Source organism: Patagioenas fasciata, chromosome 8 (genome assembly GCF_037038585.1).
Source record: "Patagioenas fasciata isolate bPatFas1 chromosome 8, bPatFas1.hap1, whole genome shotgun sequence".
In the NCBI taxonomy this organism is placed as follows: domain Eukaryota; kingdom Metazoa; phylum Chordata; class Aves; order Columbiformes; family Columbidae; genus Patagioenas; species Patagioenas fasciata.
This window is the reverse complement of record NC_092527.1, coordinates 42040475-42112563: the sequence shown is the minus strand read 5'-3', so window position 1 is coordinate 42112563 and position 72089 is coordinate 42040475. Positions and strand designations below refer to the sequence as shown.

General features: G+C 43.0%; 3 long non-coding RNA genes across 3 annotated transcripts; all 3 read right to left on the bottom strand.

The window, feature by feature from the left end:
* Positions 1–25385: 25385 nt before the first annotated feature.
* Positions 25386–32152, bottom strand: LOC139828517 (uncharacterized). Its single transcript, XR_011740199.1, has 3 exons — positions 32071–32152; positions 27922–28148; positions 25386–26223 (listed from the first exon to the last, which is right to left on the bottom strand). It is a non-coding gene; the product is annotated as an uncharacterized lncRNA (long non-coding RNA).
* Positions 32153–32179: 27 nt separating this feature from the next.
* Positions 32180–34236, bottom strand: LOC139828520 (uncharacterized). The gene is made up of 3 exons (XR_011740212.1): positions 34133–34236; positions 33186–33360; positions 32180–32216 (listed from the first exon to the last, which is right to left on the bottom strand). It is a non-coding gene; the product is annotated as an uncharacterized lncRNA (long non-coding RNA).
* A 536-nt stretch (positions 34237–34772) lies between these two features.
* On the bottom strand, positions 34773–35787 carry LOC139828516 (uncharacterized). The gene is made up of 3 exons (XR_011740198.1): positions 35377–35787; positions 34949–35200; positions 34773–34837 (listed from the first exon to the last, which is right to left on the bottom strand). It is a non-coding gene; the product is annotated as an uncharacterized lncRNA (long non-coding RNA).
* Positions 35788–72089: the final 36302 nt, after the last annotated feature.

Genomic DNA, 72089 nt, shown 5'->3' with positions numbered 1-72089 from the left:
AATAGAGGGAGTTTTTATTGATTCTGCAGATAAACTCAAGTGGTACCACATCAGTTGTGGTGCAGAGGGTATATAAATGTGGTTTTGCACCCAGAGTTAATGTCACATTTGTAGGCTGCAGAAAGGGGTGTTTGCGAAGCTCTGGGGAGTGCACCCTCCTCGGAAGGGAGCAAATCCTTCAGGTACGTTATCCCCCAATATAAACGTTGGATAGCTTCACACCGAGCACCCTTCCTGCTGCCTTTCACCAGCGTGCAGGTAAATATACATTTAAAGCTCTTGAGGTCACATTCTGCACTGCTTTTGCATTTTTTTATGCTGTGTTAACAAAGTCAGACGGGCATAAAACCGCTCTGAAAGTCGCGTGCAATCAAGCCTGCAAAGTGCTTCTGGGAAGTTAAATCTTGAATATATGGTCGTGGGAAAACTTCTTCTTCCAGGTGAGGCAAAATTAGACCAGTTGCTCCTAGAGCTGAGCGGTGTATTACAAAATCAATAAAATGCTGCTGCAATAAAAGTCATGCCTGTTTCATGTGCCAATATGGAAGGTTGGGTCTGGTTGTAAATTCTCTATGCAAAGTGTCCATTAGCTGAGTTGAAAAGTAAAAATCAATCACTCAAACCACTCATAACCCGCAGTTATTGTGCCTGCTTCTCAGAACAGCCCTAATTGTCATACTGTCTGTCTGATGGGCTGCATCACAATAAAGAAAAAATATGATTAATGGAGACTAAAGAGCAGAAATGGGTGCAAATACCCATTTATCTTTGAGAAAGTGAGATATATTTTTTTAATGGTGAATATTCTGAGTTTCACGAGGTGATGAGACTCCCTGAGGGGCTGACGGGCACACAGCTTCGTGAGCTTTCTCTGGAAAGCAAAATTGATGCCAGTCAGTCGCTGATCGGTATTAGTGCTGGATCACAGATTGGTGATCAATATTAGTGCCGTATCGTATTCACCCTTTGGAGGCGCCGCAGAGGGACGCGGTGTGAGCTCAGCTCAAGTGCCCTGGATTCCCCCAGAAGTTAGTCCTTGGATGCTGGTTGGGCTGGACTTGGTGCCAGCTCCTCTTTTTGGAGCAGCACGTTATTTCTGGGCTGCATGAGGCGATTCAGATGTGACGGGTTAGGCTAAGAGGCAGTAACGCAACTTTAGATCTCAACCTAATAAAAAGATATATAAATCTTCCCTGGAGTGAAAACTGAAGAGCAAGCAAGTGACACTGCTGTTTAATCATTGAAGTCTGTTGAGTGGCTATTTCAATTGGGTTTTTCTTTTTTTTAGAAGTAATTTATTTAAACCTGCATGGGGTTGGATTAAGGAACACATTAATTTGAGACAGTCATTATGTTTCTCAGTATTATAACTGTTTGTAAAACTCATCTATCTGTCATTTAGAAAACAAAATAGGCATTTTATTATTATTTTTTTTTCTAATGAAGAAAGAAAGAGGTTTGACTTCAGTGGAGTGGCCGTACCATCAGGGCATGATCTTCTGTTCCAAGGTAGCTGTGCCAGTCATACCCTCATAGAGCGGCTCATGCAACAGAAGAACACTTTTCTGCTATTAAAACTCATCCAGGACTGGGGGAATTGCAGCCAATTTCACCCAAATTGCTGTGCTGGAGGTGAAAGCGCTTTGGCCCCAGGAGGGACCTGTCTCTGTGTTGTGTCCAGCCTGCTCACACTGCAAAGGGGCTGGGATGGGTTCTCTCTTGACGAGGTGCTGCTCAGCTTTGCAAAGGCGCTGGAGGGCAGAGGGGGCGTTCAACCAGTTATTATTATTATTTTGCATGCTAGATACGTATTTCAAGCTGCAGTGCATTTGGGTTTGGTGTTTGTTGTTGTTTTTTGTTTGCTTGGTTGGTTTTGTGGTTGTCGTTGTTTGGTTTGTTTTTGGTTTTTTTTCCACTTTCAGCAGAAATTCTTTACTTATTTCTAAAATGAAAGGCAGGAAAAAACCCAGAAACTCCGCAGCTATTTCACCCTAGGTTGCTCCAGTCCACACAGACACCGGCAGTGTCAGAGGCACATCAGCTCTTTAATATGTTTTAGCTATTGCAGAGGAAAAAAAAACAGCCCAAGTTTTCCTCCTTGTTTGAGTCCATGAAAGGTGGCAGCGCTCAGCCCACAGGGAGTGCCTGGGCTGCCGGTTGGTGCTGGTTGAGCCTGGGGTCTGAAACACCGTAGAAATGATGGTTAAATTAAAACCCGAATGTTAAATGTGAAAAAAGTGGGTCAGGGAAAGCAGAACATCTCCTGAGCTCAGTCTGGATGGCACCTGAGTCACTCCAGAACTGTTCGTGATATAGTCAGAGAGAAAGAGTAAAACTGGCGTAGATCCAGCGCTAAATTTGCACAAGCTCGGAGGTGGGGAATCAATAACCTGAAGAGGGAATTGTGGCAAAATAAATTTCGTCAGCTTGAGTATTATTGTAGCACAGACTGGTTCCTGCAGTACCCCGGGTACGGGAAGGGCAAGCAGCTCTGGTAGCCAGAGGGCACCCAAAGTGTTTCCCATTACACCCCAATTTCTGCTGCTGCCCCAGGACAGGCTGTTTGTGTCACTGCCCTCAGAAAATGCTGGGTTTTCCGGGCAGCAGTGAGAAGCTGAAGGTCTATTAACATCTAACATCTTTTTTTAATGCAGTATAGATAAAAATTTTACTTTTTCCACTCATTGCCGTATCTTCTATTAGATTATATGTGAGCAATGGGTTTATTTGTCAAATGTATTTTGTGCTGACTCAGCATTCTGGTTATCTGTTCGGCATTAAATTTCAAATCAGTGCAGAGCCTTTTTTGTTTCCCCTGGTGAATAAATTGCAAATGCTAATTTCTGTTCAGCAGAAGAGAAGATTAAGGCAACATGAGACAGATATGCCAAAATATTTATTGAGTAAGTTGCAAAAGTGAAACAAAAAGCCTGTGTATTTCCAGCCGAACACAGAGCAGGACTCTGTTGAATTTCAGATCAACTCCTCTATTTGTTGAAAATCCAATTTAGTGCAAGCACATTATATCCAACATCTGTATTCTGCAATCCGCTGCTGAATAAGCTCTGAGGATTTGATTTTCTGTAGTTTCTGTGTATACTTGCACATACGTTCTGTACTAAATCACAGTAGTGACCCTAATTCCACCTGAAGGACCTGAATCGAATGGTGTCCCTGAGCGAATGCTCCACCTACTCCCCAGCTGCTCTGCAGGGTTATCACCCATTCCCTTCCCTCTTTCACTCCAGGCTCTTGTAAAGCAAGGAGGAAACACAACCAACTTAAAGCCGTTATAAAAAATACTTGACCTGGAACACCTGCATTAATTTCTACTTTTGTAGTGAGGTCAGAGAAATGTGTGTTTTTGTTTCAATGCCCAGAGATCCCGTGGGGCGTGCTGGGTTTTATCCGGGTGAATGCGGGAGCCCTGAGGTCGGTGGCTGTGGCAGGAATGGGTTAATCGTGTGTCAGCACTCGGTCGCAAAGTCATTGTAAACTCTCCGGAAGGTAAATAGTCAAAACTGTTACAATGTTGCTAACAAGCCAATGTTATTAAAACAAGGTAAGTTTGTAACTGACTCAATGTGTGAGTGCCAAGCCTTACAGAAATTAGCTTGATACTTTAGTCTTTATATAGCTTTTTTTATTTCTCACGTTTTAAATTTAGACCTGCTTGTAGAATCACCACTATTTTAATATATAATATCTATATATGTATAATGTATATTAATATTAATATAAAAACCACTAAATTGTATTATACTTTTGAGCAATAACTAACATGTATAGAATCAGATTAATTTTTGCAGGTATTGAAGACTTGGTCTTACTGTTTAAAATTATCACTTATGCTGTATCTGCACTAAATAACCAATCTGTGGATTAGAATGTCCACGTCCCCCCTTGTGTCACAGCAAATAAAGAGCCTTGGGGAGTGGGGGCTTTTTTCATTAGAGAACACCCAACGAGTTACTGTCTGTCAGTGTCCTGGGCTTCATATGCCTGTGTCAATATTAGAGGTTCAGATATTCCAGAAAATGAGCTTCCTGGAAAGGCAAATTGATAAAAACTGAAATAAATGAGATGGTATTTACTAAAATGAAATGTTTAACTTGACTGTTTCAACAGGTTATTGAATCTAGGAGCAGCAAGCATTAGAAAAACCCTATTTCCCTTTGATATCAAGCAACAAAAATAGTGCAGTTCTCACTTTTAATGTGAATTGCTGAGGTGAGTTAAATTGGATAATAAAATAAACTTTAGGAAATAATGACCTGTTTGCAGACAGCTTCTATAATTATGTAAATAGATCACCAAGCATTATTTCAACCTTATAAATTATAAGAACCAGGTTATAACATCAAAGATATAAACAAATGAAGCTTTAGTATAAATCAGTGTCCTGTAGTCCAAAGTGGACAACTTAGTGCTACCCCGAGGCCAAGTGCTGCTCTCGTCCCCCTACTGGGTGTGGTACCCAAGGTGTGGTGACAAAGCTGGTGCTGTCCCCATCACCTGTGCTCGGGGCTCCACTCTTGGCCATTCTCACCAAACCATTTTTGGTACATCCGGCTCTTGCATTTTCACCGCCAACCCCTGTTTTAAAGTTTTATTGTTGTCCAAAAATTCAGTTGGTTAAACAAGAATTGCCTTGGGATTAGCAGTCTGAAATAGCAATGTTAAATACATTTATTTCACCATATGATTTGGATGTTCCCTTTTCATGCCCTAGCAGTGTCTTTTCTTGGCGTAGCTGATGACAAAGCCACAGAAGCTGAAATTCTGCTTGCCCTCTTTTTTGCTTTTAACCTCAGTGAGCAGACAGCTATTACCACTCAGCAGTGACTGAAATGCTCGCTGTCTCTTTCCCAAAGGTCTCCGCAATCTCCTCCGAGTGCTGCTGTGCACCTGCACCACTCGTGGTCCTTTCCTCGAGGTCTCCTCAACTCCAGCATCCCATGGGCCACCCAGGTTGCTTTGGGCAGCAAAGTGCAGCTCCTGAAGCTGTGCCTGCACAGACTCACGGAGCCAGAGCAAAACTGAGAGAGAAAGAGAAGGAAAAAAGCCTCCCAGATGCTGCATAAATTCACTGGGTGCCCACGACGTCTCCTGAGATGATTCATTCAGGCTGTGCTCGCCCAGGGAGGAGCTGCTAGACCCTCTCCAAAAAGTCCTTGCTATACAATGACCCAGCTGCTGCTTCTTCTGGAAACACAAAATGCATCTCATGGTGACTCAGCCAAGGTCAGGCTGCTTGTTTTTCTCCTGACGTTTCCCTGCTGGTGTGGGAGGAAGGCCCAGATGTTACCACCATGTGATGGATGGCACCTTCAGCCACCATCAGCAGCCCTGACATGGGAGATGGGTCTGCTGGAACCACAGCTGTGGGGGGTTAGCTGAGAAATCTGTGCATTTTCCACTCTGCTTAATTAGTCCCTGTGGTTTGTCATGCTGGATAACGACATGTCCTCTAATCAGTGTCAAAGCTGGTTTACTAGAAGCGCTCGCCCCAGGTAGGCAGCTCGTGGTGGGCACGCAAGGGTCGGGTCAAGCACCTCCTTGGACGTGGGCATTTCCATCACTGTGCCAGCACTCCTCTCACTGTAGAACTCAAAAAGCTGTCAGCTGCAAGATTGTCTTAGTACTAACCTATACAGGTCAGGTAATTTTAACTATTTCCACCAGTTTTTTATTTGGATTCTCAGGGGGAAAAGCTCATTTTGTAGCCCAGCTTAAAAGAACTTGTTTAGCTTTATTGCTTTTCCCAGTCACAAAGTAGATGACACTTAATAGCCACGTTTACAGAGTGTTCAAATCACAAACCATATACTACTTTTTTCAAGAAAAGCAAGGTTGTCATGGCAACAGAGTGGCCTGATATTTAATTCCACTTAAGTACCTGCAGAAGCTAAGAGTGGAGGAGCTCTGTGGGGTCAATGAGCCCTGTCCCTGCTGCCTCCACTCCCTTCCATACATTAACATAACATCTATCAGGTAAACTGAGGTAATTTGATGTACATAAAGAACACCAGAAATTTAGAATTCTAGAGTTGTTTTGCTTGGAAAAGACCTTTAAGATTATCGAGAGCAACTGTTAATGCAGCCCTGTCCCTGCCCCATGTCCTGAGAACCTCATGTCCATCTGTCCAGCCGTCCAGGGATGGTGACTCCAGCACTGCCCTGGGCAGCCTGTTCCAATGCCCCACAGCCCTTTGGGGAAGAAATTGTTCCCCACATCCAACCTCAACCTCCCCTGGCACAACTTGAGGCCGTTTCCTCTGCTCCTGGCGCTTGTTCCTGGGGAGCAGAGCCCGACCCCCCTGGCTCCAAGCTCCTTTCAGGCAGTTCAGAGATCAGAAGGTCTCACCTCAGCTCCTGTTCTCCAGCTGAACCCCCCAGGTCCCTCAGCCGCTCCCATCACACTTGTGCTCCAGCTCCATTCCCTTCTCTCCACTTGCTCCAGCACCTCAAGGGGTTTCCTGGCATGAGGGACCCAAAACTGCCCCAGGATTTGAGGTTTGACCTCCCCAGAGCCCAGCACAGGGGGAAGAGTCACTGCCCTGGGCCTGTTGGTCACACCAGTGCTGGTACAAACCATGGACTCACAGGATAGAATGATAGCATCAAATGTCCTTCATTATCCACCAAAGCTTGCTGCTGCTGAAAGTCATTATTTGTGGAGTTGTTAAGCTCAGAGTTATGTGACTGGCATTAATAAAAGAACCATGACATTCTTCTGACAAGTGCTATCAACATTAATTGGCTTCATTCCTCTTTCAGTGTCTGTATCGTTAATGAGATTTGTGATCTAATTTTTCATATCTTTGTCATATCAGTTGGGAATAATTTTTCTAACAAACATTTATGGACATAATATGCACACATTCATCGAATATGTCCTTTACAATCCAGTGTTCTCCAGAAAGTATTTCTATTCTGACAGATGAGTTTAATAAAAAAAATATCTTGTAGCTGAGCATTCTGCAACATAATAGTTCAATAATAATAAAAACTTAACCTACTTCAAATCAAAACATTCTTTCTAAAGAGAGAGCAAACGTTCTCATATTTAGCTCTCATGAAACCATTTCAAACCATTGAGGTGAAATGACGATACACACATTATTCCCATTTTGCAAATGAGGCTACTAGAATACACAGGAGCAAAGAGAACTGGCAAATTCAGTTGTCAGTTGTCTTTTTAAATTTATGTCCAGTTACTTACAGAGCACACAGGGACCCTCTTCTGAGCCTGATGGTCAGACAACATCAACATGACAGCAGGAGGAGTCAGGGCTGGGAACCAAGTCAGAGCCCAACTCTCTTTTGAGTGAGATTGAGCCCAGGACCCTTTGGATAGAAGGAGCTGCTGATCCCTGCTATTTTGACTCAAACATTGAATATGTATTTAAAATCATTCTGGGGAACAAAGAAGTATATATCTGTTTTTTCAGAGGCAAAATGGTGTTCATCAAGCAATACAATCCACAGAGACACATGGTGTAAGGAACAGATCACAACTTCTACAAATGCTATTCAAACACAAAGGGAGAAAAATAAACCACAGGAAAACTCCTGAAGACCTTTCTTAATACTGGTACTGAGATAATGGAGTTTTTAATCTAAATTATAAATGACAATTTATCTAACTCTTAATAGGCAGACCAATTATTCAACATACAAGAAGTATTTTTGTTCTATCAAAATCCATCAACCACTTAGGCCTTAAATAGAGATAAAAATAGTCTGGCTAAAATAAATTTAAAATAATAAGCGTACTAATGATTCGACCTGTTTCTGTTCCTGTGCCTGTTCATGGCAGTAGGAACAGGGACATTAACACAAGACCCGTGCTGCTGGGGCTGCCATGACAGACACCCAACTGACGGCAGAGAGGGGGCTCAGCAACCAAGCGTGTGCGGGGCTGCATCTCTACACTTACTTAAGTAGCAAATACAAGCAGCCAAAGAAGAAAAAGGCAATTTCAGATCAAATACCTTGTAACAGCACACGCAGCTTGAAATACATAGCAGAGCTAATATTCATTACAAAACCGATAGCACAAGCTTTGATGGCCACCTCCGTCTGAAAAGCTGTCTGAGCTTTCAACTCATTATGTTTTTTAATCTCTTCCAAGCTGAGAATGGTTCTCATTGAGAGGAAGGTGTTTGTAATCAGCCCAACTATTTTTTGTCCTACTAGCCCACAATGACCACTCCTTGCAGGTCTGACACGGTGATCAATCTGTGAAATCTGCCAGTCTTGAACGTTCTCAGTTTTGACCTGCGGCTCCATCCGTGAAACGCTTTAGAACACCGAGTCTCCTTTCGGTGGACTCCACCCTGTCCATCCGCTACCAGCAGCCTCCACGTGCTCCAGGAATATTTTCTACATAGCCTTACATGATTCTGGCAAGGGGTCCAGCGTTGCGCAAGGAGAATATCAACCAGCAGGAGAGCTGGGATGGCTTAAGGGTAAAAATTCCTCATTTAACATGAGGCAGGAGTTTTATTTTGTGAAGGGGACTTCAGTGCTGAGCTGGTGGTGTGTGGGTGGGTGGCTGAATGTCCCTCGACTCGCTGCCTCATTTAAAGCGTTTTAATTCAGGAGCGGTGGGAAGTGCCGGCTCCTCCTTGCTGCTCTGCCGAGCAGGGCTGTGCATTAAGCCACGTGTACCTGGTTGTCATGTACATCAGCTATAAGATGTTTTTCTTTTAGAGCCATTTACAGTAATCACAGTGTCTTTCTGGTTCCTAAATTGCTTCTAACGAGATGGATATGTTTTTCTATGTGATAGATTATTCCCCAAATACCTTGAGCTTAAAATAATTTCTAATTTTAGGACGCTAAGCTATTGTTAACCTTATAATCATTTTCTCTAGGAAATCACTTCCAGAATTTACATACACTTATATTTCTCTACTGTGACATCCTCGATATGAATCATGCATAATTACTTGAAAAAGGAGATCTGACCTGTCTGTTTAGTCTTTATTCTCAATTACCCCTGCGATCACAGCAACTGAGGGCTAACAGAACAACTCTAACCCACACTTTGCCACCCCATGAAGAAGTTGGCAGAGAAACCTTCGTGGAAACACAATGTTGACACACTTCACAGTCCTAAACCACCATTTTTGTGTAATACAGCATCGCACCATTATGGGTTTGTTAGGAAGTGCTTTAAGTTGTTATTGCCAAAATAATGGAGAAAGCCCATTTCCAAAGTTTCCTGCTGGATTTAATAACCCAGATTCTGTGCTGTAGATGAGCATCCCAGCGTCTGGCACTAGTGGTGGCAAAGCTGATGAGCTGTCTTAATAATGACAAACTCCAGTGACGAGCTGTGACATAACCGCAGCATCGCTCCATGAGCTTATGTGCTTGACCTTCCACTTGCACCGTAATAAGTTTTTCAATAATAAATGTTTCACTCCTGAACTTTACAGAACTGTGTATGTTTTGCAGCTTCTCTGTGTCATCTACATGCCCTGAATTCACTTTTTCAGTACTTCTTAGAGCCAGTTATTTGAAGTGACTGACTAATTGCTGACAAGAAAATGATAACTTTATGTCTATTACCGAGAAGATAATGGGCATAGTTTTAAAACCATGGTCACATTTTCAAGAACAGATTTCAAGTATATATTTCAAAGATCTACAGAATATATCCACGAATTGTTCCTGCTTTACATTGTTTCAATCCCATCTTCTGATATTAGTAAAACTGTCAAGTCTTATTAGTTGTATACTAATTGAAGTTTTCATAGGTGATTAAATTACAGAAACTGTATAGCAGATGTCTCCTTTTCTTTGTGATGTAATAAAAGGAGAGAAAAGGCAAAATTAATAAAATGCATAATTTATAGATTATTAAATATAGTGCACATTGACATTTTTCTTTTAGACATCTCACCAAAATGAAAGCATTTGGTGCAATGAGCAAGAAGGGTGTTATTTGGGTTTAAATGTGACATTTAGAAGACAGTGACACTGGTAGGGCAGGACACAGGCTGTCCCAGCCCCACGTGTTCTATGAAACACGACTGCAGTGACACTGGTAGGGCAGGACACAGGCTGTCCCAGCCCCACGTGTTCTCTGAAACACGACTGCAGTGACACTGGTAGGGCAGGACACAGGCTGTCCCAGCCCCACGTGTTCTGTGAAACACGACTGCAGTGACACTGGTAGGGCAGGACACAGGCTGTCCCAGCCCCACACGTTCTATGAAACACGACTGCAGTGACACTGGTAGGGCAGGACACAGGCTGTCCCAGCCCCACGTGTTCTCTGAAACACGACTGCAGTGACACTGCTAGGGCAGGACACAGGCTGTCCCAGCCCCACGTGTTCTGTGAAACACGACTGCAGTGACACTGGTAGGGCAGGACACAGGCTGTCCCAGCCCCACGTGTTCTCTGAAACACGACTGCAGTGACACTGGTAGGGCAGGACACAGGCTGTCCCAGCCCCACGTGTTCTGTGAAACACGACTGCAGTGACACTGGTAGGGCAGGACACAGGCTGTCCCAGCCCCACGTGTTCTGTGAAACACGACTGCAGTGACACTGGTAGGGCAGGACACAGGCTGTCCCAGCCCCACGTGTTCTCTGAAACACGACTGCAGTGACACTGGTAGGGCAGGACACAGGCTGTCCCAGCCCCACGTGTTCTCTGAAACACGACTGCAGTGACACTGGTAGGGCAGGACACAGGCTGTCCCAGCCCCACGTGTTCTCTGAAACACGACTGCAGTGACACTGGTAGGGCAGGACACAGGCTGTCCCAGCCCCACGTGTTCTCTGAAACACGACTGCAGTGACACTGGTAGGGCAGGACACAGGCTGTCCCAGCCCCACGTGTTCTATGAAACACGACTGCAGTGACACTGGTAGGGCAGGACACAGGCTGTCCCAGCCCCACGTGTTCTATGAAGCACGACTGCAAGGCTACATTTGAAGGCTGTGATAATCCTCACCCCGGACAGACTTTCAGCCTAGATCAGAAGCTGGTCCATTGCTCTCAAAGGGGGCAGGAGCAAGTGCTGCACCCAGAAACCACCTCTCTGAGTATTACAGTGTCACATCAGCTAACAACCTCCATTCCTTAAAAAATTAGACAAAAGATGGGGTTATTTAGTGGTATCAGATAGGCAGGGCTCCCTTTCGCCTGGCTCAGTTAGGGGTCAGCAAGTTCTCCGAAACACAACTTGAATTCATGGGAATTTTCCATAAAAATAGCTACTCCTGCCTGATGAAACTGAGATAAATCCCAGCTTTAAGACTGTATAGCTAAAACCTTTTATCACAATTATTGCTAGATTTAACCAATATATTCCTCAGGTAATGTGCCAGACCTGATTAGTCTGAGCAGCAAAGGAGTGATGTATTTAGGCATCTTTAGTTATTTTGCCAGCATTACACAAGCATCTTGTAATGGAAGAAGTTGGAAACGATGCGGAGCAGGACCATGAACCTTAAAGGATCAGTTTGAGGACATGAGCCATAAGTCCAGGAGACTCCTGTGCCTCTCACCTTAAACCCAGACCCAAGTGGGGAGCTGGAGCTGGGCCCAAGACCATGCTCTGTCACCTCAGCAGTTACAACCAGCCCTCTAACAAAGTAATCTGCCAGTAATTTGGGCTCTTAGAGAGAAAAACCCTTGAATCGCGGTCACATGCTGCAAAGAGTTCCCCACACTGCGGTAAAATTACAGCAAAATGCAGCAAAACGTAGCTCTGCCATGGAGAAGACAGACTCACCCAAAAACAAGCTGAAATTTGTTGTAAGAATCGTATGATGTTTTCACAGATTACTGAATTATATTTGCTAATAATAAAGAAGAAAGTAGAGTTAAGCCCTGAAGGTATTTAGGCTCCTGATTCCAACTGAAATAAAGAGGAGCCAAGAGCTGGAATACTTTTTAAAAACCCATATTTATTCCCCAGGATGTGACATAAACAAAGGAGAATATTCACATGCCCTGCAGCATTAACTATGGATTGTAAGCAATTTAATTTGCTCTATTTTCTCAGTATATTTTTCAAGACACTATGCTATAGTCCTGTTATTGATGATTGGCAAAGTTATTAACAGTCTACAATGTGTGTATTACTGATAAGATTCTGATCTCTTTGTTGCACTGACTACAAAAAGGGTTTATTTATGAGTCACAAAAATGCATGTAGTTTTTGTCTCTTGTATGCATTGCTAGAAGTCTAAATATTAGCCTTGCTTTGCTGATGGTAATAAAGACAAGTTAGGTACATGCGATGAGCAACTAAAGAAATGACAGAATACCATAGTTAGAAAATGATGTTATGAGATGGTGATTTCCTCTGGTTTTTACCCCTTTTTTTAACAGCAACAATAACAAGAAAATTATACCCCAAAAGCCCAGAACCTGGCTTTTCTCAGGTGAGTGAGAAGGAGAGTTCCTTCAGCTCTGTGTTGAGATTTCCTGCAGGAGATGATAGAGTAAATCCAAATAATCCCTTTGCATTGTGGTGGACACAGGCAGCCTGAACTTCACAAGTATTGATTAACTGAACTTTGCCCACGGATCAAGACTTTTTAAGTGAGTCTACAGATTTCCAGGCTGTGAGAGCAGAAACCGAAGGCCACATCCAGGATGCTGCAGCAACACCCCGATAGATGCAGCAGCACCCCAATAGATGCAAGCAACATCCCGATAGATGCAGCCCTCCATCGAAATGCTCAAGGGGCACCCATAAAGTTCTTGAAGTCACTAGTTCATCTCTGCTTCATCTTCCTTCAACAAATGCTCTCCCAAAGTCTGGGTTTTTTTCCTGCGTACGGTTTTATATTTTATTGAGTGCAATGTTGGAAATGAAGCAAAGATATGCAGAAGAGGACTTGGGGGTGACGGGAGGAGCTCAGACTGCACAGACCTCTGCGCGAGCAGCATCGCCATGCGGTGCTCAAAGGTGATGACCCTGCCCGAGCTTGCTTGAAATTTGTGCACAGAGAGACTGGAAAGGGCCAAAGTAGTAGAAACAGAGTAAAATCTTAACGACCTGAGCGCAAAGCCCTGGGACGGACAGGGGGAAAATGAGGCTGAATGTTAGCCGCAGGTTGTTTAAGGAGGAAAAGAGCTCAGACTGGCTGGCAGTGTTAAAAATCATCAAGAAAAGCAGCAAAAGAGGGAGATTCTGAAAACTTGTAGAGACAGCAGCGTGGCGTGGCGCTGGGGGTGCCCAGAGGGCTGGGAGGGGATTTTGGGGACAAAGGAGGTTTCAGTCCTGCAGCTGGAAAACCCTAAAGAAGGAGCTGGCGCAGTGGAGGCTGAAGGTGGGGGAGAGTTTGGAAAGAGACTGGACCCTGTTGAGGGCTAACAGTTCAGTATCAACCACTCCTGACTCTGAGCCTAAATCATTCACTTGTTAAGAGAGACTGAAAGAAGACTCTAATTGGGAGCAAGTGGTATTTTGCTTTTTGCTCCTCCTGAAGCACGTGGTGCTTGATCAGCTGTTGCACAGGACCTGAAGCTGGTTGTAGCAGTGTGAGACAGCAGAGCCCTAACAATGTAGCCGTCATTAGGAGCAAAGCCAGAACTGCTGCGGGGAGATGGAGATCACCCAAACGCCGGGTTTCAGTTGGCCCAACGAGACAGTAGAAACTTCTTGATCTTCTGATAAGTTCCCCCAAGATGATCGGCAGATCAAAGCCCTCGCTGCTCTAATCTGCGGGGAGGCACAGAGGAGGCTCCGCCGTGCGCGGCGCGATCAAAGGACGGGCGCTTAAAAGCTCCTCTGTACCACCCACACCAACCTCTCCCCGAGCAGAAACTACTTAAGTATCTGCGCTGAGAACAGAAGAGTCTTTTAAATACTTGTCTGTAATATTATAATTCAATGAATAGATTAGACATCCTCTTCTATTTGGGATGGAGATTCGTTCCTCGGAGCTGCTCGCCCTCCTCCACAAAACTGCACAGCGGCTTTAGGAAAGCCAGAATTAAAGTTGGCATATGTCAAATTGCTGTAGCAGTAAGATGAGCATTTCTCAGCTCATAAATCAGTTTATGACTTTTCATGTACCAGTCAGAATAAAATAAATTTATGGACTGAAGACCAGGTTTTTAATGGGACAGTAATGAACATGAGGTGGAAATTCTGGGCACACAGTGTTTCAGATAATCAAAATGACTGAACAAGATACTGAGCAGCACGACCTAACACTGGCCAAACAGGACTTTGGAATGGAAGTCCAGAGGTGCCATCCAACCTGTGTCTCCATGACCCTCTTTTGTTGATTTTCAGCATGTTATTTGAATAATTTTCGAAACAAATTTGCCCTTTAGAAACATATACGAGCTAAAGTGCAAAAACTTCCCGTATACAGATTAGGAAGATGGTGACTGTGTTATTTTGTGCTACTAGAGATGATGCAGAGCAGGGGAAGCTGGGGACAGGAGGCTGAACTCACTGCGGGAATCCCATGCTGGAGGCTCTGGCCTTTCCTCAGCCCTTTCGCTCCAGGTCCAGGTCCAGGTCCAGGTCCAGGTCCAGGTCCAGGTCCAGGTCCAGGTCCAGGTCCAGGTAGCTCTTTCTGTGGCTGCAGCTGCTCCAAGAGGCTTTTCCTTTCCCATCACATTGTATCCCAGCGCAGGACCACTGTGTTTGAACCAAGGCAACACCACTTACGCGGAGGGTGGCATCGCCGTATTTCAGTGGCTTCTTCTGTTCCAAGTCTTTAAACATCTGAACAATTTGCTTGCCTTTTTTTTTCCCCACGAGCTGCTGCCTACTCAGCAGATATTTTTATTAACTCCCCACATTGTTACCCAACTATTTTTCATGACTTTTAAAGCCAATTTAGAACTCACCAATGAGCAGTAGTTCACATTTTCCTCCTAATATGCATTGTTCTGCATTTGTCAGCAGAGCATTTCCTCTGCCATGCTGCTCTCCTCCCTCCCACCCTCACTAAAACCTCTGCAAGTTTCCCATTCAACCCAACTGAGCCAGCTTGCTCTTTGTGCCTCCCCTAGATAATTAAGGACACCTTGATTAATTAATGCTGAAGCCTCTGCTGAGCTCCTGCCATGCCAACAAGCAGCTTGCTCGTCCCTCAGCAGGTACCAAAGCATCAGTACCATGTAATTCCTTACCAGTGGTGTTTTGTGGGAGGCTTTTGGCCATCTAAATAGCTCTATCAAGCACTTTTTATCTGGTTTATTCACTGTTTCTCTACTCAGTGTGAAAGGGTCACTAGATTAGGCAGGAGTAATCGGCTGCTGCAAAAGCCGTGCTGTGATCTTTGGAAGGTGCCTCATTTTTAGTGCTTGAAAACAAGCAGCAGATTTCCAAAGCATTTCCTCGGTTACAAATCACACATGAGAAAAATGGGAGCCATTCACATCTGAAGTCTGATGGCTGAAGAAACCTGACAAAGAACAAATTCTCACTCACATCTCATTTTTCTTGCGGTGACTGATTCAGATTGTGTTCAAGGAAGAACCCAACAGAAAAATGCATCAATGTGTGCGCATGAGAGATGCAATTGTACAGTGCTGGCACTGTGCACAAACTGGGAATGCTTCACCCCGCAGTTATGGCGTGTTCCCTGGTGATGATAACGAGAGTTTGAGCACAACAGGATCTGTGCTTTGAGCCCTCTCAGAATGCAGAAACGGGGGTGTCCCCTGGAAGGGACAGCAAGAGCCTCGCACCGTGCGGATGAGGAGCAGAGCCCAGAGTGACAGATCCAACAGAATCCTGGGGGCAACGCACAAATATTAATGCCAGTTCATAACTCACAGGCCTTACGGGGGTGAGGGTCTGCCTAATATTTTAGGAGCTGGAAATGAAAGCTGGAGGGAATATCTATTATCTAGTACCCCTACACACAGCCCTCCTTGCGGAGGCAGCTCCCTCCTCGTGCCTGCTTTACATCTCCAGCTCCAAACGCTGCTGCAGGTGGAGTTTATGTGTTCAGTTACTCAAAGATGGGAAATAATGGGGTTTCAACAATTACAAAACCAAAAGACATATGCTTTGTTGATGAAAGATCTGTCCATACAAATGTGACGCTTGATAATTAAATACGCCCTTCTATCAAGTTGGGGAAGACATGAAGCAAAGATTTAGAGGTGACAGAGGGAATCTAAAATTAGATTTGCACTATAAGCTGCATTACTTAGGGAAAGTAGAATTTATTTACTCCAGCTGTAAAGTCACTAATATTCCCAGGGAGAGACTTTCTCCTGCAATATGTTGAGAAGATGCATCAGGTTTTAAACCTTCCAGGGTATTTGGGCATGGTGCTCTGTGAGGGAATAACAAACATCTCAAAATGAGGAATTTACCCATCGTTTGAGTTTTCCACATTATATGAACTCACAGGCAGCCAACTCGAATCTCAGCCAAGCATCACCACTACTTTCCTCTCCAAATACCTCTCTTCGGTTGCATAAAATACTGATCTTCTTCTCTCCCCCCACTTCAAATGTGCACACTGGGTGAACCCCACGCATTAGCTGTCTTAACCACCCAAATATTGATTGGTTTGAGTTACGGGGGTGGCAGATGTCATGAAGTCGAGCTTAAGCTCCACAGTCAGTCCTAACTGCATGGCTCCCATGAAGAGCAGCGCTGCAGCTGGGTGTCGAGCACACCAGGAGGACAAACGCTCGCACCCAGGCGATGCACAGTTGCTTTTGGAAGGACACGGTGTCTGTTTGGCCCCATGTCACAAACATCACTCTGAAGACTGTTTCAGGTAATTGGTTGCCTAATTGTACTGTTCTTGGCTGTTCATTTTGCAATTACGATAGTCTAAAGATGTGTACTGGCCTGACATTACCTTAAAAACAGGTATTTTCTCATAGCAATCTGATTTTACATAGTTTATATTCTAAGTTAATACAGTGACAGACTTGGTCTTTACTTGGTATAAATGAGGTAAACAGGAAATCTGAAGAGAGAAATATGGGCTCAGCAAATTGAGGTTTTAATTAATGCATCTTCTACCTGAGCTTCATCTGCTTTTCCCCACTATTTCCTCTTCTGCAAGTGCTGCTCGCTGTGACAGGAAATTAATTAGACTCAGAGCTCTCATCAACCAAGAAAAAGAATCATTAATTTGGGTACTTAAGAAAGCGACGTTGTGACTCACAACGTTTCCAGGCAGTTCGGTTTAATATCTGATGACGGACAGTGTCAGCTGGAGCCAGTTCCTTCATCTACACCCACGACCACAATTAATCTCTGGAGGAGCCCAGGTAAACGAGGGATTAGTGATGCACATACAACTGATGAGAAACGACACCTCTCCCAGTGCCCTCAGCCTCCGGCGCTTTATAAAGCAGTGTCAGAAAAAACAGCCTGACTTGATGTTACTTTATTGCATGAAAGCTTTCAGTCCTGAACCCATAATTAATTAGTTAAAGGAAGATAAGATTTGCTTTGACATCAAGACAACAGGAAAAAAAACCCCAGCAATCTATGTTATTATTGACAGATTACAGCACTTCAACCTTTTACTCCAATTGCTGGCACCATAAGGACTTTTTTCTTTACAATCTCCAATTTTACCAGAGCATTTTTAAGCGAAGGATGAAGCTGAGCTTATTTGAGCATCACTGAACTTGCTTAGAGAACAAGTCTCAGTGGCCATAACAAGAAATTTCTGGAAATGAATTCTTTTTTCCCTAAAGTGACAAGGATCGATTCAGCATTTCTTTCATTAAAGTCTGTAGTGGAATGAGTGGGTTTTGGGGAATGTTCCTGTGCAATTTCCCATCTCAGATGTGAATACTCCCATATGAGCCTGTGAGCGCATCCCTGCCCGAGCTGGTCCCGATGGAGCTGGGTATCCCGGCGCACCCCAGCCAGCCCGAGGAGCAGCTCTCCCTTCGGTGCAAACTCCACACAAATCACCCAGATTTCCACCTTAGAACACAGCTTCAAAACACGTTTTTTCCAAATAAAACCTACCAGTTTGTATCTCCATCTCTGTTGCATGTTGGCACGCTGGGGCTGGACCCTCAATGCCATATCTCAAGCAGTAGCTGGACGCCAGCCTGCAAAACAGTGACATTTTCATGAAAATACCAATTCAGTAGGAGTCACAGGTTGCTCGTGCACCATTATTGCTGTTATTTTGAGTGTTGTGTAGCATTTGGGCCTTTTACCAACTTAGAAGCCAGCTCCACATCCAGGATAAAGTCGGTAACTGCTCGGGACAGTCAGACGTTTATCTGCCAAACTTTGCATTTCAAATTCAAACAAATACCCCAGGCTATTCACAAGCACTTCTGCTGCTCAGGGATGGCGTCTGGTGCCTTGGAAAGCACCGGCTGCCCCGGCTGCATCTTCCCAGGGGCTTTTTTCTTCCTGCAAGAGGAGAATTACAAAACCAACTATTGGTGCTGTTGCAAAGCAGGGATTAAACTCAATGTTCTCCTCCCATCCAGGAGATTTGCCTCCCTCTGGGCTTTCAGCCGCAGCCTTGGGCTGTTAAACATCGCTAATATGTTAAAAAGTAACGTATTAATCCTGATTTACTTCGGTGCTTTTCCTGAACCAGGCAAAATGTAGCTCATGGGACAGAGCTGGTGGACAAAATGACAGACCTCAGGAACCAATATAAAGTATTACTTTATATTTGAAATATATTATATATGAAAGGCATATTATAATAAATGTGGGTGATTTAGAAAAAAAAGCCCACCTGTTTTAGTCATATTAGCGGATGCCACAGCTTGACTGTGTGTTTTAAACCTTTTGCTTTTGTTTTTAATTATACCCTCAATACTTTTAAATATACACAACAATTCAATCTAAACACTGCAAGGTATTTACCGTTGGGGTGTCTTTCCCTCATTAAAAGCACATCTCTGATGAGTGACTCATTCTGAAAAGATGGAGACGCTGTACCTCACCACAGCCGCTGGTAAAAGCTGCGGTCAGTAATGAAGTCAGCAATTGCTTCAGATAAAATGGAACCAAAAAAATCTAATTATTTTCATTTCAACTGCCAACATATTTTAGAAATATTTCTCCAGACATATTTCTCCATAAAGAATAATTAAAAAAAAGAGCTAAAAACGCCCTCCCTGAACTGCACACTTTGGAATTGCTCTGCATGAGTTCAGACTTCACAGCAAACAGACTCAATTCTCCAGGGATTAAGCATCAGTTTAACTATAAATCTAGTACAATGACAATAGACTGCTTGGCCAGAGCTACAAATGAGCCTTTGCTCTATGCTATACGTTTTGTGTTCTTTTCTACTGAGGCTCTGACAGAAAGGAAGGAAGGAAAATAAAGAAATAAAGAAAGGAAGGAAGCAAGAAGAAAGGCACAGGTGAGACCGCCCGTGTTCCAGCACTCCTTGAGTTATGAACCAACCAAACCAGACAAATCCTGCTTCCAGTTTGCAAAGCAATTGTATACAAAGGCAAGCAACTGGCCAAAGCTTTGCCATGCTCAGCTCAATAACACATACACAAACAGTGATATGTTCATGGAGAATAAATCACGTATTCACCCCCTTCCTGCTGTCATTTCAGTTACACTGCACAGCTTTCTATCAGTGCATAAATTATCCATTCCTGTGAAATCATGTTCTAATTCTGTTTCTGTTATTTGAATTCTAATCTCATTCCTACGAGCACTGGTATATGCAAATATTGAATAACAATAATGGTGAGTACATTTTGGAGGTGTATCTAAAACTGTTCATGCGGAAAACCTAAATTTAGGACCCTTCCAATGGATGGGAAGACAACCAGCCATGAGGAGCCTGCCAGATCCAGGAGGCAGCAAACTCTCGGAAACAGAAAACAAACCGCCTACGAAACTGGTATAGAGACTGAAGCACATGTAACAGAGAAAATTCATGAGCTACTTCAAGACAATTTGTGAACAAAAGAATCAAAAATAGCTAACTAAGGAATTTGCATTAAACAATCCACCCAGCTCTTACATCTGGTTTTCTCAACTGGGTTCTACTGTCTGTTCTTCCACATGACACCATCGTCTGTGGTGGTTCAACTGATTTCAGTACCCTATTTTAATACTCAAATATCAGCCAGCTTCCATGGAAAATAATTTTGGTTTTGCATTTATCCTGACATTTCCCCCACCTTACGCTGTGGATCTGAAAACAGCAATGCCACAGCAGCGTAACGAAGCACAGAACAGCTGGCTCTGCTGCTAGGAAATTCTCTTTCACCTGTGTATGTCAGTTGGTATCCTGTGGATACCTCCTTCAACAACTGCATTGCAGCATTAATGCATGGTAATATAGAACAGATTAAATTTTAAACTCAACAGAATTACAGGTATTTGACCCATGGTATGTTAATATTCATGCTTCTAGAATAACCTTTTTCTTATCCCTTAATGGCAAATACCATTTCATGAAGATGCTTTTCATGGTATTTTTTGTAATCTTGTACAATAAATAAGTTAAGTCTTGATCCAGCAAATGTTCAAATCCAACACAAAATCTGAGCTGTTTCTTATCATGGATTGTGCACTGCAATGAGGTCTCTCATGACCTGTTCATGTGAACACACAATTACAGAATCACAGATGGTTTGGGTTGAAGGGACCTTCCCAGCTCCCCCAGTGCCACCCCTGCCATGACAGGGACATCTTCACCAGCTCAGGTTGCTCAGAGCCCCGTCCAGCCTGGCCTGGGATGTCTCCAGGGATGGATCCACCACTCTCTGGGTATCTGCCCAGGCTCTCACCACCCTCAGGGGCAACAATTTCTTTATAAATACCTTGACCAAAACTCCTGCCGTCTTCTGTGCAGCGGGAGACACACGGTTACCACACTGAAAACCTGTTGTGCTGTGGCAGCAAGAGCAAAACGTGAGTTGGAAATGACAGAAAAACATCCAAGGCATGAATTTGCTTGACACAGCACTTAAACTTGAGTATCAGTTGTGCTGGACGGACATTAAAAAACAAGGATAGCTGTTGATAGATAAAGAAATCCATTACCAAAGTGAGAGGACGTGAACTTTGAAAGTACAAATCAATCATCTTGTGTTTTGACTGTTTCATTTTTTTTTTTTAAAGCAGGCAATGGATGACTTGTTCGAAGCAGACAATGCTCCTGTAATTTCTTTAGCTATATAGAATGGCATCATTAATATGCATCTTTGCAGATTAAAGAAAAGCCTTTCTCAGACTCTGACATACAAAACACTCTGAATTTGATTATTTAAATCATACTAAATTATCAACGCAATTATCACACAGACAAAACAAGTAGATTATTATTCTGTGCAATTCTCATTGAAATGATTGGGGGAGAAACAAAAGGGAAGAGAAAACCATCCTAACCTTCACAAATGACCTCCCAATCCGTCTCCTCTTCTCCTTCAATATTCATCCCTTTCTTGCAAGGTGAAAAGTCTTTTGTCCCCCAGCTTTTGTAAACATCTCCATTTCTCCTCTATTTCTAAACTAAAGAGGTTCGCTTGAAGTAACAATACGTGCGTCTGCGATGGCAGTTCCTGTCCCAGCACTGCCACCTGCTATCGGCACCCATGCGCTGCTGTGTGGCACAGGTCAGACACCAATGGCCATGGCCACAGAACCCACCCTCTAAGTACATTCACCATGGAACTGAAGGTGCTTAGTGGCATTTTCAATGTGCTGGGAAGATACACACGACGGGAGCATCCTCGTCCTCCCCATCAGCAGCTCATAGTAACTGCCAGGGGTGTGTTACCAAGCTGGGCATTTTTCATCTCTAGGAGGGCAATTCCCCATGGGAATACTGGTGGGATTCATTTTTCGCCTTTAATACTTGGTGTGCTTTAGAAACTGCCTCTCTTCAGGGACAGTTGTGTTGCCATCCTGCCACCCTCAGCATCCCCACTGCTCGTGGTGAAGCCCAGACAGCACGAACGAGGCACTGAGCAGGATATTCTCCATGAAGACACTAGTTTACAACCTTACAACCCACTGCATCTATTCCTTCGCTCCAAGACGAGCCCAAATAGGACAAGATTTCGGCAGCGTCGTGTCTGTGCTCCCTTCTCAGCAGTGAAAGCAGGAGAAAGGGAGAGAAGTGGAGTCCTGGGCTTTGAGATGTGGACCAGCTCTCGTTGAAGGTGAGTTGTCTCAAATTCTACCACCACAAGTTGAAAGATTTTCTGTTGTGTCATGGCATGTCAAGAGCATATAGACATCAAATGGTTTTAATGTTTCTGTAGATCCTAATCTAAACTAACATAGTGTGAAGGAACATTAAAGGATGATCTTCAAAATGTGAAATGTACAATGGTAGATAAAACCTGTCAGGATACACTGTGGGTTACCATCAACCGTGATGCAGAACACAGTGTGTTGCCACTGCTCATCTCCCACTGCACTTTACAACGTTCGCACACACCATGTGAAAGCTGAGAGGGACATGTTTTAATTTGAACTTTATGATGTGTAAGGTTGAAGCCTCATAATGTTAAAAAAGGGGGGCTCATAAATAAGGCCAGGTGTCCAGGGTGTGTGACAAAGCCCACAGCAATTGGAACAGCCCTCTTGGGACAGCTGAAGGTGAACAAATACAACCTAAAGCTTCTCGGGCTCTCCCATGGCATTTCCAAGGCAGTGGGTGCCATTGTGTTTGTGTTTTGAGTTCCCGGTGGCCAGGAACCAGCGTGTCTCTGAACACTGGGCAGACCTGCAAACAGGGCTGCGGGAAGTGTTCTGGCCATGGAATTTTGTCTGAAATTGTCATCGCTGATTTGGCCCCACAACCTGTTTTCTGTAACCTTTGGCACTGCATTCAGCCAAACCCAACCCCAGCCTGTGGGGAAAATGGAAATCATGGCGTTGTGTTGTGTAGAATTTCTCCATTTTGAAACCACTCCTTTCACCCATTTCTAACAGGCAACTATGCATAAAATACTTTATTTAGTATATTTAGTATATTTCCAGAGTTCAAAAAAAACCCCCAAACATATTCATCCTAAAGAGTATGCCTTTTTTTTTTTTTTTTGTAAAATGTATTGGTTACAGTGATAGTAGAGTAGGAAATACTTAACAATGTACATAGCACAGTGAGGGTAAGGTACAGTGCAAGCTATTTACCCACGGAATCAAGTGAAAATCAGTTTATTGCACTGCTCTGAGCTCAGTGGAAGACAACGCCCTGGGCCAGGCGAGGTGTCTGAGCGGTTATGAGGTGCACAGGGCAAGGACAAGTATCTGGCCAAAAAGAGTAATTCTCATCTCAAACAATGAAGTGAATGTCAGAGAATATAGTATTTTGATCTCACACCTACACCACATTCATACTTAAGAGTGCTATTGCCTCTTGTGACACTATTTGCAGGTGCCAAATGCCCAGTGATAAGAAGAGTGGGGCAAGGACAGATCTCCTTGGATCCTCCAGTCCCCCTGTACCCCAAAGCAGGAGCCACCAGTGTCTGTGGCAATCCCAGCAGAGCTGTGCCCGGTCCCTTGTTACAATAGAAACCCACCGACCGCAGTTCTCCCCCAGCCCAGCGCTGCCCAGCGCTCACCTGCGCTGCCTTCAGAGGTGCTTTTCTTCCAGGTCTGATCTCTTTCGGAAACTATCTATCCCCAGCTCGTTTCCATTTTGATCATGGTGTCCAAATCTCCTTTTTCAGTCTTGAAATTGGCTTCTTTATGTATAGTCGTGGAACAAAAAGAGAGTATAAAACTCTATTTACTGCATCTACTATAACAATTCTCCTTCTTCTAAGTGAATTTCATGTTTCTGCCAAGCTAAACGTGTTTCATAATATTTACTGAGAATGAGGGAAAGTTGTCCTGTGCAACACCCTGATAGGTGTTTAGCACACAGAGGTGTTTGACAACATTCCCTTTCTCTGTGCATTGCTGGGGACGCTGTGAAGGCTTTTGAAATCAGCTTCCCATTTTCCAGTGCTTTAATAGAAAACCAATACGGTGTCAAGGCTGAAAGCTGCTGTCACTGTCACCATGATACAGGCTGCAAAGAAATCTCATCACATCACTTCACCGTTGTGTATTATTGTTCAGCGGAGAAGTCCCAGGAGGGACCAAACCACTTCAGCAGCTGCAACAATGTTCCTTGGGCAAGGGTTTTATGCTCTGGAATGACCTGGTGATAACAGCAACAAGCTGCTGAGTTGCAGGCAGGATGGACTTGGGCAAGGGCTGGTGCTCCAGGAGCTGTTGGGAGCTCCGCATGGAAGCTCAGCAGCCCAGAGCAAGCCCGGGGAGAGCTTGTGAATATGGACAGGGGACTACAGAAATTTTGGCTGATATTTGCAACACACACTAGTGAGGAGTTTGGAGAACAAGTCTAATGAGGACTGGCTGAGGCATGTGGAGGGGGGGTTCAGACTGGAGAAAAAGGAGGGGAAATATTCTCACTGTCTACAACCACCGGAAAGGAGGTTGAGGCCAAGGGTGTTTGGGCTCTTCTCCCAAGTAACAAGTGACAGGATGAGAGGAAATGGCCTCAAGTTGCACCAGGGTAGGTTTAGACCGGATATTAGGAAAAAATTGTTCCTGGAAAGGGCTGTGGGGCATTGGAACAGGCTGCCCAGGGCAGGGCTGGAGTCACCATCCCTGGAGGGCTGGACAGATGGACATGAGGTTCTCAGGACATGGGGCAGCGCCAGGAGTGGGTTATGGTTGGACTCCATGATCTTCAATGCCTCTTCCAACCAAAATGATTCTATGATTCTATGATATGCAAGGTCGGCACTGTGCAAACCCAGGGATGGGCAACACAAGCACTGGGAAAGGACCAGGTGGTGGGGTTGGCTACTGCCTGGGAGGAGAAGCAAACGCTGATGCTGTCCCAGAGTATCCTGGGCACTGAAACTCTGCCGTGACGCCCATCTCTCCCCTGTGCTGCCAAGGACAGGGCTCGCTTCAAAACAGAGCAAAATGCCCTAAATCAGGTCTATTTCCCAAATATTTTGTAGTTAATTTCATGTATTAAGTCTGCATCTTTCTATATATACACCTTGCTACTGTGACTGATACTCAGGACACATGCGCGCAACTCCATATGTACCTAATGGACAAACAAACAAGGTGGAACAGACCTTTCTGAATTCTTCCAAAACTGTTCTCCTGGTGCCAACAACTGAATGTCCCCATGTATGGGCAGGAAAGGCTGGCAGACAAACTACTTTCATTACAATGCAAAGGTCATGAGCTCCAATTCCCTTAAGCTGATATTGCTTCTAAAATTTCTATTAACTTTTCTTTACATTAAAGAAATTGTAACTGGGATCATTCTTGTCATTTCCATAAAGCAAAAAAATAAGCTGCCAAACAGCTGCAGCTGCTTTTATATATATATATATATAGGTGTGTATATATATATATATAAACAACAATAACAAAAATGAAAAGGGAAAAAAACAAAAAAAAACCCACACTAGCTATTGTATTAGAAAATTCCTTTCACTGAATAAACTCTATAATATGCATTCAATAGAACCTGAGATAATAGCATAACAGCAAACCTGACTGTTGCAAGGACATCACTACAGAAAGCAGTTCACACACAATAGCTCTGATGCACAGGTCAGATTCATTAATATCACCGACCATACCCCTTGCTGGGACAGTTCTGGAGGCTTTGTGCAAGGCAACCGTCTCACACACAGGGACGGTTCAGTCCATGCCCATCACCAGTGCTGTGCTGAGACAGTGGGTTTAACATTCCCATCTCAGTGTTAGCAAACAGCAGGCACAGTTTCATGTATCTACAGTCCCACAGAAAACACATCAGAGTTCAGCAAAGGTCTGGAGTATGTGCCTGGGGACATATGTCCCTTTTCTGCTCATGTTCATATGGGTGCATGTGAAAAATTGAGACCTCAGGTGTTTAGTTTCTTGCATTTTGGATCGTGTTATCACCTGCATTTCAAATGAAGAGAGTGGTTGATAGCACTGTCAGAAAAAAAATCTACCAGGTTTTCATAAGGGCTGCTGCTGGTTCCTCCTATGCACCAATGACCCAAATAGCTTTTCATATGTAACAGCTCTTCATCTTCCTGGTGCTTATCTGCGGTGGGTTTTTTGTTTTGGTTTTTTGAAGGCCAGACATATCAGGGAAATAAACACAGGTTGAAGCAGGTGCAACCATGATGGTCCTGGTAAAAATATTAATAATCATTGGTCTTGCTTCCCTCTTCTTCCATGTCCTCTACACATTAGAGTTAATCCTCAGCACAAGGATTTATCAGGGCTCCTGGAGAAGCTGGAAAGAGCAAATGTCATCCGTTATCAGTTGTAGAATCACAGAATTATAGAGTCATAGAACCATAGAATCACGTAATGGTTTGTGTTGGAAGGGACCTTCCCAGCTCCCCCAGTGCCACCCCTGCCATGACAGGGACATCTTCACCAGCTCAGGTTGCTCAGAGCCCCGTCCAGCCTGGCCTGGGATGTCTCCAGGGATGGTTCATCCACCACCTCTCTGGGTACCTGCCCAGGCTCTCACCACCCTCAGCAGCAACAGTTCCTTCCTCATATCTAATCTCAATCTCCTCTCTTTCAGTCCAGCTTTGCTCTTACATGTCAGGTGTCTCCAAAACCCAGTGTCACTGCCCAATGCTCCATCTCCCTCTGCGTGTGCCAGAGCAGCTTCTGCTCCAGGAGCCCGTGGCCATTAATCTGAGCAAACACAGGGCTGAGGGCTTAATCCCACTAATTGTGCTGATGGCAGACAAGGAATTTAAATCCTCAGCATTAACTGAGTGTCCTTCCAGGTACTCTCAGTCCACCAGAAAAAATGGTGCTGGTCTGCATTAGCCATTAGCATGTGGGTTTGTGGTCTGCAGCTTGTTTGTTTGTAAACTCTGTTTCAGCTGCCTGATTTCTAATAGGCTATTTCTGTCTCCTTCCATGATTAGATGGCTGATGTTAAGTATAATAACTTGTTGTGAAAGCAAAGGCGAATAAACGTCCTCATTTCAAGCGTACTTCAGCGACTTAAACCATATTAAAAATGAAAACATTTCAGGTCACCAACCTGAGCATTTGGAGTTGTGTCCACTTAAAGGGCCTTAATGGTCTGTTAATGTATTGTTGCAAGTACATCCACAGCATTATATATAATAAAATTAATTCCCAGTACATTAAGATACATGTGTTTTTTTCAAGTTCACCTTAAAAAAGGTCATATGATAATTGCCACTCCACATACGGAGCAGACATTATTTTCAGAGCTTTCCAGTCGAACCCCTTTCCAGACGTTTCCCAGCAGCTCCTTCCCCCCAAGTCCTTGCCAAAAACCCAGGCTGGACAGACAGACACGTGCCTGTACTTACAATCCTTTGTCAAATACAACATCAAGTACAAAATGCTGATATTAAATCAGCTCTGAGTGTGAGTGCCAATGTCTTCTGCACATGATTTCTGTAGTACAGCCAAGTTTTCCAGAGACGCCTTGCAATGAACTTATTATTGCTGTTATTACGAGTGTGCTCTGCTTCATTTGGGGAATGTCTTCAAACACATTTGAGGTTGAGTTCCTTTAGCAATTTCAGCCCTAACAGTCTTTAGCAGTGAACCATGCACTGTAAATAAACCAAAAAGCACATTTCTCAAAATGATAATGTCTGGACTTTTCCCTGGCGGAAATTCTAACAGTAATAAGCATATTTGCATTGTATCAGCAGCCCGCGCTGTAGCTATCTGCTTGGTAAAGTTCTCACATTTACAGTGCACATGGTACTGTTGTTAAACTCGTGATCAAACTCAATGATCCAAAAAGCTGAGAAATGTATGAACTGGAACAAAATGAGGATAGAAATAGTGTGTACTATGTTATCACAGGCAGCAGAATCCAAACACAAGGAGTAATCCAATTTCTACTGAAACAAATGTCGATGTGCTCCTGACTCCCACTAAACTTTTCCCCAATATGCTCCATTTTCTACCCCATCTTTCATACCTTTCTGCCGAAGTTTCCTCCTCTCTGAGACTGTGCGAGGTGAGCGCAGCAGGTCTGCCCAGCCTTGCCTTGCACACGGGAGCTCTCCTTGCCTTGGCTGCTCTTCACCTGATGACTTTGCTGGCGATGAAGCTGCCGTAGGGTGTCACCTTGCAAGAAGCAGGTGGCCCATGTGCTGCCAGTGTCACAGAGGAGGTGGCGGTTTTGTTCAAGCAAGAAACTGTGATCTTGGAAAAAAGACAAGACAACTCCTTGTGTTTTTTCATTTAACCTGACTTGCTTGTCCCTGCTCATCCCCTTCCCAGTGTGTGTTTGGGACGAGGGTTGGGGATCGGAAGGTGACACATTTGCCACCCATTGGCCAACTTGCTTCCCTTTGACATGGCCACAGGCTCTATGATTTATTCTACCAATACCTAAAATTTATTTCTACAAAATAATGAAACATGAAGTTTTCCAAAGAGTCCAAATCATACTTCAGTTGCTGTGACAAGCTCCAGAGCCTGGTTTTTGGAGGGGAGAAGCAGTACGGTGGTGCCCACGGGCTGGGGGCTGCTGGGATGTGTGGGGTCCCTGGTGGTGTCCAGGGAGTGGAACCAGCATGGACAGGAGCTGAGGCTTCAAACAAGGAGACGCCTTGTGAGTCCAGACATCTAAAAAGTATATTATTTATTTCCTTTGTTTCTCATTAAAGGATTCTTTCTGCCTGTCATGCACATGAGTTTTGTTAGAGGATGAAATATATCATCGAACTAAACCAAGACATCATAGCGTATTTTTAATTTAGAAGTTTTGTTTTCCATTGTCGCTAAAGAATGTGTATTCGTCAAACTTCTAGATGTTTCCTTGGGTAATACCAGTGTGCATAACAATAGACCATAACAGTTCCCGATGCTTTTATGAGAAGATGGTTTTATACTGGCAGATATTTCAGTTCACTGAGCAGAACATCAGCATCTCTAGAGCTCTGAGAGAAGAAGGAGCGATAAAGCTATAGAAGAAATATATGAAGTTACTTGCAAGTAAATGACAAAACTATAGAAAATTACAACTGCTGGTGTTAGATTACCAAATTTCTGATTTTCCTTTCTGTTCATATTCATTCATCAAAAAACACATAACAGTGGTGAAAATACTGCAGTGTCTGTCGTTTTGATCTGAGAATGGTCATCTTAATATCTACAAGCGTTGTAGTATTTCCTTTACATCTGAGAAGTGGAAAATTTATTTTCTGTTTTCTAGAGAATAGATTATATGATCTATAAATATGTGTTATTTCTGTCTCTAATTTCCATAAACACATAATTCACTACTTTAAAGACCTGCAGAAATCCCAAGGAGACAGATATGAACAAGTGTCTAATTTGGGGGCAAGATGAAAAGGAGAATCACAACATCCTCTCCTGTTATACTGTACTGCTGATAAGGATACTCCTCATCTGACAAATGATGAGCAAAACTAGTACAGCCACCATGGTGTTGGCCCCTTGTGCAGCCTTGCTGGGTGACACTGGCAATGAGGGTCAGAAAGAGGGTGGGAGAGGAAAGATATTAATGCCTGAAAACTGGGACACTGGGACTGGTGAGGACAAGGGTTTGATGAGGATTTCTGCAAGGAAACAGCAAGTGAACTGGTGGTCTCCTAAATGCTAAGGTTTGGCCCTTGAAAAGAAAGACCACGACAACTTTGTCAGAGCCTTCTGACAATCTCTCTCATCTTACAGCAAACTCATACACTTAAAAAACAAACAAAAGAATTTCTTCTGTTTTCCAGCTGCTGGAGCCTGGCATCATCAGGAGCAAAAATCTTGAGGGGTGCTTCTACATTGAGATTTATTTCTGCATTTTGGAGTAGAATTGGCTTTTAGAAGTCTCAGTGCAGAAGGATTTACTGCCTAGAGAGGACTGAACAGCTGTGCTGAGGTGTAGGTGCTTTGCTAAGTGTGACATTGCAAAGACCCTTGAGCCCCTAAACAGCAACTGCTGGAAATGAGGCTTCCTTCTCCTAGATAATTAAACAAGAGGTCATCCATGAGCAACACACACTTCTTCAGGTTCGACTTTTGGCTTCTCATTAGTTGTTTAGGTTAAATAGATGGCAACTACATTGTCATTACTCTGTTGGGTTGAATTGGAAATAGTAAGCTAAAGAAAACTCTTTCCATCTAGTTACATATCAGCATTTGGCTCGATATCCCAACCGAGGTGTGCCACACCAGCTTGGTACAGCGCCAGGCTGATGGTGTCGGGGAAGTTGGGCCATTCTGATGCACTTCCATGAGAACTCGGGCTGATGCCAGGCAAAGGAGTTTCGGGAATGCTTTAGCAACAGAAAATGAGACAAATTAAGGAAAGTATCATCAAACCATCTTTGATCAATATGATATTTGTCAAGCATGTGATCACTGATTAAAAAACTAAGTAATAAAAGGATACGCTAAAATATGAACAACAACAAGTAATTTTATCACCCACCCTACTAATGAGTAAGCAATGAGAGGTGACGGGGTGCAATGATCCCAAATTAGATCATTTGTGTATCCCTTCATATTTCTAGAACTGCCTACAACCTTAACAGATAATAGGAAATAAACTTGCTTTAACGGAGATGTTTTTCAATGGCACAGTGGCTTGTGGCTATTTGATCACATTGCAGAGAACTGTGTTGCTATTTACACAAGACTGACTTGCAATGTCTGTAAGATCAAGGTTTTTGCTCATATTCCTTTGTGAGAAGTCAGAAACTGAGCTGCATTTTTAGCAATTCCCGCCCCATTGATGAGTATCTGTTACAGTCAGTAAAGCAGAGAGCAAAACCGAGATGATATGATTGAATCTGCTTCAGATTTTCTTGGGTTCGCAACTTGCAAGAGCTAAACTGTGTGAATTCAGTGAAGAGCTGTACGCTGATAATCGGACTCTTCTAAACGAGAGTGTACATATGAGACTCGTATGCAGTAAGGACAGCTCATTTACAGACTTCAAAAATCAGAAAAGGTCAGAAGTCCTGGTGCTGAAATATTAGATAACAGACTAATAAAAGGAACTGAATTACCAGGGGAAAAAATCCCCAAAACCACAAAACCAGAAACAACAACAGAAGAACGTGGAAATTGGAAACTGACCTTTAAAAACTGTGCCTTTTGCAATGCCAAAATAAAGCCATGGGGAGGGCCCGCCATCCAGTTTTAGTGTGATTAAATATTTTGCCAATGCACAGCTCCTTGTGACTTGTTGGCACAAGCTCAGTCTGTCTGTTCACCTTTCTACTGGTTGAATGCAACATGCATAATATCAGAATGAGTGCCAAGGCTGGGGAAGAAGGATTCCTGCACCGGCTGTTTTCAGCGCTGGAGGCAAGTGGTGCAGAAAGAAATCCTCAAAGCCACTAACAAATCAACACGTCACTTTCAATCTATGCTTTAATAAGTTATGCAGAAAAGTCTGCAGTTTCTGTCAAAAGAGAAAATAAATCTCTTTTATAAATCAAATATGTAAGGGTGTCTGCATCAAGTTAAAAAACTAGATGATCAACAGGCTTTCAGCAGCACACAAAATAATTATTATCTGGTATCAATGGCATAACTGTACATCTGTCACTCTGCTTGTTAGTAGTGGCAGGTGCCCTAAAGCCGTGGTGAACTGACAAGTTAATGTCCGAGTTTTGCTAAACCTTTGGGTATCATCTGGGGGACCGGGCTCTATTTGTCAGGCCCAGAGGGACATTTTCCTGCAGCCCAGGAGCCAGCAGAGCAGAGCGCTCCTGAAATCTCCGCTCCAGCTGTCGAGCTGCGCCGTCACTGAACCCCGTACCTTGTGAGATGGTGGCGTTTGGTTCCCTGAGGGATCCATTGTTTAAGAATAACCATTATTTGATCCAGCAGCAAATAAATTAGGAAATGGAAGGGCAGTTAATACCCTTCACATGTAAGTAGGGATGCATTTTATCATTCTGTTTTGTTTGGAAGGCAGTGCCTCTGTGCAGCTGTACACTAAACAGAGCGACCTGGAACACCCGATTCCTTCTGTTGTTACAGACCTTTCAGATTTCACTGGGTAACCTAAGGTTACCGTAATGTGGTATAATAAGATTTTACAACTTCCACCACCTGGAAGCGAAGAGTTTTGCGAATTAATGGCAAAACTGACCTTTTCCTTTGATGTCCAAGATAGAAAGATTTCAGTCTCATTGTTTTGTAGAATTGTGAACATTTATAGTCTGAAACACTTTATCCTGCTTCCAACTGGCAGCAAGATTTCACCTCTTCTTTCCAAGCCATGGTGTAGACACTGGGCTGAGAAAGGCAAGACCAGAAATGATTAAGCCTGGCTCTAAGGAGGGGAGTTGCCAGACTGTGAAACCAAGTCTGAGAGTTCATTACTTACTAAAAGGAGATGGAAAAATGGACAAAGAAGGGCAGACAGAACACGGAAAGAAGGGAACTCAGAGCACTCCAACAGGCAAGGCAGACGGAAGAACAAGTCATTCTGTTCACCATGCACCACAAAGAGATGACAACTGATGCCAAAGCATTTTATCCAGCATGCTGCTCTATACAATCAGATTGGCTGGGCATAGTTAATCCTACATTAACAACCATCATACAAATTTTCCATAAAAAAATGTGTTCTGGGCTACCATTGCAAACTCCCACCTTGGATTGAGCTTCTCTAAAGAGATTGAGACATATTGCCCAGGGGTTTCAGCTTTCCTCCCAAAATTGCCCTCTCGAAATGGATGTGACAATGTAGTATTTGTAATATGATAACATGGAAATGCTAAAAATAATTATGATAATTATAAATAATAATTATAATTATAACAACAATAATTAGAGATTTTTACACGCTGAGCAGGGTTATCTCAAAATTCCTCCACCATTAATATTGTGTAATAATAACATCGTTGTTAAAGAGAAACAAAGCACTGCTTGAGCTTTTCCAAAGTATGTGCATGATGAGGAATGGGGAGGAGAGGGAAGAATGCTGGTTTTGAAGTGGAAAACTAACATCTTCTGAAATGTGAATATAAATGGAGTTGTTGTTGCCAGGACGCATTTGTTGAGCAGCATCCTGGTCCTGCCCTGCCCACGGGTGTCCCAGCCCCCCACCCGCGCCCCCAGCCGGGCAGGGCTGTGCGATGGAGCAAGACAGCGCTCCGGAATGTGGGAAAATGCCACTAAAAGAAAAGTTCCTTGTTGGTCTGTGGAAAATCAATCACAAAGTTCACAAAAACCTGAAAAGCACTAAACTGTCCAAGTTACCTGATTCCCTGGAAAAACGGCTCTAGAAGCCCTCCGACAGCTCTTTAATCGTGACGGATGGCAGCTCGGCGAGTGATCCCAGCCCGATGTCTTGAAGCCATGTAGCTAATAGCAGTGTCTGTGTTCAACCACTTCATTTCTTTCCTTTCTTTCTCTTTTTTTTTTTTCTTTGAAACTACAAATCAATTCTTGGTTATTTATTTGTTATTTCATATTTATACATGAAAGAAATATTTCTCCCCTAAAGCAAACCAAGGATAGAATAACAATCTCGGAAAGGTCAGCATCTATCCAGTTTGTTAATTGAATCTGTCTTCAGAGCCACAATGCCAATACTTCAAGGGCAGGAAAGGGCAGGGATATCATCATAATCAGAGCAAATGTCTCTGTCTGAAGCGGAATTGAGAGCAGAAAGGCTCCAGCCAAGTGCAGCCTCCACTTCAAATCTGCTCTCAAGGAACCATCAGTCCTTGCAAATTTTGTCATTTTTCTCCAGGTAGATGGTTCCATGAGGTTGTAATCCTCTACGGTTGGTCCCGTGGGTGGAAATTATCATTAATACTTCAATTATTTACAGCCTGCTCAGCTCCCAACACAAAGTTGGGAGTTTCAAAGATTTTATTAATAATTGTTTTGTACTGTTTTCCTGTGCATAACATGCTCACTATTCCTGAGTGTGCTGGTCTGCCAAAGGGGCTCTGAAGGAAAAGGGGGCAAAGCCGCCTGGTTCTGTTTGCAGCCACGGCTGAAGTCGCAGCAGTTGAGCCCAGCACAGCCCCTTGGCGCTGCCGTGCTGCTCTGTGCATCGCTCTGTGCATTGCTCTGTGCATCTCCTGTGCGCAGCCTTTATCAATTTCACCAGATTTCTAACACCCAGCAATTAAAGCTTCGGGAGAAAATGCGACTCCACAAGTTTTTGCTGCTGGAAGGTTTAAGGTGTTACTCACCGAAGCCGCGAGGCCAAGGAGGGTGGAAGTCAGGGTGGTTTTCATTTGGTGCAGCTCACGATATAACCTCAGTTTTCATTTCTTCAGTTTTTGCTGTGCAAAGAAGTCCATGAAAGATCTCTGCAAACCAAAATAATGATTTAACTTGGAAATTAACAGTCCTCCAGCCATGACACAGCAGTCCTGCCTCATGACGACTCTCTAGTTCTACCAAAGTTCTGTTAAAGTCAATGTGAACTATTTGGGGATGTTGTTGACAAAAGAATTTGGTTGTTAGGGGGATATCGAGGGAGTTTTCATGTTAATTTGTTTGGACAAGTTATTACTCTTAGGGACTCAGAAGTGCAAACAACTCATAAATAATCTGAGCCGGTTAATCCACTGATGAAAAACATTGCTCTTGTTTAGAACTTGTTGAACAACAGCTCCTGGATTAAGATAACACTTGTGAAACAAATATATTAATCCTGTAAAAAGAAAACTTAAATATTTACCTTTTGTTTTATTCAGTATAGACACTCGTGGATGGCTGATTTCTTGCATACCAATTAAATGTTTGTTTCAGAGAAATAAGCAGAGAGCATTAGGTAAGAAATCAGACAAAACCCCATCTCCACCGCATCGCCCGACTTGCCTCAAGGTTCCCAGACTGTTCCCAGTGTTGTTTGTGCTCCCTGTCCTGCTGGCTACACTTCATTACAGTTCCTGTATAAATGATTTTAAAACATGAAATTATTTAAAAATAATTTTTTGAAAGAAAACATGGCCTACTGTTGATCTTCTTTAATTCTTAACTACCCATTGAAGTATACTTACCCTGGTGTAAGTCTGTTGTCTTCCATTAAATAAGCCAGTTAATTTTGTTTGCTCATTCCTCCACTACCACAGGTGGACAATAATAGCACCTCTGGCCTTACCCGCATGCTGCAGCACTGGGTAAAATGACAAAGATCCATCCTGAGGACGCTTATTGAAGGTGTATGGGAGGGCAGCAGATGCTCTCAGCAGGGCCAAGCACAGGTCACAGCATCTCCCTGTCCAAATCTTTCCCGGTTTATCTTGCATCCCCTGCGGAAAAAAAGATATTTAAAAAAAACAAAAAAAAAGGCAATAATCCTTATCCTGAACCTTTAGGCATATTTGCCCTCCCCCACCCCACAATTTGATATATTTATGTTGCTACTCAGCTATAAACATTGTGGTTTAAAGGGCCTTTATGTGAACCAGAGCCATGTTAAACGTACCATGCCCAGCCCCGGCACAGCCAGTCGTGGGCCCTTCAGCACTTCAATCCAAGCCTTGGTGCCCCACAGCACCCGTACAAACAGTGGCTTTCTTAGGCTCCACCCCTTCCCGCCTGCCAAAGAGCACCTAAAAAACCTTCAACCAAAATAATGCAAGGCAAAGGAAAAAATCAAGTCATAATGATTGTATATAATGACAGGATTATTTCCAGTTCCATAATTTTTGCCAGTGCCAACTCTTTAAAGAAAAAGTGAGATTTTTGTAGTGTTTCTCATTGACTCAAGGGGGCTGAGCATCTCCCAAGCTCCTCCTGTGGATCTGACCCCCAAAGTCCCTCCCTGGTCCATCCTCCCCCATGGCCCTGATCCAGGGAAGAGCCGCTCCAATTCAAAAACTTCTTGTTCATTTCATTTCCTCCACCAGCTTACATGGCGGTCTACAACACTCAATGTCATTCTGGGTTGTAACGACTCCTAATCCAGACCCATTTCCCTCTCAAACAGAAATACTACATTCTTTAGATCGAGCCAGGATAAAGAACAGTGGTTGAAACATTCAAATTTAAGATTAGGAATTGAAAAACAAAAGCAAGCAGACTGGGTTTGGCATACACAATGATGGGAAGCAAACAACGGTGAGGAATAACACTTACCATGAATTTCTGTGCAGGTTTGGCACAGGCAAAACTTCCCGTGGGTTTCCTCTCCTTGCTGGTTTTACACCAGCTTAATTGACCAGCCTCTCCGAAGTTTTCCTCGTTTTCACCTGATGCACCAGAGAGCAGCCCCAGATATTCTCTTTCCTATTTGTTTCCTTCTGGCTGGTGGTTCAGACGCCACCTGATGGATGAGGGGGTGAACCCTCACAGCTGGTATTTACGTTGGTTGAAGTTTGCTCATTCCTGTGCAAACCAGCCCATGTGCTTGGCTGTCTAAACGGAGAATTATGTGCCAAACCGTAGCACCACGGTGGCCATTTCTGTGGAGGACTTGGGCACGCTCTGAGATGAGGCTGCTCTGCAGCCAAGCAAAACGGAGACCTATTGTTGGTTTATCCCCTTACTACTGCATTATTCTGACAGCTTCACTGTCTTCAATCTATTAGAATAGTTGTCTAGAAAAACGTGCAATGAAGTAATGCAGCCAATCAAAATTAAAATAGAACAAGTTGAAATAAAAAAGAAATAAAATAGAACCAATTGAAGCGTTTGGTGAGCACAGACATCAAAACCAAAGTGGGACGTGCCCAGGGAGCGGTTCTCCCACCAGCAAATGTTCTCTCCCATTTCTCTGCATGCAATACAAAACCTTCATTGTCAGGGCAGCCAGCAGTGAGTCCAGCAATGCAATCTCTCATTTGAGTGGGCTGCCAGCCCATGGCGCTGCCTCTGCAGCGGGCAGGGACACAACATTAAGCACTAGATGAGGTTTGCCACAGTCAATACACCAACAAGAGAAGCGCTCAGACACTCTGTTACAAACATCTGCAGGTAAAACACGATATTCCAAAACAGTTTGGCCTTTGGATGCACAATGGAGATGGCTCACTGTGGCTCTCTGGTGCTGATCGTTTCTTTCTGACAATAAAAATGCCCATCACAGAGATTTACTTTTAAAGGAGCTGATTTCAGCCTCCACACAAAGGTTGCATGTGCAGTTGGAGTGTGGAGATTAACAGGCTCGTGGTATCTGTGTGATGAGTGAAAACATGGTGCTTCAAACTGAAACAGCTGAGCTTCCTTCCAAAAGTTTCTTGTTTAAAGAACCGTTCTTTTAAGAAGAAAAACGTTGATTTTTGTGTGCATGTATGTGTTGTGATTGCTTAAAATTGTTTCTTTTAGAACATATAAAGGCTATAAAGTAGGTTTTTTGTAAGGGGAAACCTGAATTCAAAGGCAGCCACAACTACCCTGGCAAGAGGAGTGTGGAGTAAAGAAACTATCCCACCATTTGCTTTCAAAATGGCCATGTTCATAGTTGGGATCGTTCTCTTTCTGAGCATTGTGCTGGAGTTACCGAGCGCCTGCCCAGTGTTTCTGGATCCCCAGCCAGGTGACAGGAGAGTCAACAAAGGAGAGACGCTCCGAGTCAGACAGACAAGGAGACAGAATTAACATGATTTTGTACCTTTTAGATAATGATCTTTTTCTTAATACTGGTTTAACGTAGCCTGGAGGTCATACACTTCCATTTCCACTTAAATTTTTCTATTGTGGAACATAAAAATGATCTATAGACTTCGTACATTGTCAGGTCTAATATGCAGGGCTAATGGCACGTTGATACATCGTTAATGCTTTTCTATTGTCATCTTGACAGTTCCCCTGGAGTTGTTTTCAATGTCAAGCTTTCATTGGGCTTGATGAAATATCTTTATCGCATACGAAGATGCATTGCGGCTCTTTGTCCCCATCCATTATGCAGGGGCTGTTCACAGACAGTAAGAACGCTGTTTATTTTGTGTACCATTAATAATTAGGGATTACCTGAAAGGCCAAGGTAACCTGTTTTAAAAGCTGTGCAAAGCAATTCGCTGAACAGACCCAATGTGTAGGTACCTTTCTAAAGCACAGCCCAGAGAGATGCAGACATTTTAGCCAAAAAAGAAGGGCGATACCTTAAGGAAAGGCAAATTCTGTTCCTCTGGTCAGGCACCATATGAAGACTTGTAAGACTGGGATACTTCGTTTGCACTGATTAAGAAACACAATGTTTTACTGTGTCCAGTAAAGAAAAGAGTGCATACAGCAGACACTGATGCTCTCATTAAAGCTGTAGTACTAATTCAACTAATTACACACATGAGGCTGGTTAATTGCCAGAGTCTCACAGTAAGAAGAGCCTCACGTAATTCAAAAGGGCAATGACTTTTTAAGCATAAAATTGTTGGGAAAAGATATGTAAATGAAATGTAACAATCCATTAGCAAAAAATTATACCCTTACTTTACTTAATACAAGACTTGTTTTAATGTCAGGCTGATCATTTTTCAATTGTATGAAAATTAACATAACTGTTGGACTAGAAACATTAGAGTTCATAAACACCTCTTTACCAACCTGTTATAGCCCCATTTAGGATAATGATAACTCCTGCCTTGTTTGACAACAGCAAGTTCTCCTTCGGTGGGTACAAGTTTTATCTATTATACGGTACTGGGCAGTAGAAATACAATTAAAAATGTGGTATCACCAAAAAGAGAGATAGACTGGGAAGAAGTATATCAGTTACACATTCAAACAATTGGGGAAATTCAGAAATATTCATACATACTGTTTATTTGCTCCTAGTGCTGCAGGTCATTTAGTTCCTCTGTGTCGAGCAAGGGACCATGCCAGGGTAGCGTGACTGTAAGTGCCCAAGAGCTTCCATTTGCTTCTCTGTGCTGACCATAACAAGGGAACACAGCCATTTGGGTGAAGCTACAACCAAAAACCTGCTTCTAGGAAGATGCTTTTGCCAAAACCTGATCTGCTTACCATGCTGGTGAGGGATTATATCACAACATGCCCACAAATTATTCACCTGCAGACTAGCTCCATCATTTACAAAACCCAATTCACCTGCTTTCCCTCAGTTCCATTAGCTCAAGCATGACCTCATTTCACTTCAATTAATGTCAACGTTATATATTTCTAAGTGACTGTAATGTATTCATTTCATATATAACACAGAGGCACATTTGTTTTTGCAAAGAGGAGTACAGTTTTACACCGAGTATTTTATATTCATAAATGTATATAGCTTAAATTTATTTTGCACAGAGGAAATTTCCATTTTGTTACTGTTGCCAAGCTGTTTTCTATTTATTAGAACACCTGTAAAGGAAACTGAAGTTAAAAAGAAGAGTTTAGAAAAACTTGAGAGAAGTTTCCTATCCATTCCCACTTATTCCTACTTACTTTGTAAACCTCAATATATCAGTTGTCCTAAGGGTAAGTATTGGGCAAAGCTCCAAAATGACCAGATCGCTGCCTCTGGAGAAAGAGGGCATTTGCTGCAAAAGGAGGACAGGGAAAGCAGCCAAACACCATGTCAACAACTTTGTCATCGGTGCAAAAGTGCTAGGGCCAGAGTGTTTAGAGAGATGCAATGAGTGTTGTCTCCTTCAAAAGGGAGTTCTCAAACTGAGTTTTGTACAGATATTTACAATTTCAGTGGGAAGGTTCCTGGTAAATCCAGAGAAATACAAGCCTTGGAAGTTGGCTTGGGCACCCAGCACTGTGCAGTGCAGCAGCCGCGTGTCAATGTGGTCCTGCACCATGCATTGCAGCAGCTGCGTGTCAACGCTGTCCTGCTCGTTATGACCCCAAAAAACTGTCGTGTTAAGCACTACTCAGAGACCGGACAATTATTTTTCGAGCGATATAACCCCTGACAGCTTTAACAACTGTGCTATATTCCTGCATTGTCATGAAAGGCCCATCAAGCGCCTCGAATACGTATATACATTACGTGTAATGCTGCTCACACTCTGCAGCACTGCAGCTCTCCAATTAGACCCTGACAGGCTGATAACGAGGTGAATTGTGCCCTTCCCATTACTGCTTAGTCCAAGACAATGATGCTGCAGAACCCCTTGTTCCCAGATGTTCCCAGATGTGCAGCCCTTCACCTTGAGAAACAAGCCCTTGCCTTAAGAGCATGGAACGGAATTCAATCCACTTATGTGAAACGACTCTGCTCCTGACCTGCAAATTCCCACACGAAGCTTCACCCTGGGCAAGCCTGTCAGACAAATTCTCATTATTAGCAGCTGGGAAAAAAAAAAAAAAACAAGGAGGAAAATGATGGAAAAGCCAATACACCTTTAAATAAGTGTAACAGCACCACTGAGCCTCCCCATAATGATCCTTGTCCTTGCAGGTTGTATTTTTCCCTCCTTTTCCCGGTGATACACGAGGTTAAGCACAGCGCAGATGACACTCAACAGTTTTCAGAAAGACAAATCAACAAAAACTCCCTTGTAACCCATTTTTCTTTTTCCTATCAGAGAAAGCAAAGACAAGGCAGTTTGCTGGAAACAGAATCTCATCCTGAGTATATATGATTGCAAGTGTTTAAAAATATTTTGTAGTTGTAACTACAGAAAAAAATCGTCCTGCTATCTTTAGAGTTCTCCTTGACGTGCATCCAAAAGAACATCAATATTTCTGTGAAGACATTGCTAGACTTGACTGGTTTGATGCTGCCATTACTCTCCCCTTTCCTTTAATTATTTTCTTCTGTATATAGCAATTTGTTTTCCCCAACTGATAAATATAATCAATTTAAGGAATGTAACTATAATATAATTCCATGAATATATTTAGCATATAGAAAGTGTGTTCTCCCTTCGTCATTATAATAGAAATACAACTTGATTTATAACAGTATTCTCTCCTACAGTCAATTCATTTTTTCTATGAAAAATCTGCAGGTGTTGAAAAGAAAAGAGACAGTATTTGCCAGTGTGGGGTTTTTAATCTCTTCTTGTCTAAATTTGCCTCCGTGGCTCTTTGAGGGGATGAGGTGGGCTGGCCCTGGGGCACTCGCAGCCCAGCCGCTGAAGCCAGAGCAAGACTTCAACCTTGGCTGTTGGGCACGACTCTTCGGAGGGACAGGAGAAGTGTCCCAGGTGCCCACATACCCGTGGATATCTGAGCATCTTCCTGGGCCACCCCTAAAGCTTCCCCAGAGGAGGGATGGCATTGGGAGGAGATGCCCCTCTCCAGCTGCTCCCAACCTCCCATCACTGGGATGCTGCGACCCCCTTTACCTTGTTATCTGTTGCAAAGCAGATCAGATTAACTCAAACCACTGCTGAGCAGGGTTTACATCCACCTGCTTTACTTGGAGGAGCAACATCTACAAGCGGTGGGGAGCTCCTTGGTCACCATGTCCCAGCTGAGGGCTGGAAATGAAGAGCTGAGGGGCAATAACCCACATTCCCACATCTGTTCCCCCAGTGAGCTTTCATCTGCGCCTTATTTGCAATTGTTAATGTTCACAATTCAACTGCTCCATGAGCAAGACCAAGCGCCGGTGTCACTCATCTGTGCTTCACGTTCCGTGCATTTCCCAGGCTGGCACTTGTCGGAGCACAAGGTAAATGCTTAAAAAGCTTTTCGCTGTCTTCCTGGACATGGGCAAATTTTGTTTCCTGACAACGATGGACAAGTGAGCGCTGGGTTTGACATAACGAAGTGAAAGTCGGGTCGGGAACACACTGAAAAACACACCCGTCATTTCTGGTGCATTTGTCTCTGCTGTTCAGGGAGATATTCATGCTGAGGAAATGTCTGTTCAGCTCTAATGCTGTTTCTCACAAGGTATTTGCTCTCAGCAGATCTCTCCATCAGCCAACTTCTATTACCACAGCCGCAATATTTGCTAATTATCTTTTTTCTCATAACACTTGTTACCTTTTCTTAAATAGTTGCCCAGAAATATAGTTCCCCCCCCACCCCGTCCTTCATACAATAGCAGACATTTCTTTAACGAGATGTTGACGGATCTCGGGTGCCAATTGCAAGTGGCACCGTGGGTTTGTGCATTTTCAACAGCAGCTTTTGTACTCAGGCTACGATTTTCCAACCTGCACTTTACATGACACTCAATGTTAAAGCCACTGTCTGAACTACAGTGATTTTTACCTCTAATTGTCCAACACCTTCTTGTACCGTTAACATCCTTGGACCTGCTCATAGCAAAATTTTGCTCTCGATTAATATTTTTTTTAAAGACGCCATAGGTACATTTGCTGCACTTTCAACTCATTTTGAATACTCATGAGTATACAATGTGCATTTTTGTTTCTATTTCTTTACCATAGGCCTTTTTACATTGACTGTATCCTGGAGTAACATGTTTGTATCAGGCAGGTACCGCATGATGCTGTCAAATTGTAAAAAGTCCTGTCATTTTTGCTAACGAAGTGCAAATCTTTGCACTTCAATGTATCTCAAATCTATTTCCTACTAAAATAAATACCTACCAGACCATTTCTGCTGGGTGCGGGCATGCCCAGGGAAGAGCTCCCTCTCGTCATTTCAGTTTCTGCCCCAAGCGATGGTGCAGGGCCCCACAGCTCCAGACCCCAGGGGGCTGGTGGCCGCAGATGACACTGCTGAGGTCCTGCAGTGACCCGGGGTGACACACAGCACCCAAGGCGCTTTGGCCATGGCAGGTGACGTCATTTACAGCAGGCGTGTTGGCTGGAAATTCTTGCAAAATATTAGCTTGAAACTCCTACTCTTCCGTCTATATAAAAGTGAATAATGAGGATAATGCTTATCTTCTATACTCCTTTCTAATTAGAAATTACAGTCAAGCTATCTGCCTACTTAGACCTTTCAATTTTTGTTCCAGTCTCTCCTATTCCTGGATTTATGTACTATCAGTTATTAAAAAATCCTTCCCTTTCGGATATAAATATTCACTAGATGCAGTTTCCTTTGTCTGCACAATAAATATTACTGTGAAGCTCACCAGGAAATTAAAGCGGAGCCTGAAGCCGATTGTCCTTGGATGATGTACTGCGAGCAAACTGTGTCCTGTGGGGATTATTCCAGTCCCCAAACATCATACTTCTTGTATCTAAACATCAAAATATGTTTTCTTCCAACTTCCAAACAGCAGTACACATATAAATTTTCTAATGGATTTTCTGTTCAGCTGTCACTTTGGCTGATCCAGTAGACAGAAATATAGCAGCAACATCCCCTGATTCCAGAAGTGCCTCAACATTCCCTGAGTTGCTCTGAATTTGGTTTGATAGTCTTAGACTTTAAGTAACATACAAAATTGCACAACAAGCACTTTCTTTCAAACTCCTTCCTCCCTGCCATTATGAGAATTATCAGCCCTGGCTGGGGGATTAAGAAAAGCTATTAAAGCCATTCTTCGAAGCAAGTTTTTCAAATTTAGCGAGAACAAAGCCCCGTGGTTGGAGATGTCTGCTCCCTTCTCCCCTCGCTCCTTTCAGCTCTTCCTGAGCCATCAATTGCCCAAAATTGCTGTTTTCTTCCTCTCTGTTGTGTTCTTTAGGAAGCTGCTGAAAACAATGGCAGAACAGAGCCGTTGTGTGTATCAAACACTGCACAAGTTCAGCACTTACCTTATTATTCTTCAAATAATAAAACCTGCAGTATTATAACCAGAATGTCCTCAGTTCACAGCTGCAGCTTCCTCCTGCAGACATTAGTGCCGTTCTCCATAGAGTTGCGAGCTGCTTTTTTCCTAGGACAGGGCTATCTTTACACCTTTTTCTTTAAAATAGTTTGAGATGGCACATGGGCTATTCAGGCTTTAGTGCTGGCCGGCCCGGGCTGGCGCTGAGTCTTGCTGAGCCCCCCCATCAGCCCCAATAGCAGAAATGCAATTTTCAGCCATCACTGCTGGGCAAACAAGCTCAAAATGTCTTAGCACGTTGTTGAACATTTTGCCCTTACTTTCAGGCAGGGTATTGGTGGAGGACTGAATGCCAGAGTGGTCTAGAAGGATAAAAGGGGATGTCTGTTCTCCATCCATCAGCAGCTAAACGCATTAATCAGTGTCACGACGGCTGTTCCTGGCTTACGTCCTGGCCTGAGTCCAGCTTGTGCTGGGACTGGTATATTGGTTTTGGATAGATTAGCTCTCAGTAAGACTTTAGCTGTCTTGCTGGGGAATTATTACGCTATAATACCATCTGTGATTACATGCTCACATGATATTTTTTCCATTCAATGCACAGGATGGAAATGTATGGAGAAGCATCAAGGTTGCAGGACAAACATGAATTTGACCTTCAAGTGCTTGTCTTTGCAATCTGAAACACTTCCACTAGCACAGCCTTTCAAAAACTACATTAATTATATAACGGCCCAGTTTGCCAGGCTACCCCAAGCGGGCAAAGTTTCTGCTGTGGCCGGCACAGAGTGAAAATCCATAAAAAACCAAAGAGCACAAGTGAAATTGAGTCCTGGGCAGGTGCAGGCAGAGGAGTTAAACCGGAGCAAGTTCCTGACATCACCGCAGCCAGGGGACCACTCGGCAAGGGTTTTGTTTGTACCCGCCCCTCTTCAGACCCCTCTTTTGTGGTACTGAGCCAAGGTCCAACCTGCATCGATGGGATGTGGGGAGGTGATGAGGGCAGAGCCAGCCGGGAGGAGCAGCAGGGACAGCCGGGAGGAGCAGCAGGGACAGCCGGGATGACACCCTTCATACTAAAGTACACACAGAATTCAACGCAATGCATTTCTTAGATACAAAATGTGTTTTTCCCCGGGCAGCTAAACCAAAATTGTTCCAGCCCGTCATAACCCCTCCTCTGTTCCCAGGCTCCCTTTCCGTACATCCTGCTTCACCCAGTGATGCTCTGAGTGCAAAGTACTCCATCTGGCACCTGCCCCGTTAGGTGTTCCCAGGGTACCCAAACCCATTTCTAACCTTTCCTCAATTATTTGTCATCAAAAGCATGGTTTTGGTGATGGTCTGGGTGAAGACAGCGGCTGCGTGGGGTGAGTCTGCCTCGCCACAGCCCTCATCTGTTCATAAACAGAGATACAAATTAAAAAAAATGGTTACTCTAGCTCATTATGCTGAAATCCCATTTTAAATGCCATTATCTTTAGTTTTATCATCCAAATAGTGTTAAAGCTGGTCTCAGTTTTTAATGTCCAAGTAGGAAAACAAGCTGCGGCAACAAAAGCAACAGTGCAGATATTCAATTGGGCTTCGTAATGGGGGACATTAGCACGTCTGACTTTCACATGTTCCATGCACGTGCAATAATTCACCACCGAGATGACTGAAAAAGCTTTAAATGTGTCATAAATAATAAAATTTCTTTTGCTGAGGGAAAGAAGCAATTAAACCATCCACTGGAAACTGTTAATATGTTCCATAATTACTAGCAGACAGTGATGCCTTTTCTTACAGCCATCTCAGCAGGTGTAATGCAATAACAGCACACTCCACTTGGAGTAAAGTTTGCCCAAGTAATTCTGCTTTTTGATTCAAGCAGGTTTTTTTCTCACAGTATTAGTAGCCACTGTCTGCACCATGCACCCAACTCACTCCTCACAGTCTGCACCATGCACCCAACTGCTCACAGTCTGCACCATGCACCCAACTCACTCCTCACAGTCTGCACCATGCACCCAACTGCTCACAGTCTGCACCATGCACCCAACTCACTCCTCACAGTCTGCACCATGCACCCAACTGCTCACAGTCTGCACCGTGCACCCAACTCACTCCTCACAGTCTGCACCATGCACCCAACTCACTCCTCACAGTCTGCACCATGCACCCAACTCCCCGCAGTCTGCACCATGCACCCAACTCACTCCCCGCAGTCTGCGCCATGCACCCAACTCCTCACAGTCTGCGCCATGCACCCAACTGCTCACAGTCTGCGCCATGCACCCAACTCACTCCTCACAGTCTGCACCATGCACCCAACTGCTCACGGTCTGCACCATGCACCCAACTCACTCCTCACAGTCTGCACCATGCACCCAGCTCCCTCCTCACAGTCTGCACCATGCACCCAACTCCCTCCTCACAGTCTGCACCATGCACCCAACTCCCTCCTCACAGTCTGCACCATGCACCCAACTCGCTCCTCACAGTTTGCACCATGCACCCAACTCCCTCCTCACAGTCTGCACCATGCACCCAACTCACTCCTCACAGTCTGCACCATGCACCCAACTCCCCGCAGTCTGCACCATGAACCCAACTCACTCCTCACAGTCTGCACCGTGCACCCAACTCACTCCTGTGTGAAACTCAGTCCTTGAACCCGAAGTGATAAAAATATATCCACCTCACTCGATATGAAAAATTCATGTACATCCAGGAATCTGCTTCAAAAAGGAACTTCCATTATCAGAGATATTATCTACCAGATTTTGCAACCCTTCCCTCCCCCAGGTGAACTCAGCATCCAAATTGGCTCTGTAAAAGCTTCTTGTAAAACCACCTTATAATATTTTCTCATCATCAAATTACTATGGACTATGACAAATACGATGATATCTGGACATCCATAGCATGTGGGCAATTTCTAATTGTTCCTGGAAGACGGTAAGCAAATTGATGTTAACCTTGACTTTGTTCTTTATTTTAGTTTTAGAAACAGCATTTTCCTTTACCATTTAGCAGAAACTTGATTGCAAGAGGTTAAAAACAACAGCAACAAACAACAAACCAACCAACCTACCAAACAAAAAACCCCACAAAACAGAACAAAAGAAATGAAACAAACCAGAACAAAACAAAACAAGAGTCCCCTGAAGCGTGATTCAGTGCAATGGAGTCTAACAGTGGAAAGAAGTTTGGGAAATAAACCAGTTCAAAAGTGTGGTCTCCAAGGCAAGGAGGAGGTTGGTTCTTCAGAACAGTCCTTTTGCTTTTTCCATTGTCATCCTTTTACCACAGTGTTCATTTGAACTTCGTTGCAGTAAAACTGTGGCTTTCTGTGATAATCTCAGTGTGGATGTGAAATGCAAGGGAAATAATGAATATTGCGTAGTGTTTAAACTCAATCTAATGTAACAAGCCTGGTTTTATTTTGAAAAGTAGTTTTGATTGGTATATTTCAGTCCTGCCTGCTGGTGGTGTGCCAGTATGAATTGACATTTCCGCCCTGTTTTCACTCTTGTAACTCATCTCGTTCTGTACCAAACTTCAGCACCAGTGCTATTTTTCTGCCCAGGGCATCTGAGATTTTAGCACTGGATGAGAAAAAAAAAAAACGATGGAAATCTCGTATCGCTTAACAAACACGAGAGCCTTTCAGATTACAGAAACTGAGATCTCCAGATTAAAAAATGTCCCTTTGTTTGCTATGGCAGCTTTCCAAGATGTAACAAGATCTCTCGCCTACATCCATAATTATTTCCCCTTCTGGACTCTGGCAGCAGATGGGTGTGTTAAATATCAACATAAAGCTCGATTCACATCGCCCAAATTGTGATGCTTATTAGCAAAGATTAAAATTCAGGATAGTAATAAAGGATAATGTTCCTAATCTTTTGTGTGTTCCCAGCTTGAGACTGGGGGGCTGGTTTACACCTGGATGCAGAATTACCAGAGGGCAGAGGGTGTTGAAGCTGTATTGGTTGCAGTTGCTCAGGTTGCACAATATTAGATGTATCCCAGAAAAATCTCTCTGTTCAGACACCTCAGTCCCTAAATGAACAACCAGCATTATTGCTGGAACTGTGGACAGCTCAAGAGCAAAGTTACCGAGTAAGACCAAGCGCCACAAGCTGCTGCTGAAGTTGTTCAGTGGGGACAGCGAGAACAGGGCAAAGCTGGTCCTGGCCCTGTGCTGAGCTCCTCACTCGTGGCAATATCTTTAGAAGATCCTTAACTGTCAATTAATATCAGTTTACAAGGAAAAGCAGCAATGAAGTTACAGGCTGGTCTGTCACTCGTCAGAAGTTAGGCAGAAAGTTGGGAAAAAATGCCTTCAGACAATTTCAGGAAACAAACTGTTCATAGCAATTAACAGTGTTATATCTTTGTTGTCTTTTTCTTTTATGGTATTTATCCCCTGCCAAGTCACCCCGTCTATTGGTGTGCGTACTCACACCCCAGACTCCTGCCCCGGGGCCCCTGCAGACCCACAGACGCTCCTTTCTGTTCACAGACCTTCGACAACTGCAGTTCAGAGAGCTCTCTTCACTACATTTGCTAGATGCACCAAAAAATCCACATTGATTAAAAAAAAGACGCAGTTCACTTGATGTATTAATAGCAATAATTAGTAAGGGTTTAATGTTCCTATCAAGCAAGAGCCATGGCTGTTACGGTATGAAGAGCAGCTGCTGGCACCACCACAGTTCATCTGCAGCCCCCTGGAGCTGAGGGAAACTCCACATTTGCTCACAGACAATGCAGCTCAAAATAAAAAGAAAAGAAACCAAACCAAAAACCAATCCACAACATTTTGCAGACGACAGCCAAACGCAAACCAGCTACTTAGTACATACCTATTAAATATCAGGGTCTCTGGATGATCAAGGTCTAAACGTCTGCAATAAATAATTTGAGTAGCTTTACTTTTTATGATTCCCCTCTCCCTGTTACTAATTGCAAGCTTCCCATTAGCTGTAATTACAGCTACTGAACATTCAGCAGTCATACAATATTTATCAATCCAGCTGCAATAACCCCTAGATGTTTTTTTCCTGAGATATTGCTAATTTTGTGTAGTTCTGGAACCAAATAATGTGCCTTTTCAGTATGAGGAATATGTGAGAAAGCATTAAAAGATTCAGAAGTAACTGAATAATAAACACATTTAGAAAACTCCTCAAAAGGTTCTTGTTTAAACCAGCAAGCGTCCTGTGCTCCAGACAATGTCCTCTCCAGTTCTGCTCCATTCTTTGCCATCACAATGGGATCTCCCAAAAAGAAAGAGGGCAACATTTACCCCAAACTGCCCTTTGTCTCATTGTGTGCTGGCATTAATTAACTCTAACCCCATTCCCATTCTGCTGCGGTTGGTGCCACAGATGGAGACCCCATGGAGTCACAGCACTCCCACCTGCCGAAATGCTTTCCGCGGGTATTTAGAGTAAAATGCATATGGCAGAGATGACAGTAACTGCCATGATGATGAGGGAAATAAACAGTGGGTTTAATGGGAGCTCCCGTGTGGTTTCTCACCAGATCCCCTTGTTAAGCAGTGACTGCACTTGAAGCCCAAGCTGCTTCACCACGAAACCATCATGAACACACGTGCCCAGAGAAACAGAAGCTGGGATGTGCTCCATGAATGTGCAATAGCCCCACAGGAAAGCCAGGAATATGCTATAGATTATCCTGCTTATTTCATCCTCCATATGTTCCACTGTTGATTCTCCTCGTGTTTTGAGGAGCCAGGACATGGAAGCATCTCCCAGAGCAGGAGGGTGAACGTGCAAGTGGAGCGCAGACCCATCTCATGCAGCTTCTGCCCCAGCTGAAGGCACCTCAACTCAGCGAGTACCCCCGTCTAACAAGGCCCCCAGCTCAACTCAGCGAGTACCCCCATCTAACAAGGCCCCCAGCTCAACTCAGCGAGTACCCCCGTTTAACAAGTCCCACACCTCAACTCAGCGAGTACCCCCGTCTAACAAGGCCCCCAGCTCAACTCAGCGAGTACCCCCGTTTAACAAGTCCCACACCTCAACTCAGCGAGTACCCCTGTTTAACAAGGCCCCCAGCTCAACTCAGCGAGTACCCCCATTTAACAAGACCCACACCTCAACTCAGCGAGTACCCCCGTTTAACAAGGCCCCCAGCTCGTTTTCTCACAAAAGGCTCAAAGGAACACTGTTTTCCAATGAAAGCATCCCAAAGAAGAAATACCCGCCAGAGACCTTAAAGGATTATTCCAAAAATGGTAACAAGCGCTAGAAATTATTCCTGTATTTTTTTACACTGAGGAGTGTATATCACCCTTATGAGTTTTAATAGCCCTTATTAAAATGTTCTTATAACTAACAGTGGATTTTTAGTGGTAGGGACTATATAAAAAAGAAAACATTTATGATACATACAAAGCTTATTTTGCATAAAAGCTGACCTTTTTCATTTTAGTTTATCTGCTACAATTTATCCTTTTTGTTCTTTCACAGCCTCCTTTCTAACCTGCTGAAGAACTTCATGCCCACTGACATTATCACCGTCTTACCTTTAGATCAGTTGGTTTAATTAATTGTGCTCCATTATGGAGCAAGATCACGGCACTAAGCATATTTTCCAGTCTAAGGATAAATATATTTACTCCATGTGTAGAAAGATGTGCAAGCTGCTGGTGTTGAAGTTGGAGACAGAAAGTAAAAAAGAATACTGGAATCACAGGAAAATCTCCACAGAAGAGCTTTTGAGCTAAGCCTTGACCTGAAGGAGGCTACAGAAGTGGGAGATAAGACACTATTTCTTTTTTGACTCTTCAAGAAAAATAAGACTTTAATGTTCTCTATAACAAACACACATTCCTACCAGAAACGCCTGAATCCATGACCAATTCTCATCCTGCCCGTGGGCAGCTGTGGCTGCCGGGAGCTGGACACCCAATTCACACCCAGAGATGCCACAGGGGATCTCCAGGATTTACACAGATTCTCCCCGTGACATTTGGTTGCCAGCTAAACCAGTATTTTGCTTAAACGAAAGTGTTTTAATGCTGCAGAAGAAGTTTCAAAGTTCAAGTTCAAATGGTTTTGAAGAACTATGGGAAAGATTCAGCAGACCATGTTCAGAGCGAAATGCATTATCTTAAAGATCGTTTATGTCAAGTTACTTTACTATCTATTGATGTCTTACAAATTCACCAACGCTTAGCGCATACCTGCTATGGTTCGGTCCCAAAATAAACCCAACTTACATGTTTGGTAGATCAGATGCTTCAAACCTGATTCCCTTCCCTGTTAGCTGGAGGGAAGCCCAGCCAAGGCAGCAAGCAGACACCTTCCTCCCCAGGAAGGCACTCGGTTCTGGATTTTAGAGCTGGTTTTAAGCTAGAGGCCACTCATACGACAGCATGTACACATCTCTTACTGCCTTGAGTGCAAGCTTTTGCTCACTGCTAGGCCAGCTCCACAGTTTCTGGTCCTTTTGTGGGAATTTGGATGCATTTTCTTACCTTCTTGGCCAAGTCAGCACAATCGCTCATATAAATAACGAGCTCCCTGGTGAAAACTTGCGTTTCTTCAGCGACCAAGCAGACAGAGCTGGAAGACAAGGTAAAGAACACACTTCTATTTTCTATCAATGACAACTTATGAAAATAAGTGTGATGTTACACATGATGGCGGTGCTTTCTTTCTGTAGATTTAGCCTGGGTGACTAGCAAGAGACTGAAGGCAAAGAAGAGGATATTAAGGGAGAAGCCCTATAATAATTAAGATAACAGAATTTAAGTGTTTAATAAGGACACTCTTATCAGCTGTTGCTTCCTAATCATTAGATACCATGCAAGCAGTGCAATCAGGAACCCGCAGGCTGGAAGCACAAGTGTGTAAGAGGCTTTGGTAACGATGCCCTGCTCCAATTCTCATTTCCAGCTAAGACAACTCAGTGTAATTTTAAAGAATGTACAGTGCCAATCTTACACTCAGACATCAAAGGTTTTCCATCTGCGCAGTGTGAAGCTTGCTCTATGACCATATTTAAATCAGGTGAGCAAACACACCTGTTGGATGTAGCTGCTGTTGCTTCCTGAGTTTTGTTTGCCCAGGGAAGAAAGATATGTATCTTAAGAGATCTCTGTAAAAAGTGTCTCTGGTACAGAGTACGACAGCCAGGCGGACACGGTTCATAAACATTCACGATGTATTAATCAAGCCAAGACAATCTTCCCTCCAAACATGCAGGTAACCATATAAACAACTTTGTCAACATTGACATAAAATATATGATTTAGCTGTTATTAATGGGTGTGAATTGTCATGTTTAAGCTGATCGTTAAGCACACAAAAAATACGAGAGGTGGTTTAGCTGGATGTGACAACCGTATGTGTACATATACATGGCTGGCAGAGAAGGACAGATTAAAGATCGCATCCCAGATCAACAAGCAATCCTGGCAGATCAGTGCGGTTTGTAGAAGGAAGAATAAAAATACGGCTGCCAAATAGATATCAGGAAGAAAACCCATTAAACATTATTGAAAGTCAGGGTGTCCCCTCTAGCTAAGGAAAGTTATTAGTCTGATAAATGTCAAGTGCTAATCTAGAGCTAATGTGATTTAATTTTATGAACTGTTTTCATAAGTACCCTAAAACATCTTCAGAGAGACATATTATATATTTTCATATCTTTTGATTTCATAAAAATACTTCCATGTAGAAAATGAGTAATTCATTACTATAATTTCATTTCTATAGGGAAATGGTATTTGACTTGTTTGTGTGTCAAACCACAGCGTCCCAGCTCTCTCTGCTTGCCAGTCCCAAACACCAGTTTGGGGGAGATGGGCAAGTGGGGGGCAGTCAAAATACTGCTGTACAGAGCACCTCCAGCTTCGTTATCTTATCTCTGTTGTGAGATGGTGCTTAGGATTGTCCTTGCTTTCTTCTCTCGCTGTTAGGGCAGCCTGGGAGGGCAGTGTTGGATGTCCCATGCCCTTCCTGCAAATCATCTGCTGCCAGTAGGAAAACTCCCTGTTTCCTTTTCCACCCTCCATCAGACCAATAATGTTAGAAGGTGACTTTGGAAAGATATGAAAAGTACTTCAGGAGGTGTGGGAAGGGAAAACAAGAGACTGGGACTTGTTTATTGGATTTGTTTTGTTCCCAAGGTCGTTTTTGAGGGACAGCAACAAGCCACCCCAGATGTGAGGAGCGAGCCTGACCCAGCCCGCACCCTCCTGCTTCTGCAGAGCCTGAGCCTGCTGTCCCCATGGGGTGTTACAGAGAGAAATCATCATTAAAAACCAAAACAAACCTCTGGACATTAGATTCTGAACTTTAAATAAGTAAATTACACAGTTTATATTTTTCCACTCTTCTTCATATATGAATTTGGAGATAGATACCCTACCCCTTGCTAAAAACACCGTTACCACTAAGGTTGTAATAAAGATAGTACAACTGGTAAATCAACAAGTGCTCTGTCTCTTATTCTCCTCCAAGCTCCAATTTTACTTGATTCAAGGTTTTTTGGCCAAGCTCCCAGTCCCTGGGTCCCTGTCTCCTCCTGTCTGGGAGCACTGGCAGCTTATTGTGCTGCTGGGCACCATTGCTTGTGTCACCCTTCCCTAATTTCATCCTTTCAGTGATATTTTCAGTGATATATCCTTTCTGTTATCGTTTTCAAAGCTCCTGAGTCTAGAAAGCATTTCTGACAGTCGAAAGCATTTGACAGGAATTTATGTCTTGGGAGTGCACATCTTATAATCATTTCTCAATTGGTTGTTGCAATAAGAAACTTGAGGTGCTCTGTAGTGCGGGGAGGTATTTGAGTTAGTACTGACCTGAATTCAGTTCCTGATATCACCGTGAGCTGGGGTGTCATCTAAGTACCGAATTCTGACTCTTCATCACCAAAATAGCAGTGCAATGGCTATTTTGGCGTAACGGCATTTGCCACCAGCGCTGGGATGTTGTCCGCAGGCTCATTTCCCAGCAGTGTCCGTGTGCAAGTCCTGTCATGCCTGTCATAGAAAGAGAAGAAAGCACTTTACCCATGGCAGCTCGTGTTTTGTAAAGGGAAGCGCATGTTATTTTATAACTAGATCAACTGCAAAGCCAGTGCTGCTTCCTGCTTATACTGCATTTAATTGTACAGTCATTTCACATGCGGAGAGGGACAGGACAAGTATCATTATTATTAGCAGAGACAGTTTCTGCCATTTTGCTCGATCTCATTAAATCAGAACAACCACACTCCTGACAACATTAAAGTTGAAGTGCCAAAAGTTCAAATAACTACACTTTATAAAACAGAAAAAATGCACAGTAACTGCCTTTTTAAACAAGAAATTTTGTCTAAGATGTGATCCTATAAGGAAACATCATGGTTATGCAGAAGCTCTCTTAGGTACCTCTGAGCCGTGATGCAAATACAAAGAGGTGTTTTGCTGAACTGTTCCCCCTGTTGACCTGGCAAACACGGACCTTCCATTTGCACAGCCTAAAAACTGAGCCCTGAGCCACAAGAACTTGAATTCTCACTCCTTGATGTTTTTCTAAAGCCTGTCCTGGGCACAAAATGCTTTTTGCGAGACATAACTAGAAATTATTTCCCTACCTGGAGGAGATGCAATGAACACCTCAACCTGTCTCTACAGCCAAAATCCCACAGGTTATTTTTCCAGCTCCGAGAGGTTTGTCCTCTCTGGGGGATGTTTCCCCATGGGAACACAACGTCTTAAATTGCTTCAACAACAAATGGAGGGACAACGTGCCAAATTAGCGCTTTCATTAATTATAAGACTTAAATTCACTTTTATAGCTTTGACCCTTCAGTCTTAAAGTTGCATTCCCTACCTGCACTGCCTCCACATTTAGACATTAATGTACTGGCTGCTGTATAAAGAGAAGGAGGGCTCAGTATTTCATTTTTATTACATTTGGCTTATTTTCCAAGTGAAAATGCCAATGTCTACTGAACGTGTAGGAGTTATCTATGCACCACAGGAAAGATTGCCACCAATCTGCAAATCACCCTAAGAACCCAAAATACCTTCTGCCTTCAGCTGAACACAGATAATGGGAAAAGCATCAGGAAGGGCCATGCTCGGCAGCTGGATCCTCTGGGCTGGGTTTGGCTCCTCCAGGTCTAGAGCAACGTGGGGACAAAGGATGAAAAGGGCGCAGTGAGAGCAGCGGTGGATTACGTTTTCCTGTGTTGTTTATCGTGTTTATTTCGCCGTTTTCCACTGCCATGTCTCAAAGAAGAAACGAAAAAAGTCTGGGTCGATCACAACGGTTTTTATTCATAACTTTCCAGACAAGTGATGCTGAAGAGCAGCTTTACCTGGGGAGCTGCTGGAGCTGCCCTCTGCCCTCCTCTACCCAATGCACAATGCTATCAATACCAAACTTTCCTTATGAAATATCTGGGTTTTAAAGAATCCGCTTCCCCCTCCCTTCCCAAAAGTAGGGCTGAACAATCGCAGGTCACGTCTGTGTTTCTGGGTCAGTTTTGAAGCTCCGTCTTTCTGCCTGCTCCCGCTGTGTTAACTGCGTACGGTGGAGACACATCCCATAAACCTCCTGCGGAAAATCTGTTTACACCAAGTGTTCACTTCTAGAGGGTGAAGTGGCGGAGTACTCCCGCTGCCGGAGATATTACCTCTGTCCATCACAGACAACACCCGGCCAACAACATTTCTTATCTGTCACCCAGATGGAAGCTGCAGCTCGTCCGGCCGCGCCGGTTATCGGCGTAACGGGGCGAGCGCGCGGCGGGAAGGGCTTTCTATAGATCGCTGGGTTTTAATGGTAACTATAAAGCACTTCACCTCTTCAGGGCTGTCACGGGAGAAATCAAGAGCTTAACACGATCTCCTCGGAAAGCAATTTGTACTGCAATTACACAACACCGGGGTCTGTGGCCCAGAGAGCCAGTGGATTTCAGAGGTTTAATTTACAATTTACTGGAGGTTGGGCATTATATTATCAATCACTGACATCCTCGTAATATACAGTGTATTCTGCAGCGACTTTCACATATTAAAACAAAGAACTGTCTAGGAAAAAGCTCCACCTCTGCCTAAGTGCCTTCACTCACTGAATGCCCAGTTTTCTGGATAATAAAAGCTGTCAGGAACGCGTAGCGGTTAAATCAGTCACCTTTCTAGCCAGTAAATTATCATATCTTCAATAAAAGCTCAAAGATCACCTCCAAGCAGCGAACCTCAACATGAAAGAGTCAAATCACTGCATTTTCTTGGCATGGGGAGGACAGCTGGAATTAACATAACATTTTAAACCCCTTCATCATCTTTAAATGAAAGAAATAGCACCGCTGTAAACATTTTAAATTACTTTTTTTAAGTATTAGATACCTTTTTTAAGTGCTATATTTAAATAAGCAAACTATTTTTTGTTTATTGCTAACTGCTGTATATTGCCTGGCATAATCATCTTAACCACCTTCTTTAAGAAAAATTATAAATCCTAACAAAGGAGAAAAATAAGCTTATTGCAGCACAACTGATGCGAGTGGAAGTAGCTCTAAGAATGGGTGATTCAAGTAAATTTGGAAGTGAGGAAAGAATTTCGACTATCATATCAAAACTCCCGTTACCTCACTAGTATGCTAATCAGTTTGATCTTAAATTGCAAGTGGGATCAGTTTTCATTATGAAAGCGCTTGTCACCTAATGCTTGAAGTGAACAGAGAGTTTTGTGAACGAGTCAACAAAAAATCACCCAAATAATGCAATATGAAATAATGAAGGACATGCTATGTAATTGTTGCATTAAAATCCTAAACTGACTCAGACGTTCCTACTTGAAGCTCAGTAGGAAAATGAATAAAAGTCTCCATGAGTTTATTTTTGCTGCGTTGTCAGCACATTGCAACTTAATGACTTTTAGAGTAGGTCAACTGAAAAGTGCTTTCTTTCACACTTATATGATACTATCAGATTTTTATTTCCTTTGTCAGCTGTTATTTCCAAACTACAGCAGCTCTGGACATGACTTTTGATTTATTTATTCTTAAAAATGATTATTTTTTACTCACAATGCAGATGATTTTCAGAAGTTATTATTTTTTATGGCTGCACTGTCCTATATTATATCCCAAAAGTCCAAGTAAAGGAAAGCTGTTTTCTGATTACAAAAACTGTACACATTGTTGCTTGCCTTGCCACCTTTTATTAAATGTGCTTTTTCTCTCAAATACATGAACCTGAAAGTGACCCAACAGGAGGATTGCACTGGCCCCAAAGGCCACCCCACATGATCTGAGGTCTCTATCCTGCATATGGGCTTTATGGAGCTACACTAACTATATCCAACTGGGAAAAAAAAACCAAAAACAGCAAAAATCAAGTTTATGTCTTGCTAAGTCACTGTGGCAGATTTCTGCAACTGTCCCCAGTGTAAAGCAAAGCCTTCTTTGACTGTGTCAAACCATGTAATCCATTTCCCACTTGAAGGTCAGTTATCGCCCATTTGGGGCTCCACCATAATCACCTTCAAGTAACTCAGCTCAAGTTCAGAGTCAGTGGGTAAAGCGTCACGAGCGGAGTCCAACAGCTTACACACACATACACACGAAAAAGCGAAATGATCAGGTGTACAGCCCAAAAGTGAGAACATGTGGCACTGATCCCTTCCAGCATGCTGGGTGAAATCTACTTCTGTTTGGTTTCTGACTCATTGTTTGAATTCAAACAAGCAAGAGCATTATCTGGCAGCAAATGCCACAGCCCGGCGTCACCAGCTCCCCTGGCGCTGGAGATGTGGGTGACCTCAGCTCTGCTGGTAGAGGAGCCTGAAAACACCATCACTGAAGCTGCTACAACACATGATCATTAGAGCAGCTCCAAAAATAAATGGCCAAAACCAGCCACCCTGCTCCAGCAAGCAATCCACACCAGGCAACTATTCCCGTCAAGAAATTTGAACCAAACCAAAATGAACTTTCAATTAAATTTTAATAGTTATGTATTTTCTGCATAGAAGTGACGGCAGAATTTGGATCACTGTCTATCCTTTTAAAAGCAAAGATGTGAATAATGCATGGAAGGTTGGAATTAAATAGATGTCTTCTCTAGGAGGAGACGAAGTTGCACTCTCATATTCTTTTAGTTTCTTAGTCATTAGATTTATAACCAGCTCCTCACTAGTTCATGAATATTAGAAGAATACGACAGTGAAATATATTGTAATTGAAAGAATATTAATTATGGTTCATCTCCAATTCTATGGCTCTCTGTAATATCATCTGAAAAAGAGTCATTATACAAAGCTAGAAAGTCATGCTTTATTCAGGACAGTGTTATCTTTTTAAGCAGACACGAAGTTATTAATTTAAAAGACTAAAACAGTTCAAAACCTGTATTGTTCATTGTTTCAGATATTAAGAAAAGCTGTTACTCACTTAAGCAATGAAGATTTTACTTGATTAATTTTCTTTTCAGCGGACAGGAACTGTGGGTTCTTCGCGATTAGAACTTTGCTCCTAACAAATCAATGAGAGAGCAGTACCTGTAAATTATACATCGAACAGCCACCGTACGAACGGGTGAAAATGCCCAAGAAAGCCCATTTTCTCTAGTTTTCCTGATACTTTGCATTACAGCACCAGTTTTTCATGCCATTGCACACTTATTGTAGATGAGCACGACCAGAAAAGCTGCAGAATTCCTTTTTTCTGGCTCTCTTTGCTGATAAACACCTATTTAAATAGTCCAGGGGTCGCCCATACAAACACGTTAGCAGGTTCTGTATCACGTTGTTTTCCAGACTCTCGGCAATACGATTATTAGGATTCCCCCTTCAACAGTTCTATGACCTTATGGAAGCTAATCCTAAAATTTTGGGGGCTGCTAATTTTAGATATGGTTAACAGGAAATATTGTCATTGGTCACCAGAAACTCACAGCTCCATTCTGCTTTTTGAGATGTGATGGAGCCAAAGGAGACTGGGACTTTTTCAGTGATGAGGCAGTTGTGTTATCCATGAAAAACTGATAATGAGTTGTGTTCTTAGTCTATCGATCACATACTTTAAAATAATTAATATAAGGATGGTTTAATGACAATATTGGTGTCTACTGTTCACTAGACATTCAGCTGGACACAGAGTTCTCTGTGGTAGAGACAGCTTCAAAATTCAGTAGTCACCATAGCTCATCTCTTGAAGAACAATTGCAAAAGCTGAGATTAAATATAGAACTAGAGAGAGCAGTTAGAGCCATAGTGAAGATATTCAATACAAAACCAGAAGGGTTTTTTCGTCTTGTATGTTTTATCACTTAGGTCAACAAAACACCAGTTTCCCAATGAAAACGTCATTATTAATTTGTATAGATTAAAGCAAGAAATAAAAACCCCATTTTCTTCAGTTTCCTGAAATATTCCTAGCGTGTGTCATTCATCCCAGCAGGAGATCCATATGTGCATTTCATAATTTCTCCCAAAGCCCAGATATCATGGAATGGTTTTAAGAACTAATGAAGCTAAAAACCCTAAAATCATTCTGACAAGCAGTAACACTTCAGGAGTGACAAGAGCCTGAAGGCAGGTAAGGTTTCTACCAGTTGTTTGTGCAGACTAGAGCAGGAGACAAGGAAATAAAGGAAAACAAGTCCTTCTTGTCAAGCCAATAAAATGGAAAGATGAAGTAAACTACTAAAACTCTGCACATCCTTCACTCAATATTCTCCACAGCTCTTGTGTTTGTTAAACTTCAGTGGATCCAAACACTTCAACATCTACGTTTCTAATCCAGATGGAAAATAAACAAAATACATCTCATCCTACAGATAATCTCCCCAATAAAGACACACAGCCACCTCTTTTTGTAAGAAAGCTTTGAAAAACTCCTGTGCTTGTTGAATTTTCTCCGGAGTAGCTTTATCAATGAAGGGAGACAACTACATTGGACAAATTCTTCCACTTCTGAGGGATTCATTGATCCCCAAGATACAAAAAGGGGATACAAATCTGAAAGTGCAGGATTTTTTGTTTGGTTTTCTGAAGAAAAAGAAGATTTAAAACCCAAACACATCTTTGCAGCTAATGCACTGTCTGCTACTCACTGATCCTCCGGATCCTACAGCTCAAGATGGATGAGTAATGTCTATTTCAAAGTTTTGACAACACTTAACAAATATTTTCACAACTTTTAGTGCTTCTGCTACTTCTATACTCTGATTTGGTATTAAATACAAGTATAGGATTTTGTTGAAAATATTGTCTTGATTGAGAAGGACAAACTACCTGGACTAATTTCTTCCAGGATGAAAATAGTAGATAGATGCCATTTATTGCTACAAGTGCAATATTCTACCAGTTCATGTGTCTTTTCACTATTGGTTACGAGTTACAGCACTAACATCTCACTGGCTAATTTTGCTGTCATCCGTGTTAGTCTTCTACTCTCTTCTCTCTCACGGGTACAACTCAGTATCTCCGGATACTCCTTTACTCCCATCCTTCTCAAGGGTAAACCTTATATCTTCAGGGTTGATCTCTATTCCCATACTCTCTGTCAAGGATTCCACAGACCTGCTGTAGTTTCCCACAAAATATATTATTTTAAAACTCTTATTCTAGCATTAGAATCAGTGTAGATCTATTCTTAAAATTCTGCATTTAATTAGAGATGAAAATCCATTCATTCAATAGGAAACCTTCCGCTAAACTTTGGCAATGAATATGTTTTCTTACATAGGCTGCAAATGTCACTTTAATGCAAATTCTGCTTATTTTTGGGAAGATTAACAGCCTATGAACTGAATAAGTAAGTCTGGGTTTGCTAGTCTACAATAGCAGCATCGTCATCCTGCTATTAATGCCATCTGTTGAGTGCTGCCAGGGTTGAAAGACCATGGAAACACCGAGATACTGAAATGTTTTGATTCATTTCCTCTGTTCTCCTGCTCGAAGTTGTTCCAAACCCCATCTAAATTTGCTGTGAGATGTCTGAGACCTTACAGCTTGTTTTAACAAACTCCAGGCACGGCTTTCCTTGCTGATTTCTATCCACTGTTACTTTGGTCCATCTGCAAATCAATTGGGCTTCAGATTAACTTGAATAATCACATGAAGATAGGAAAATAGGAAAATCACCTTTCACCGAAGCTCTCCTCAGATAAGAACATGAATGAGTCTGTCTATCCAAGGACCTCTCTACCTTTACAAGAACATTAACATTGTAAAACCATTAATCTTTGCCATATTCCCAGTTGTATTGCAATTCCAAGCCACTGAAAAGCAATCAGGCAGATAATTTCCCTGCAATCAGTTCACAATTCCTTTGATTTCTGCTCCATTTCTGAAGAGCGAGGTAACCTGCTTCACTTCCTTGCTTACCTGCAAATGTTTGCTTTCCAAATAATTTATTGTTTGCATGAAGAAGGGTCAAAAGACTAAATCACCGTTCAAAGCTAACAGCCTCTTTGATAGTGTAAAGTAATTCTTTAATTAAAGCAGAGAAACTGGGAAAGTGTCTTAAAAACCCATCAGGATTCTTATATTACACTATATAGATATAATTACTACCCACTTCAACATGCCCTGAAAGTAATGATGAAGTCTTAAATGACTAAAGCTAAAGTTCAATTAAATCTGATTAAGGGAATGCTGAAAACTGGCCAGCTTATTAAATAGTGTATAATTTGAGGGTGCACAGTATCTGTGCACTGAATAGAGTCAGATGCATTGAATAGAGTCAGAGTTGATGTTGTTAATAATAATAATAATAATAATAATAATAATAATAATAATAATAATAATAATAATAATAATAATAATAATAATGCTGTTTCATCTGGGAACTGACACTCTGATCTCCTCAATAACAAGAATGACTAAACCAAAGACACTCATGGGAGCAAGGAAGAAGCCAACCATGAGCCAGGGGAAAAGCACAAGGCTGTGCCGGCAAACAGGTTGGGAATACTTTACACTTTAAAATTATTGAAACCACAAAAATAATTAAAATTATAGAAAACAACTGCAGTGTTTTTCCTTCAGTCTCCACTGAGCGAAAGCGGGTCTGAGACACCAAGAGATGCTGCTTTCTGCTTATTTCTTGGTTGGACTTGATGATCCTGAAGGTCTGTTCTCATCTTAAATGATTCTATGATTCTCTTGCCGCTGTCATGAGAAAATCTTGAGACAAACCCTTCTTTTAAGCATCCAGACTCATTTTGGAAGTCAAAGGTTGAGATGGATTGTCAAGCATTGTACACTTTTAATCATTGAAATCTCCCCAACTGAAGCCCCAAATGTAGATAAGCTTTAAGTTTTGTTGTTCCAACACGCAGATTAACAGTAGCAAAATATGACAGTGCCTATTTTAGGTGTTTAAAGACAGACTTTGCTGAACACTCACTACAGAGACGCAGCTGCCAAGCAAATCTCAAGTGGGGTTTTAGAAGAACGAACAGTTTTTGGAGAAATCTTCATCACAAGGAAACCCAGGAATCTTCTCCAGTTTTCTCTCTGCCTCCAAACTCAGTAAAATAAACCCCATTAAACTGCTAATGGCGTCACTACCTCACAGCATCCAATGTAAAAAGGAGAAGAAGGCAGGAACAAGCATCCCTCCAAGGAAGGGGAGGAGATGGTGAGGCCAAAACAGGAGGGAAGGCACATTAATTAGGAAGAAAGAGCTTTGTTGTGCACCTACAAGGTGGGAGAGAAGTGGCTGTGGACAGACGGACGCACCATTCCCCCTGGCCCTCCAGGGCTGCCCGGCAGTACGTGCACATGCGATGGGAGAAGATGCAACTACAAGATTGACTTTAGAAATTAAATCAGCTGAATTCTACATCCAGGTGCTAAATGCTGCTCTGGGCAATTTGGCAAGACAGAGTAAAATAAAATTGGTGCCAGAGATGTAAAATGATGACAACAGCGATCTTGAAAACAAATCTATTTGCTGTGCTCTCCAGTCTGTCTGGGGGATGTGTGCAGACTGTGTAGAACCACCGCGCATGTTGTAAATGATGTATGAAATGAAACCCCCTTGTTCAGCCTCTGCAGAGAGAAATTGCAGACCGGGCTTTTCACTCACCTTTGAGCTCTGCTATTTGCTGTGTTATTGAGCACAACCACGTTAAAAAAGGCCACCAAACCTGCACGTGCACACACATAGCCCAAGAAAACTGCTTAGTGTGGACATGTTAAACACAGCAGCACTCTGTAGAAATGAAATGCATTGCGATGTTTAGAAGAATTCTGATTTTAAGGGAACCTTTGCTCTGATCTAAATTACAAGTAAATTGTCTGCCTTCTGCTTTCTACAGGAGAATTTTACAGCAATTTGACCGCACTATGAGTTATATTGCACATCTGTTTATATCATAACTCCTTGCCTTTAACCAACATGCATCTATGTCCAATAGAGAATTATGAATGCAACCAGCAGGGTTGGTTAAGAGTTTTTTTTTCTCTTATGAATCCTGGAGAGTTTTCCTATTTTCCCCTCTCTTTCTTTCAAACATTATCTTCTGTAACCACAGAAACTGGAAATACAGCGTAGCAAGTTCGCCTATAATCTCCTCTGATGTTCTTCTTGGAGATAATGAACATTTCCACAACTGATACTTCCTCTTTTGAATGCAAATATTTAGGTCAAAGTACCCCCTGGTAACAGCCAGGTGAAGGGCAGAGCACCAGATCCTACACTAAGGGGAATTCAGGTTCCCATTTGTATTTAATCAGGCAAACATATCCCAGATATATGTAATATAAACCCCAAACCTTTTTTTGTTTTGCTTCTTTTTGATTGTCTAGATTCCCTCGCTATGCTACTTGGGAAAGATTGTATTCAATCTATGTGAACACATCAGCAAAATGGAAACCTGGAACACAGGTTTAAGATATTTTGCTAAGCATCTCTCTGCTAGATATATACTAAAGCCAATAAAAATCCATACAATTATTTTAAAATTTTAACTTTTCTCCTTTAATCTATAAGAGAGAAAAGGTCTTTGTCCCACATCCATTCCCTTCAGTCCCAGGCCCTTTTCCTCTGGTACAGGGTTAAATACCAACAGCAGGATCTGGGATTTTCACTGTCAGAGAGTGTTCAGCATACAAAAATGAGTGGAGAGTACGGGTGCTATCCAAGATCTGGGGAAAGGAAAAGGAAAACTTCTAGGGATCTGTTCTTGTAAATCTCCATAATCAGGTTAATTTTCCACGGCGGATTTTCCAAGGTGAAGAACGTGGCTCACCCATGGGGCTCATCAGCCGTGGAAAACCAGCACAGGGACCCAAAATCAACGAGGCCTCTGGCACCAACCAAAACGATTGTGAACAAGTTGCAATCTCCTTTTTGCCACAAGCTCCATCCATACAGCAAACTCCATCTACTCCTGGTGCCATCGTGATAAAAGAGACGATTAAACACAGTTTCATTACAGCCAGGGTTTTGCCCCTCTGTTCTCAGATTAAATAAAATTTCAGTCTCTAAAGACACACCGTTTAAAGGAATGGAAGCAATTAGGAAGAAACAGGATAATCTCAGTTAATGAGGCTATCTGATTAAGGCATTATACAGCCAATAAATCTTTTTTCCTTGTTGTTTTTACATTTTAGTCAACAGTGACAATTTAACAAAGCTGGCACCAAGTTATCTCAGTGAGCTTCAGAACTATGCCCCTTAGTGAGATAAAAAGGCTTTTGGACTTGCATTTTTTGAATTAAGCATAAATGTGAAGTCTAATGGTGTCTAAGCCAGCCACCAATTTCAGTTTCACTCCCATTTTGAATATGAGCTTTCTGAGACCCAAGGGAAAGGCACCTGCTTGCCAGCCTGGAGCCCAAAGGGTGGTGACCGTCCCCTCCGGGAGACTTCCCTCACCCCCCACCATCCCACCAAATCCTGGTTCTACCATTTTCATTTACTTCAAATCTGTTTTTACCGCTTACTAGCAGTGGCACGTTTTCTGAACTTCAAGGAACCTTCACAATTTTACTGATTGTCTCTGACATTAAGAACCAACCTTTTGAGCTCTCAGTTTTGTTCCAGGAGATCCAGTCTCTCCCATTTCACTTTCATTTCCAAAGACAGATGGAGTACAATTAATACTGCTGCAACTGCAACAATATTTCACTTTCTTCTGTCTGTCGTTCTCCATAATTAATTTACCCAATGCAGCCTAACACTTCATAATTAATCAATTAGGTAAAAAGGTTTGCCTGTTAATTTAAATACAAGCGGATATTTGATGAATTTTCCCTTTTCTAGTGGGCACTTCACGGACTATCATATCCACATAAGAGTCCTTGTTGGTATCTGTACAAAAGCTTTGCTTGGGTTTTATGACAAGGTTTGCTCTCAGGCTTTTTGTGGATAATTGCCCCTTTTCTATAGCAGACTGTAACACACCAGGACGTAGCACCAATCAAACCGACCGTATCTCCTTATTTTGTAGGAGCAGAACAAGCAATAAATGCATTCCTGGTTGTGAATGCAGAGCTCTCCGCAGCCTGGGGCTGCTCCACGTGCTGCTCTGCTCCGACCGCCTCCCAGCTCTGTGTGTTCTGTGGAACAAAACCTCACCATGGACAAACTTGCCACAGATCACTGCAAAAATTTCAGCCTTCAGTGGCGCGTTTTTGCTCTGAAACAAAGTCATTTTGGGTCCCTTCAGTATATTCACTCTGTTTAATGAATAACTGGATATTCTAATTACCCATATAAATATTTAATCCTTTTGAAATCTCCTCAGATCCTGAAACTCAGTAATGATGGTATCGGTGACCCGCATGGGCTAACTGTGGCTTATGCAATAAATGAAGAGCTTTATTAATTGTCTGGAATTAGACTGGGTAGTTTTCATTCCTCTATTCAGCAAGAACAGCCAGAGCAGCTTCACTGGCCAGTTGTGTTATTGGAAGAAAAGAAAACCTCAAAAGATGTTTGGCTTTTGTTTGGTTGGTTGGTTTTGGTGGATTGGTTGGTTTGGTTTGGTTTTGGTTGGTTGGTTTTTGGTAGGTTTCTTGTTTGTGTTTTTCTTTTTAGCAGTTCAATCCAGACTGGGTGCTGGGAAGACCCAGAGGCAGCAGCTCTTCAGTTCACCCCCACGCTTGCGCGCTCTGCCAGGCAGAGGCAGGCGGATGAAACTGGGCTGCAGATCCACACAAAGGAAATAACAGGAGGGATCTCAGCTCTTCTATCCCTTTGGATGCATCCATTTGGAAGCACAGCACCGCTGCCGTGCTGACACAGCGCTCACGGCTGCCAGCCACCTGAGAAAAATCATGTCGAAGTTGGCGAGATGCAATGTGCGCTTAAGGACTCCATAGAGCCGGAGCCTGAGCATCAACTAAAATTGGTTATTCAGATTTTCTCTTCAGCATCTCTGTGGCTTTTTTCAAGTACCTGGCAGCAGAGCTGCTCTCAGAGACATCAATTTAAAGAAGTGCTGCAAACACTGGATCCTCTTTGCGCTCTGTTTAGTGAGAAGGATGCTGAGGAATGGCGCCTTGGAGAGGCGGCTCCCCAGGAGAGCAGCACTGCCGGGTTTGAAAAGTAACCTCTAATGTAATTAACTCGCCGGTAGACTTTAATGGTTTAATAGTTGGAATATGAATATAGCGGAGCACGTTCAGCAAAGGATGGCAGAGCTGCCAAGCAAACTGCAGCGCAGGAAAACAGCTCCAGGGAGGCGACTCCCTGCAGCCACACGCGTCTCTGCAGAATTATTAATAACAGGGTGACCACGGCCACACAGGAGCCTCCCTGGAGAGCTGCAGCTCATCTTCAACCACATCAACCAAAACATGCAAAAAAAAGCTTGCAAAAACACACTAAGGGCTATTTTCAGGACATTGAACACCGCCTTCCTGCAAAGCACCACTTCGCGTTGTTTGCAAAAATAATAGTTCTGAAAAATACATGAAAAGTTCTGTTTTCCCAGTCCTAAACCAAGATCTGCCATCTTCTCCTGCAGGAGCCGGCTGCACATAGCAAAGCTGCCACCGAGCTGGCTGCACTGACTTTCCCCATTTTTAATAAAACTGTATGTTTCTCAAGATACTTGCAGTCAATGCACATCAGTGGTCAATACATGATTACTTCCAAAGAAAAGATCATTATTATGATACCAACAAAAAAAATCAAAATAAATCGAAGTGTGATTTTACGACCAATTAAGGGGATATAAAAACTTTATCAGTGGGATTTTTTTTTAGTCCATTCTAATAAAATACAGCAGCTTTAATTATTTTGTCATGACAGAAAAAATATTGGGTTCATAGGTTCAGTGTTGGAAACTCTTTTACAGCAGCCCAAGCACATTTCCTCCTCAATACTACTGACATACAATCCATCAGGAAGAATAAAATTACCCTTGATCTAGAAATACAGTAGAAATTATAGCAGAAAATGAAGTAAAAACATCTTCAGGTCTTTTTGATGTGTGTTAATGAGCCTACTGAAATACAGACAATGGCAACAGCAATATCAGGAAGCAGCTAATTCAAGCTTTGGTGAAGAAAACCACTCCCTTTGTGTGAAGTGGGACTCATCAGGAGTCTCTGCACCCACTGGTGCTCTGTGCAGGAGATGGATATCCACCCTCTGGAGTGGAAATCCCAGCAACAACCACTGTGCCCAGCTTTTGGCACCGAACCCAAACCTGTGACCCTTTTGGATTCCAGAGGCTGTGTCGGAAACAAACCCCAAAAGCAGGTTTGGAAGGACCGAGAGGTTTAGCAAGAAGCAGTCAGAGCAAGGTGGGGCAGCAGGACACCACGGCGGTGCTTTCCCTGGGGCACCATGGACCTCACCATCAACCACATCCACCGCTCCACCATTGCTCCTCTACCTCCAGATCACCCAAGATCTCTCTTCTCACCACATGTCCTACATGTTAGGCTGAGATTTTTTCAAATCCTCTTCTTTCCCTAAAATGTTCCTCATCCTGTCACATGATTCGTCTTTCTCCAGTTTCATTTCTGTGCTTTCCACCATTTGACCAGTCATCCTATCATGCTCCCTCTTTTTCATGTACATATATTACTTTTATTGCCCTATTTCTTTTAGTCACTCATTCACTCCTTTCTTTCCTCCACCCACCAGTAACTTTCTTATCGGACAGAACCATAGACTCATTAAGCTTCTACCTTATTACATTTGCAAGAACAAGAAAACCCGTTTGCAACCCGCCATGTAAGCCCCTAGTGTGCAGTGTTCGATCCAATGACTTCAATGTTGCACGGGACCGCTCCTGCTTCCACTGAAAAGAATTATTCATTGGAATGGAAACCTCACTGGAGTCTATATGCTATCACTGGTAAATCATCACAACTTTTTCCTTTCATCTTTTGCTGGATGCACTCATGGACATCATAACAAATATTTAATACATGGGGATTACAAAATCTGTATGCTGAACTTGTATTTGATGCTGGTTAACTGCTGCTTTTTCATCTCAGTCTCGTAGAGATGGAGCGATCCTTTCTCAGGCAAGGGTCGCGTTGCTTCTCCAGCCACTGCCCTGTATCCTCACACTATGGACAATCAATCACGCTCCCCTGTGCTTGCCTGGTCAATTAAGTCTGCTCCTCGCTGGGCCGGACCTCAAGAACGCTCGGTCTATAGTTAATGTACACACGGAGTAGCTACGCTCTTGATAAGAACGGGTTGATGTGGGTTTTGGAGGGACAAGAGAAGTGCTCAGCACTAAAATCTACATTCTCTTTGAAGATGTGTTTATCACCTTGTGATCTCCCAGTTTCAGGAAGGAGTAACGTCCACATCCTGGGAAACACAGCATTTTCCTTTTTGTTTTGTCCTGGTAGGGCCAGAAACCAGGTTGGCAAAACATGTAAGTGGATTTTGTCAAGTTTATTAGAAACAAAACACCACAAAAAACCCACAACCCCACCCAAAAAACCCAAACAACAACAAAAAACCCTCACCAACAACAAAACCAAAAAACCCACACCAAGCAAACATAACTTTGCACATACACAAATTGTCAGAAATTCACTCAGTTGTTCCAAGCTACTGCTCCACCTTTAATTCAGAACCAAAACCGAAACACTGATCAAAACCGAACAACAGAAACCAAAGCAAGCAGGGGACAATCCAAACCAAACCAGCAGTGCAGCAACACTCAACAAACCACAGATGGGATATGCCAGTTGGGGACATTGTCACCACACCAGACTGGTGACCGCCCACCTGCACCCCAAGAGCAGCCGCTATGTTATATTTGGTAATATACGATCACTTCTAACGTAGACTGATTCACAGAACAAAATAACGTGGTGTAAACCAGGTCACTCAAACTAAAGCTAATCAATTTGATCGAGTTGTCACCTATTTGAGATGGTTTCTGTAAAATATTTCTGACAAGAGCTAAATGGTGGTTTGAGGTCACAGAAGACACTTCCCGAAGCCACCACACTAGTTTTGGTCCTGCAGCAGCCTGTTGAGATGAGGGATGGAAAGAGGCATTTGTCTCTGCTGAGGACACAGATGGTTCCTCTTCACTGTTTGTGGACCTGAGCTCCCTCACACTGGGTAAAGTACAGAGAAAATACATGAAGATTTTTTTGCCAGTTATCGAAAAGCTAATGAGGCTCCAGGGGCGGATTTGTAGCAAAATGATTAGTTGTTGCTATCAATTTTCAGCACGTGCTGGGTCAGCTGTTAGGTAGGACTAACATAATCTCAAGCAAAACCCACTATTTTTGCCACATTGCCATCCCACATCTCTGGTAAAAAGGCTGCAGCTTTTTCATGCTGAGTTCAGAGTATTTCAGTGACCGAACCAGCAGCAAAGAGCATCGTTATCCACTCCTCTGCCGCCCGAGGAGCGTGTGCCATTATGTGATTTCCCATTATGCCATAATGAAGGAGGCAATTTGTGCTTTTGCTCACATGCTTCGCTTACATGAGCCTTTCGTTTCGCTTGGAAGTGATTTGGGGAGAAACTTGTATCTGGTGTAATATTCTTCCAGGTAATAAATTAAGCCCCTAAATTAGCATGTCTCTATAGAAACAGCCAAAAGAGAAATACTAAATTAAAAAAGTAATTTTCTTTATGATGCAATGATTTAGCAAGGATTTCATTCTGCTGTATGAGTTAGAGCCTGCTGCCTGTTCAGTGTATTATTAGAAATATTTTGAGAATCAACCTTTTGATCTGCATTTCTCAAACCGATTGGTTGAAATAATCACCAAGTGATTTGTATTCTCTCATCCCTGAGAGAGAGGCTTGGCTTCAAAAACTTAATTAGAAACATTACTATCTTCCATATTTTATAGCACTGGATATAGAATAGAGCAAAGTTGTATCTGGGGCTAGTTTGGGGAACTAGCCTTGAAACTGAAGGTGGTGTCTTTGTTTTAAAGAAGGCTGAAAAACCCACAGGGTAGAAAACATTTCAAGTTTACCCTGTGTTTATTTCATCTCTGGTTCGTTTGAATGGATGGTCAGCAGTTGGCCCTTACCTGGCTCCGCACTCCGACCTGAGCTGGAGGAGAGAGGAAGACTGGAGGACGGTCCAATGTGCTGGCCGGTGGGTTTCACAGGGAAATCACCGCCCTCTTTACAGTTTACATGGGCAAAACTGTAAAAGCATGGAATATTTGATAGTTTAAATCATGTCGTCTTGTTCTACCCACTTTAAATTAGAGTAGATTTTGCTGCGACTTTTGCCTCTTGAAGTGGGGCGGGGAGGGGACGTGGTGCTATTCCCAGCGGTAACAATGGCAAAGGACAAATAGTGAAAGAGCAGCTGGTAAATCAAACGTCTCCCCGCTCACAGCATGCAAGAAGCAGAAATTCATCTCGCAATTGATTTATTACATTTACAAAGCACGTACAGAAGTGAGAAATCATCATGCACTCAGCAGTAACACTGCCATAGAGCAGCATCTATTAGATGATCTCGAACTCCTAAAAAGATGCGGAATGGAGCGGAAACAACCTCCCTAGCAGCAGAAACACCTTTTGCAGAGACACGAGTGCGGCTGCGACAGCTCCTGGGGCGGGTGACGTCCCCCGGAGCCCAGCACAGGTACCCGTCAGCTCCTCGTGTCTCCCCACACCCCCAGCTCGGAGCCACCGCCTCCCGCTCCCTCTTCCCAACCACTCTCCATCTCCCCACACCTTTCTTCATTCCCTAATTCCCCCAGCCCTTTTCCCTTCCCCTTTAGCTTCCACCTCCCTTGTTATTCTCCCTTTCCAGCCCTGTTTAAATCACTCACCTGTTTTTTTCCCATGTACAAATAAGCAATGCTAGCCCCTCCTGCATTTCATTAAAAACAAGACCAAAAAAAAACCAAGTAGAATTTTGTTATGTATGAAGAACTACATTTTACCTTTTTAACTTGTAACTCAATTTTCTGCCCCTGGTACATTCTCATGTAGCTTCCTCTTAGTAAAATATTTCCTGTAGAAGTTGCTTTCATTCTCTTGGCTTCCTATGCTGTATTTCTTATCAATTAGATAATAAATTAAGTCTCCGACAGTGTTACTTAAATGGAGTTCACGCTCACAGTGACTCCTGCAGAAGTGAACAGAAGTTAATCCACCCTGGGCAGCCTTGTTTGCTCCCAGAGCTGGAAAACCCAGGGGCTGGTGTTGTTTAATGCCTGGAATTTCTGCCTGTGACCCTAGGGAAAAGTGGAGAAGAGGGGAAAAGATAAAATTAGGATTTTGCCTAACAGAGACTTCTTCAGAAAAGTCTGAGTTTTGCCTCGAGATTAATCACAGTGTCTTCATAATTTTTTTTTTCCTAAAAACCTCATTTTTTCTATTGGCAGCCAAGCTAATGTCTCTCCAAGTGAAATAAAAAGCAATTGTGTTAGAAAGACACTGTCACTGCATCCATCATGAGAGGCTAACGCTACCCATGTTTCTTCCTGACTACTTTTCCCCTTTTCTTTCAGGGGACCGTGCTTTGCCGTTGCCCCTGCAGTCGCTCAGATGTGCGTTCAATACATTTATGCACCTGTGCATTTCCCCACCTTCCATCTGCAACGGTTTCCTTGCTCACAGGTTGTAAATATCTGTGACAATTGCAGAAGCTCGCAGTGCTGAAGCTCTTGATATACTGAAATGTTCTCGAGACTAAAAGCAATTTGCTATAGAAATTTTTTTCCCCACCTTTTGAGGAGACGAGATTGTCTGAGGCTCCTTTTCCTTCCTGCCTCCCGCTCCGTGGGAGGATTGAATGGCCTTGCTCTGCCCCCGCAGCCCATCGCGCTGGCCCAGGGCTGATTTCCACTGACGAAATTAAAGCCCGTAGAGCAAGTTGGAATAATTCTCACATGGAAAACTCTTGCTATACCTGGAGATCTGGAAATAGGAGGAGGTAAACAGGATGAGTCAATGGGAAAACACCAGTGACTGCAAAAGTGATGTAAAAAAATCCCAATCTATATCTTAATATAAACTAACTAGTGCAAAAGAGAAGTTTATTGTGGCAAAACACATTCCCCAGCTGATAAGGTTAATGGAGAGTCAGGATTTAAAGTTTTGTCCTCCCCAACACATTTTTGGGTGTTCCCTCACACAATTTCCCCGAGGACAAGGTCTGTGTGAGGACAGGACACACTGGGCTGGCTCACCAGCATCATCTCTG